This window comes from Triticum aestivum, chromosome 3A (genome assembly GCF_018294505.1).
Source record: "Triticum aestivum cultivar Chinese Spring chromosome 3A, IWGSC CS RefSeq v2.1, whole genome shotgun sequence".
Classification (NCBI taxonomy): domain Eukaryota; kingdom Viridiplantae; phylum Streptophyta; class Magnoliopsida; order Poales; family Poaceae; genus Triticum; species Triticum aestivum.
Window position 1 is genome coordinate 645,750,748 of NC_057800.1, and position 71,708 is coordinate 645,822,455.

General features: G+C 44.3%; 4 protein-coding genes and 1 non-coding gene across 5 annotated transcripts; 2 read left to right on the forward strand and 3 right to left on the reverse strand.

Annotated features, from left to right (window-relative positions):
- Nucleotides 1-24,654: 24,654 nt before the first annotated feature.
- On the reverse strand, nt 24,655-24,851 carry LOC123063944 (U2 spliceosomal RNA). The gene has a single exon (XR_006430638.1). It is a non-coding gene; the product is annotated as a U2 spliceosomal RNA (small nuclear RNA).
- Nucleotides 24,852-27,268: 2,417 nt separating this feature from the next.
- On the forward strand, nt 27,269-30,135 carry LOC123062869 (ribonuclease 2). Its single transcript, XM_044486551.1, has 9 exons — nt 27,269-27,575; nt 27,755-27,783; nt 27,887-27,960; nt 28,098-28,199; nt 28,352-28,355; nt 28,492-28,583; nt 28,825-28,986; nt 29,624-29,720; nt 29,817-30,135. The coding sequence occupies exons 1-9, from the start codon at nt 27,361-27,363 to the stop codon at nt 29,885-29,887; spliced, it is 846 nt and encodes a 281-aa protein (XP_044342486.1). The 5' UTR covers nt 27,269-27,360; the 3' UTR covers nt 29,888-30,135.
- Nucleotides 30,136-30,350: 215 nt separating this feature from the next.
- On the reverse strand, nt 30,351-34,170 carry LOC123062868 (uncharacterized). Its single transcript, XM_044486550.1, has 5 exons — nt 33,922-34,170; nt 33,231-33,602; nt 31,302-32,428; nt 31,010-31,195; nt 30,351-30,745 (listed from the first exon to the last, which is right to left on the reverse strand). The coding sequence occupies exons 2-4, from the start codon at nt 33,571-33,573 to the stop codon at nt 31,127-31,129; spliced, it is 1,539 nt and encodes a 512-aa protein (XP_044342485.1). The 5' UTR covers nt 33,574-33,602; nt 33,922-34,170; the 3' UTR covers nt 30,351-30,745; nt 31,010-31,126.
- Nucleotides 34,171-36,697: 2,527 nt separating this feature from the next.
- LOC123058902 (uncharacterized) lies at nt 36,698-38,155 on the reverse strand. Its single transcript, XM_044481573.1, has 2 exons — nt 37,850-38,155; nt 36,698-37,103 (listed from the first exon to the last, which is right to left on the reverse strand). The coding sequence occupies exons 1-2, from the start codon at nt 38,042-38,044 to the stop codon at nt 36,942-36,944; spliced, it is 357 nt and encodes a 118-aa protein (XP_044337508.1). The 5' UTR covers nt 38,045-38,155; the 3' UTR covers nt 36,698-36,941.
- A 775-nt stretch (nt 38,156-38,930) lies between these two features.
- LOC123057076 (uncharacterized) lies at nt 38,931-46,475 on the forward strand. The gene is made up of 13 exons (XM_044480232.1): nt 38,931-38,984; nt 41,625-42,830; nt 42,943-43,043; nt 43,126-43,240; nt 43,621-43,698; nt 44,055-44,147; nt 44,252-44,335; nt 44,443-44,538; nt 44,764-44,826; nt 44,915-44,945; nt 45,641-45,687; nt 45,891-45,949; nt 46,101-46,475. Exons 1-13 carry the CDS (start codon nt 38,931-38,933, stop codon nt 46,303-46,305), a joined length of 2,232 nt encoding a protein of 743 aa, XP_044336167.1. The 3' UTR covers nt 46,306-46,475.
- The last annotated feature ends 25,233 nt before the right edge of the window (nt 46,476-71,708 follow it).

A 71,708-nucleotide genomic window follows, 5' to 3' on the forward strand; every position in this document is an offset into this window, starting at 1 on the left:
AGGGGAGGGGCTTGCCCCCCAAGCCAAGGGGGGCGCCCCCTTTAGGGTCCCCCCCCAACCCTAGGCGCATGGGCCCTAGGGGGGATGGCGCCCATCCCACTTAGCGGCTGGTTCCCTTCCACATACAGTGCATAGGGCCCTCCGGGGCAGGTGGGCCCTCCCGATGGACCCCCGGAATCCCTTCGGTGGTCCCTGTACAATACCGATAAACCCCCGAAGACTTTCGGTGACCGTATGACGACTTCCCATATATAAATCTTCACCTCCGGACCATTCCGGAACTCCTCGTGACGTCCGGGATCTCATTCAGGACTCCGAACAACATTCGGTAACTGCATACTATTTCCCATAACAACTCTAGCGTCACCGAACCTTAAGTGTGTAGACCCTACGGGTTCGGGAATCATGCAGACATGACCGAGACATCTCTCTGGTCAATAACCAACAGCGGGATCTGGATACGCATATTGGCTCCCACATGTTCCATGATGATCTCATCGGATGAACCATGATGTCGGGGATTCAATCAATCCCGTACACAATTCCCTTTGTCTACCGGTATGATACTTGCCCGAGATTCGATCGTCGGTATCCTTACACCTTGTTCAACCTCGTTACCGGCAATTCTCTTTACTCGTTCCATAACACATCATCCCGTGATCAACTCCTTGGTCACATTGAGCTCATTATGATGATGTCTTACCGAGTGGGCCCAAAGATACCTCTCCGTCACACGGAGTGACAAATCCCCTCGATTCGTGCCAACTCAACAGACACTTTCGGAGATACCCGTATTGTGCCCTTATAGCCACCCAGTTACATTGTGACGTTTGGCACACCCAAAGCATTCCTACGGTATCCGGGAGTTGCACAATCTCATGGTCTAAGGAAATGATACTTGACATTAGAAAAGCTTTAGCAGACGAACTACACGATCTTGTGCTATGCTTAGTATTGGGTCTTGTCCATCACATCATTCTCCTAATGATGTGATCCCGTTATCAACGACATCCAATGTCCATGGTCAGGAAACCGTAACCATCAATTAATGTGACGCCCGGATAGTTACGCTACAGTAATCCTTCGCTAATGATGCCACGTCACCATTATTACTGTTGCTAATCTCTCGTTAATTCAAAAAACCGATTCAAATTCAAATTCAAAATCAAGTAAACAATAAAAGTTTTCAAATTTTAAAACTAAAATGTTCGGAGTGAACAAAATAATGCACTGGTAATTATTGTGGAGAAACCACAATTTTATAATATGTTTAAAGGCTCTAGAGTAATTAAAACAGCAGCTGTGACAATTAATTAAATGCCTTTTATAATTAATAATAATGCAAACTATTTTTATTAGGTGTCAAACTTTTTGGGGCAGTAGAATAAATTATAACATTAATTTAGGAGTTGTATTTATCTTTTATAAAACAGAAATTAAAAGAATAAAATAGAAAAGAAAATAGATAAAAAAAATAAATAAAACAAAACAGAAAAACTAAAACCTAAAACTATCAAAAAAATGGCAGAAGAGAAACCCCCACTCGATGGGCCAACCGGCCCAGCTGGCCACCAGGCCGGCCAGGCCGGCCCAGACCCAGGCCAATAACCCCTCCAGGGGGGGCACCGAAACCCTAACCCCCTCCCCACGTCGCCACTCCCCCCCTCCCGATCCGATCTGGATCGGGATCGATCCCGCGCTCCCGACGCCTCCCATCGCCACACCCACCGCGCCTCCATCCTCCTCCGCGATGCCACCTCGCCGGCCCATCACCTCCCGGCCTCCTCCTCCCTCTCTCGGTTGGATATGGACCGGGGCAAACCCCCCCGACCCCGTCGCCCGTCGCCGCGACGACCTCGCCGCCCCGCGCCCGGAGAACGCCGCCTCACCGGAGCCCCTCCCCCGCCGGCCTGCTTCCCCGCCGCACGTCGTCCCCGGCATCCACCCCGAGCCCCGCTGCCCTGACCCTACTTCCCCCCCCCGTGAGCTCCCCCTTCGCCCCCTCTCTCCCTAGGTCGCCACGGTCACCGCCCTCCCCGCCCGCGGTTGACGCGCTCCGGCGCCACCCGTTGCGCGCTCACCGCGCACCGCCCACCCACGCCGTCCGCTCCCCCTCGCACCGCGCATCCCCTGTCCTCCCGGCCCCTCTCGCTGGCCGCGGCTCGGTCGCACCGACCCTGCCGGCGACCACCCGCCCTGAGGCCGTCACCAGCCGCGGGCATGGCCTCGCCGTCCCTGCGGGCGAGCGCCCTCTCGGCCTCGGCTCCGCCCTGGCCCCGCCGTGCCGCTGCTCCGGCCACGGTCGCCGTGCGCCCGCGCCGCAGCCCTGGGGGCTTCGCCCTGCGCCCAAAACCGCCCGATCGGGCGCACCCGATCCGTTAGGCCCCTATGGGCCTATGACAAGTGGGGCCTCAAGCCCCCAAAACAAAAAAGGAGAAAAAATAAATAAATATTAATAATAATAAAAATATAATTAAATTAAATTAATTAATTAACTTAATTAATTATGTTTAATAAACCTAATTAAATAACTAACCTAACTAATCTGTTAATTAATCTAATTAACATGGTTAATTAGTTAACACACAATGATAGTGGGACCCACATGTCAGTTTGACTAGGTCAACTGACTAGTTGACTGCTGACATCACCCTGACATAATGCTGATGTCATAATTCCATTTTCGGGTTAAATTAAATAATTAATTAAATTCTAGAAAGTAATAAAATATTTAGAAAATCATATCTTTTAATCCGTAACTCGGATTAAAATATTTTCAACATGAAAGTTGCTCAGAACGATGAGACGAATCCGGATACGCAGTCCATTCGTCCGCCACACACCCCTAACCTATCGAACTCGCAACTTTCCCCCTCCGGCTCCTCTACCCGAAAACACGAAACACCGGGAATACTTTCCCGGATGTTTCCCCCCCCCTCTTCACCGGTATCACCTACTACCGCGTTAGGGCACACCGAACACCGCGTATTGCCTTGTTATATTTTGTGATGCTTTGTTTGCTCTGTATTCATTATTTCTTCCCCCTCTTCTCTCCGGTAGACTACGAGACCGACGCTGCTGCTGACCAGTTCGACTACGGAGTTGACGACCCCTCTCTCTTGCCAGAGCAACCAGGCAAGCCCCCCCCTTGATCACCAGATATCGCCTATTCTCCTCTATACTGCTTGCATTAGAGTAGTGTAGCATGTTACTGCTTTCCGTTAATCCTATTCTGATGCATAGCCTGTCATTGCTGCTACAGTCATTGATACCTTACCCGCAATCCTAAATGCTTAGTATAGGATGCTAGTGTTCCATCAGTGGCCCTACACTCTTGTCCGTCTGCCATGCTATACTACTGGGCTGTGATCACTTCGGGAGGTGATCACGGGCATATACTATATACTTTACACTGTTACATTACTTGTGATACTGTTCGGAGTTGGGGGCTGAAGGGGCAGGTGGCTCCATCCCGGTAGAGGTGGGCCTGGGTTCCCGACGGCCCCCGACTGTTACTTTGTGGCGGAGCGACAGGGCAGGTTGAGACCACCTAGGAGACAGGTGGGCCTGGCCTTGTTCGGCATTCGCGGATACTTAACACGCTTAATGAGATCTTGGTATTTGATCTGAGTCTGGCTACTGGCCTATACGCACTAACCATCTACGCGGGAGTAGTTATGGGTATCCCGGCGTCGTGGTATCAGCCGAAGCACTTCAGACGTCAGCGACGGAGCGGCGCGCGCCGGATTGGAACGTAAGCCTGCTCTTGTATTAAGGGGCTAGTTCTGCTTTCGGCCGCCCTACGCAACGTGCAGGTGTGCTATGGGCGATGGGCCCAGACCCCTGTGCGCTTAGGTTTAGACCGGCGTGCTGGCCTCTCTGTTTTGCCTAGGTGGGGCTGCAACGTGTTGATCTTCCGAGGTCGGGCATGACCAAGGAAAGTGTGTCCGGCCAAATGGGATCGAGCGTGTTGGGCTATGTGGTGCACCCCTGCAGGGAAGTTAATCTATTCGAATAGCCGTGATCTTCGGTAACAGGACGACTTGGAGTTGTACCTTGACCTTATGACAACTAGAACCGGATACTTAATAAAACACACCCTTCCAAGTTCCACAGACAACCCGGTGATCGCTTTTCCGCAGGGCGACGAGGAGAGGATCGCCGGGTAGGATTATGCTATGCGATGCGACTGGAGATGCGCTTGGAGATGCTACCTGGATATGCTACTTGGAGATGCTACTTGGAGGACTTCAATCTACTCTCTTCTACATGCTGCAAGACGGAGGCTGCCAGAAGCGTAGTCTTCGACAGGATTAGCTATCCCCCTCTTATTCTGGCATTTTGCAGTTCAGTCCACTGATATGGCCCTTTACACATATACCCATGCATATGTAGTGTAGCTCCTTGCTTGCGAGTACTTTGGATGAGTACTCACGGTTGCTTTCTCCCCCCTTTTTCCCCTTTCCTTTCTTCCTGGTTGTCGCAACCAGATGCTGGAGCCCTGGAGCCAGACGCCACCGTCGACGACGACTACTACACTGGAGGTGCCTACTACTACGTGCAGCCCGCTGACGACGACCAGGAGTAGTTAGGAGGATCCCAGGCAGGAGGCCTGCGCCTCTTTCGATCTGTATCCCAGTTTGTGCTAGCCTTCTTATGGCAAACTTGTTTAACTTATGTCTGTACTCAGATATTGTTGCTTCCGCTGACTCGTCTATGATCGAGCACTTGTATTCGAGCCCTCGCGGCCCCTGGCTTGTATTATGATGCTTGTATGACTTATTTATGTTTTAGAGTTGTGTTGTGATATCTTCCCGTGAGTCCCTGATCTTGATCGTACACATTTGCGTGCATGATTGGTGTACGATTGAATCGGGGGCGTCACAAGTTGGTATCAGAGCCGACTGCCTGTAGGAATCCCCCTTCCAACTCCTTGGCCGAAGTCGAGTCTAGACTTTACAAAACTTTTACTAACATGGCTGTGCGGCCCATGGGCCCACGTCGCCATTGGGTGGTATTAGGATCTTTTACTCCTCGACCTTTACTCTGGGATTCTGAACTCTCTTCTATTCGGGTTAAACGATTTTGCTAAAAACAAAACTAACTTTAGGTTCTCGCAAGTACTTTTTCCCGGAGAGCCCCTCACTTCAGATGATCGCCTGTTACATCAGAAGATTCCGAAGATACTCTTTGATGTTCTCTCGAGACTTTGTGCCCATCACTTTTGCTATTCCTGACCACCGATAAATCCGTATGGATAACTACTTACACTTGCCATTCATACGATCATCCCCCATTGATCTTGTTATTACAAGATACCCCGAAGTTTCTTTACTGTTCCGAAAATACTTTGTGCCTACTGCCTAGCAGTTCTTTGCCACATGAATACCCCTTCAAATAAATCCTCGCACTTGTCGAGTATCCGCTCATCCCCAGTTGTTCATGTGTTTCACAAAAGTCTTCAAAATACTATTCGATCTTCCGAAAATCCTCTGGAGCCTTTGGCTCTTGAAATTCTTGCTTGCTTGCATTATGGTTAAACCCATAAGTCTCGTAGTCTTATTGACATTCCTTGTCATTATCATTTTGAGTCTGTTGACTCAATATGTTTGCGAATACCCGCAAACATCATTGATCCTTATAAATTACCTTTCCGGCTGAGCTTCCATTCTTCTAACTGGAATTGGTTCTCGGCTAATCCAATTGTCGTTGATTGTACCCTAAGGCTATTCAACTTATCCATCCCTAATCAGAGCATTGCTTTTGATCCCTTGATTTGGAAACCATAATTCCTTTGCATTTGACAATTGAGTTAGTCAGTTGTTTCTATAATTTGATCTCCTTGCATTCTTCTTCCTCTAGTTGAGTACCGATACTCGTATCAGATCCTTTGTGGACCACCAAGTCCTTTGTTGGATTGTTATCCGACAGTGTCCTTCACATTTGATCACCTTGTGAGTTCTTCCCTTGATACATAATGCCTTTGTTAAGTTGTATCCTCTGCTTGGCCAACCATGCTCTACTTTCGGGCTTGTGTTATTTACTCTTGAAACTTGTGGTATATGTTTCTAAGAAGCCCCTATGGGTTGAACATATGCCTTCTCTAAACCGTGTGAACCCGAAAGTTTTCACGAGTCATACTCTTCTGGTGCTTCACCAGATAAAATTTCAACACTGCAACTTCATCGAACGTGAGAAGTGAATGAAAGGTTATGCATTGGAGAAGTGGGAGTCGACCTTGAACCTTGTGCTCATGCCCATGGACGCGATATATATCCTATCATGGAAGCTTCTTGTAACAATAACTATTTCCTTGATAACTAACCTATGGTATCTGTGAATTGATCCCTTGCAACCGTGGTTCCGACCATGATTGTTCTTCTTTGATTCCATTTCTCGGACAAGTTAAAACAATTGTCTTCTATGGATCAATACACCAGTCCAACCTTACTTTGATCTTGTGTCGGGTATTACCCCCCTGGTATCTCGAGATTATCATGGAACTGCATAACTTTTTATGAGTTCTTCATCAAGTGCTACCTTCCCACTGATTCCAATTTTTCGCGGGCTCTGTGTTACTGAACACTCAAAGACACCGATAACTGAACCGAGTCCGCTCTACGGTTCAACAACTCTTCAGTAAGCTTCTATAAGTATGAGTTTGTACCCGATCACGCCATTTCTAGCCTGTTTGGCTATATCATTGTCGTGACGATTCTAACGGTGCTACCTGGTCCTTATTCTAGGAGCACCAATTTTCGACGATGTACTAACCTTACGTCGATTTTTCCTCGTCATACCCTTTCACCTTAAACAACAAGCTTGAGTTCGAGTTTGTGTCGTAACTGTGGTTCCAATAACCTCTTGCTTCATCATTCCTTTGACTTGATGTCGTTGCTGATTGACTACATCTGCATGAAATCTCTCGACAATTGTGTCGTGTTCATCATCAACCTTATGAGCTCTTCCAGGAATTCAATTGAATTCATGATGGGTAATACCATCCTTGCCCCTCGATGATTCCTGTTCTCATCGACCACTTTATTGCCTTCCGTTCAACACAACTTGTTCGCGTTTTGTGTAAACCTTGAGATCACTGCTACCCAGCAGTTGATCTTCCTTACCTCGGAAGTATTACCATCACTTTTTGTCAAGAATGTGGTGAGAATTTCACCACCTCTTAATAATTCTTGATATCTTAATACTTCTTGCCATCTTTGTTCATTCCTTGGTCCCCGTATTGTTTTCAACCGGAATACCGACAATGGAGCTATGACGTGTGAATTCAAAACTTCTAGCAACCCTATTGCTTTGAAGTGAATGGGCGATAGTTCATTCTAAGTCCTTCGCTAATTGAATCACCATTCTAACATTGGTCGTGCAACCCAACCTGTACTTCGGGCGCACCCTTCAACCAATGTTTAATTGTGTATGTTCTCCTCGAGCATACTTCCTTATATCATTTGATCTGACAAATGTTATCTCCTTGTTCACTTAATGGTGGAAATCCATCTTTTGGGAATCTCGGTGAATTGCCGTTGAGTTCACCAGACACCTCCTTGTCCTCTCCTTGGTTTAATGGTGAACTATTGCTTCAGAAACCCGCTCCCATAGTTCATTTCCTGAGAAGCTTGCAATGCCATTTCAACAATTTGTGTTGCGCCTTTTCTTCTCGGACATCCTGAGTCTCAGGTATCCTGACACCAATCGGATCTGAATCTCGGTCAGATATGATGGTTGGGACAACTTTCCAAGAGTTATGACGTTGATCCTTTGATGACCCGGTAACATGATGTCATGCCTAGCACCCCCCCCCCCGGCTGGAGGACCTATCATTATAGATTCCTTTTCAGCAAGGTTATCCATTCATCCATGAGGAAATTGTAAGACTTATTCTACAAGTTATTCTTGATGGATCCTTCGTGTTTCCAAAGTCTGATCTTCACCTGAAGACCATGTCACTGCTATCTCGAAGCATGTCAATGGTACTCCGATTTTCAACAGGCACGTTTGAAGCACGATGCTATATTTTAATTATCAATTATCCTAACACCGTTGTATGAGTAATATCATGAGATTCCTCCCCCCTTACCTAAATGGTTTTCTACTTTATATCCTGTCATGGATATCTTGCTCTGCTTGTCCTTGGGAAGGATATACCCTCGAAATATGTGTTTAAACATATTTTCCTTTCCATTGTTCTGTTTAATCTGATGATCATATTTTCCTTCCATTGGTTTGTTTAAACCTTTTCTATGATCTATATGATATAAGCAGTAATAATCCACTGCTTGTGCAAACACCTCGATGTACAACTCTGTCAGTAAGACCTTGTTACTATTGTTGATGACATTCCGGTAACCACCGATGGACGGGAACCTTGCCTATTGGTCCGCCTCGTTTCAACGAGCAGGAAAATGGTTCTCTTCGTCCCTCGCCCTTGGTACCAACGTTGTTGCCGACATAGCTGACATGGTACTCCCTGACATGCCTTGCTATCATAACCGTGCAAGATGTCACCGCTCTTTTAACGCTTAACCCACATGGTGGGCCCATAACCCACAGTTCCACAGGATCAAAACCTGACTCTCCTGTACAGCCCTGTTACTAATGGTTATTTCCCACGCTTGGCTTCATATTTAATTCACGGGCCACCTTCCTAATGCTCTATTCTGGTATCAGACGCAATACTTACTCTCGTTGCTCTGAAACCCTTTCTCACTCCGTTTCAGACTTCGAGAAACTATCTATCTGCTTGAAACTTCTTATTGTACCTTCGAACTTTACTCTCGATGTGTTTTATTTTGTTCAACTCGAGAGGTACTCATATGCTCATTCATGGGTTAATCCCAGATTATTACCCTTATAGCATTCTGTCGTTGCTGATCTGCCTCGTTACCTATTCTTAAATACGATGAAGATCCCGAAGAAAGGATGCCGACTTCATCCTGATGACCTGAAGCAGAGGAATGAAGACATCAGTGTAATGGATTGATCTCTTCAAGAAGAGCAACCAAAGACGAGAAGATTCATTAGGATTTCGTAACCAGACCTTTCCCCCTAGTCCCCCTCTTAAATCGCGGGACGAGATTTCTTATAGTGGAGGAGAATTGTGACGCCCGGATAGTTACGCTACAGTAATCCTTCGCTAATGATGCCATGTCACCATTATTACTGTTGCTAATCTCTCGTTAATTCAAAAAACCGATTCAAATTCAAATTCAAAATCAAGTAAACAATAAAAGTTTTCAAATTTTAAAACTAAAATGTTCGGAGTGAACAAAATAATGCACAGGTAATTATTGTGGAGAAACCACAATTTTATAATATGTTTAAAGGCTCTAGAGTAATTAAAACAGCAGCAGTGACAATTAATTAAATGCCTTTTATAATTAATAATAATGCAAACTATTTTTATTAGGTGTCAAACTTTTTGGGGCAGTAGAATAACTTATAACATTAATTTAGGAGTTGTATTTATCTTTTATAAAACAGAAATTAAAAGAATAAAATAGAAAAGAAAATAGATAAAGAAAATAAATAAAACAAAACAGAAAAACTAAAACCTAAAACTATCAAAAAAAATGGCAGAAGAGAAACCCCCACTCGATGGGCCAACCGGCCCAGCTGGCCACCAGGCCGGCCAGGCCGGCCCAGACCCAGGCCAATAACCCCTCCAGGGGGGGCACCGAAACCCTAACCCCCTCCCCACGTCGCCACTCCCCCCTCCCGATCCGATCTGGATCGGGATCGATCCCGCGCTCCCGACGCCTCCCATCGCCACACCCACCGCGCCTCCATCCTCCTCCGCGACGCCACCTCGCCGGCCCATCACCTCCCGGCCTCCTCCTCCCTCTCTCGGTTGGATATGGACCGGGGCAAACCCCCCCGACCCCGTCGCCCGTCGCCGCGACGACCTCGCCGCCCCGCGCCCGGAGAACGCCGCCTCACCGGAGCCCCTCCCCCGCCGGCCTGCTTCCCCGCCGCACGTCGTCCCCGGCATCCACCCCGAGCCCCGCTGCCCTGACCCTACTTCCCCCCCCCGTGAGCTCCCCCTTCGCCCCCTCTCTCCCTAGGTCGCCACGGTCACCGCCCTCCCCGCCCGCGGTTGACGCGCTCCGGCGCCACCCGTTGCGCGCTCACCGCGCACCGCCCACCCACGCCGTCCGCTCCCCCTCGCACCGCGCATCCCCTGTCCTCCCGGCCCCTCTCGCTGGCCGCGGCTCGGTCGCACCGACCCTGCCGGCGACCACCCGCCCTGAGGCCGTCACCAGCCGCGGGCATGGCCTCGCCGTCCCTGCGGGCGAGCGCCCTCTCGGCCTCGGCTCCGCCCTGGCCCCGCCGTGCCGCTGCTCCGGCCACGGTCGCCGTGCGCCCGCGCCGCAGCCCTGGGGGCTTCGCCCTGCGCCCAAAACCGCCCGATCGGGCGCACCCGATCCGTTAGGCCCCTATGGGCCTATGACAAGTGGGGCCTCAAGCCCCCAAAACAAAAAAAGGAGAAAAAAAATAAATATTAATAATAATAAAAATATAATTAAATTAATTAATTAATTAATTAATTAACTTAATTAATTATGTTTAATAAACCTAATTAAATAACTAACCTAATTAATCTGTTAATTAATCTAATTAACATGGTTAATTAGTTAACACACAATGACAGTGGGACCCACATGTCAGTTTGACTAGGTCAACTGACTAGTTGACTGCTGACATCACCCTGACATAATGCTGATGTCATAATTCCATTTTCGGGTTAAATTTAATAATTAATTAAATTCTAGAAATTAATAAAATATTTAGAAAATCATATCTTTTAATCCGTAACTCGGATTAAAATATTTTCAACATGAAAGTTGCTCAGAACGACGAGACGAATCCGGATACGCAGTCCGTTCGTCCGCCACACACCCCTAACCTATCGAACTCGCAACTTTCCCCCTCCGGCTCCTTTGCCCGAAAACACGAAACACCGGGAATACTTTCCCGGATGTTTTCCCCCCCTTCACCGGTATCACCTACTACCGCGTTAGGGCACACCGAACACCGCGTATTGCCTTGTTATATTTTGTGATGCTTTGTTTGCTCTGTATTCATTATTTCTTCCCCCTCTTCTCTCCGGTAGACTACGAGACCGACGCTGCTGCTGACCAGTTCGACTACGGAGTTGACGACCCCTCTCTCTTGCCAGAGCAACCAGGCAAGCCCCCCCCCCTTGATCACCAGATATCGCCTATTCTCCTCTATACTGCTTGCATTAGAGTAGTGTAGCATGTTACTGCTTTCCGTTAATCCTATTCTGATGCATAGCCTGTCATTGCTGCTACAGTCATTGATACCTTACCCGCAATCCTAAATGCTTAGTATAGGATGCTAGTGTTCCATCAGTGGCCCTACACTCTTGTCCGTCTGCCATGCTATACTACTGGGCTGTGATCACTTCGGGAGGTGATCACGGGCATATACTATATACTTTACACTGTTACATTAACTGTGATACTGTTCGGAGTTGGGGGCTGAAGGGGCAGGTGGCTCCATCCCGGTAGAGGTGGGCCTGGGTTCCCGACGGCCCCCGACTGTTACTTTGTGGCGGAGCGACAGGGCAGGTTGAGACCACCTAGGAGACAGGTGGGCCGGGCCTTGTTCGGCATTCGCGGATACTTAACATGCTTAACGAGATCTTGGTATTTGATCTGAGTCTGGCTACTGGCCTATACGCACTAACCATCTACGCGGGAGTAGTTATGGGTATCCCGGCGTCGTGGTATCAGCCGAAGCACTTCAGACGTCAGCGACGGAGCGGCGCGCGCCGGATTGGAACGTAAGCCTGCTCTTGTATTAAGGGGGCTAGTTCTGCTTCCGGCCGCCCTCGCAACGTGCAGGTGTGCTATGGGCGATGGGCCCAGACCCCTGTGCGCTTAGGTTTAGACCGGCGTGCTGGCCTCTCTGTTTTGCCTAGGTGGGGCTGCGACGTGTTGATCTTCCGAGGCCGGGCATGACCCAGGAAAGTGTGTCCGGCCAAATGGGATCGAGCGTGTTGGGCTATGTGGTGCACCCCTGCAGGGAAGTTAATCTATTCGAATAGCCGTGATCTTCGGTAACAGGACGACTTGGAGTTGTACCTTGACCTTATGACAACTAGAACCGGATACTTAATAAAACACACCCTTCCAAGTTCCACAGACAACCCGGTGATCGCTTTTCCGCAGGGCGACGAGGAGAGGATCGCCGGGTAGGATTATGCTATGCGATGCGACTGGAGATGCGCTTGGAGATGCTACCTGGATATGCTACTTGGAGATGCTACTTGGAGGACTTCAATCTACTCTCTTCTACATGCTGCAAGACGGAGGCTGCCAGAAGCGTAGTCTTCGACAGGATTAGTTATCCCCCTCTTATTCTGGCATTCTGCAGTTCAGTCCACTGATATGGCCTCTTTACACATATACCCATGCATATGTAGTGTAGCTCCTTGCTTGCGAGTACTTTGGATGAGTACTCACGGTTGCTTTCTCCCCCCTTTTTCCCCTTTCCTTCCTTCCTGGTTGTCGCAACCAGATGCTGGAGCCCTGGAGCCAGACGCCACCGTCGACGACGACTACTACACTGGAGGTGCCTACTACTACGTGCAGCCCGTTGACGACGACCAAGAGTAGTTAGGAGGATCCCAGGCAGGAGGCATGCGCCTCTTTCGATTTGTATCCCGGTTTGTGCTAGCCATCTTATGGCAACTTGTTTAACTTATGTCTGTACTCAGATATTGTTGCTTCCGCTGACTCGTCTATGATCGAGCACTTGTATTCGAGCCCTCGAGGCCCCTGGCTTGTATTATGATGCTTGTATGACTTATTTATGTTTTAGAGTTGTGTTGTGATATCTTCCCGTGAGTCCCTGATCTTGATCGTACATATTTGCGTGCATGATTAGTGTACGATTGAATCGGGGGCGTCACAATTAATCAATGAGCTAGTCAACTAGAGGCTCACTAGGGACATGTTGTGGTCTATGTATTCACACATGTATTACGATTTCCGGATAACACAATTATAGCATGAACAATAGACAATTATCATGAACAAGAAAATATAATAATAACCATTTTATTATAGCCTCTAGGGCATATTACCAACAATTGCATTGATGGACGGTGATGCTGCAACCCTTGTTGTGAGGCCATCGAGTTGGTACTACCCCAGCATTGGCTGGTTGTGGGGTAGCTAGAGTTGTTGCAACCCATGTTGTTGCACCGCGACGGCGACTGGCGATGTTGCAATGGTGTTGCAAGCTTGTCGACGGTGCGGTGTTGCAAGCTCGTCGGAGGGGCACCGTGGCCATTGTTGTTGATAACATCGCGATGTTGTAACAATGGTGATGCGGCATCACGATCACTACAACATCGATGATGTTGCGAAATGATGAGCGCACTGTACGCAACATTGCAATGGCTTAGTGCCATGACGACACCACAACGTTAGCGATATGGCTACAGTGGTGGCAATGCTGCATCATGATGACTGCATTGTCGATGATTTTGCCGTCGATATGTAAAATCATCAACATTGGTGTAGTGTTGTGACAGTGACTGCAATGTCGTTTACGCTGCATAACAAAGAGCACAACACGAGCGATATAGTGATGGCGTTATGCATCAGACGGGCCAAGCGAGATGCATCAGAGGATCGCGATTGTGGCTGATTTCTAAGAGAAATCAATCGGCTGATGCGTAGTGTGGCCTGGGATTTTTCCGTCACTAAAAACATGTTACGAAAGATTATCTTAGTGTTTTCTAGCTAGATATCCAATGTGTGGGGACAAATTATGAAATAGAAAGACTTGCACTTCACAAATTTCTTGAAGCACATTTGGAGATATGAATAACCATAGGTTAATGTAGGTGATTCCCATAAGTACCATTTCGCGGGACTCACGCCTGTGCATGTGGGGCGCTGATGTTTCACTGAATTGCTCCCTTCTTTAGAGCATCTCCAATAGATGGTTTAAATTTTGACGATCCAAAACCGAAGATGTAAAATATGGACCACCAAACGGTGCATTTTGGAGCTCTAAAAAATGTTCAACTCCAACAAACAGTCCAAATCGGAGATATAAAAAAATAGCAACTCCAACAAATGGTCCAAAACGAAGATTAAAACGACCAACTACTACTTCATCTCAACATAGTTCAAACATGAAATTCAACATAGTTTCATACACTAATTCAACTACTACTTATTTGAACTACTAGATGAAACTACTCCTCGTCGTCCGACCTGCGGGACTGCTCCTAGAACTCGTCCTTGGTCGGGTCATCGCACTCCGCATACTCCTACTCGGAGTCACCCCAATCCTCATCCGACGACTCGATAGGGATCACAGTCGAGGGCCGGCCTCGTCCTCCTTCTTCACCCCTTCTTTTTTCGCCTCGATGTCATGCTTTCAGTAGTTCTCGAGCTCGGCCTGGACATACTGTGGACGCTCTCGTGAAAATCGAGCCATCACCGCCTCGTCAATCTCGCCCGGAGCGACGACAACCACCGGTCTCTTCTTCGTCGGCATCTCCTCCATCTCCATGCCCTGTGGCACGAGCCACTCTGCCACCGCCTGAGACTTGATCTCCGGGAAGTTTACCTCCGTCTTCGGCCGTCCGGCACACCACACTGCCACGTCGTAGGCACGCGCGACATCATCGGCGGTGGGATACGTGCCAAGCCACCAACCCCGCTTGGCGTCGGAGAACTCCACTCCAAACTTCTCGGAGGGCTTTGCCCTCATGCCGAAGAAACCGGACTTGCCCTTTAGCGTCTTCTTCGGCGCCATCAGGGGGCGGTGGCGGACGGACCGGAGGCGGAGGCGGCCGGAGAGGAGGCAGACAGAGCGGGGCCGGGCAGAGGCGGTCGGAGAGGAGGCGGACGGGGTGCGGAGGCGGCCGGAGAGGATGCAGACGGGGTCGGGGCGGGGCGGAGGCGGGCGGAGAGGAGGCGGAGGCGGACTCTAATGCACCGTGACCAATGTGCCATGTGTCTTCCAGTTATTCGCTGTTGTTGCCTTGTCATTGCTTGCGTGCCATGCATTGCATATCATGTCATCATGTGCATTGCATCATCATATTTTCAAACTTGCATCTGTTCCGGCCTCCCCGTTCCTTCTGTTGTCCGTTCTGAGTCCAGACACCCTTGCACGCGCCCGCGGCACGTCCGAAATATTATTTTATAAGTGGCCGCAAAATATTCTCGGATTGGGTTGAAAGTTGGCGTGTGGTCTTATTATAGTGTAGATAGACCACCTGTCAAGTTTCATCGCATTCGGAGTTTGTTTGATAGCCCAACCGTTAAACTATAGCGGCAGTATAGCCGGTCTAACATCGGACGTTTCCGGTCTCCGGATACGGTTGCCGGGTTGCATTACCCCTCTCTCTTCTCAGTCCACACACTTGACCTCGTTCACCTAACCCCTCTTTGCACAGTGCCCGCGGCCCTCCTCGCGCGCGCGTCCGAAGTTGTCCCGAACCCGACTCGGACTGTCACTACCATTGTGTCCGGATCATCCCCAAACGTCTACAAAACGTCTCTATTTCCTTATTAGGACTTCCTAACCTATATTTTCTCATCCGTCTGATTTAGATCGAAGGGCTTCCATTAGTCTGCTTATAGACCAACTCACTATATATAACCAGACCAAACCCTGTTTTCTAGGGATCCTCCCTGTCCAATCCCTGCCACCAGCATCTCCCACCTCGGGATCCATCTCCACCCAATCCCACCATCGCCTCCATTTCCGTGCCCGGCCTACCTCCTCTCCACCTGCTCGATCCAATCCATCAATCCTGCCGATTTTCCCCATCCAACCACCTACCTGAGCTCCTCCCGTTTGCTCTCACCTCCTGGCGTCGTCGCTGCCGATGCTCCCAGCCACCTAGACCGCGTCCCATCTTCCCCGCTGGCCAGGACCGGCCTCGACCCTCTCTCTCTCTCTCTTCGTTCTCCTCCTCCCGTCGTTCCTCTCTCTCAATCTGAAGCTCTCTTTTGAACAGGGGACGCCCGTCGCCTCCTCCAGCTCCGTCGGTCGTACCACCTCGCCGGAGAACGCCGCCACGCGTCTGGATCCACCTCGTCTCCTCATCCGACGCAACTCCTGCCTCCACTGCTTCTTCACCAGGCACCCGAGGCCTGCCTCTTCTCCCCTCGATCCCGAGTGGATCATGAAGCGTCTGAGGCCCTCATCGCCCGATGACCGGGGACGCTGCGTTGACCACCACCAAGAACAGTGCCTCGACGAGATCCTCGCCTCCTCGCGCGCCAAGTTCGTCGTTCCCTGCCTCGCCGTTGCCTCTGCTCGTCCAAGGGAGACGAACGCCAGCGCTGCTCGTGGTCGTGTTGACCGTGATTTTTGCCTGCGTGGGCTGCGCCCCTCCCTTCGTCAGATCCAGCCAGCAGCGCCCTGCGTGAGGCCCAGCGCACGAGCCGCTGCTCCACCGGCCAGGCCCAAGGCCCAGCGCGCCAGCCCCCCCCCCTTGTTCATCGTCAAACTGGGCCATGGCCCATGGTGAGCAGCGCCCAACCCCCTCTCCTGTGCGTGTTGGCCAGCCCGATTCAGCCCAGTGCATGTTTTTTCCCGTCTGGCGAATTTCTCTTTTATTCCAGAGACAGCAGTTTTACAAAAAAAACCTAGACAACATGCATATAATAACTCACAATTGGTGCCTCGGATTAAAATGAATTATATATGAAAAATGCTTAGATTTATGTGTAAGTTAATTATATCCAACTTTCAATCATGTTTAAAATATTTAAAATGATGTTTGATTAAATTTGCTCCTATGCCATGTTAAAATGCTTTAATTCATAACTAATTAACCGTAGCTCGGATTTAATTAATATTTATATGTAAATGGGGTAGAAAAATGCCTAGTTTAACATGGGGCACTTTTCTTGCATGTCTAACAACTATAAAACATGTTTTAGGGCAGAACAGTACCATAACCAAAATATGCACATGAGGATTTTCCGAACTTGTTGTTTGTTGTTCCGGTCTCATTTAAACTTGCCTAGATAGGTAGTTTTCACTTGCTCCACCCCTTGCCATGTTTAAGAACATTTAATTTTGTTGAGTACCTAACCAGGAGTAAACTAAATAATTGATGTGGTGTTCCGTCAATATGCAACTCGTTGCATATTGGGCTCCACTTAACTCGTAGTTTTGTTTGTGCACTTTGCCATGCCATGCATATTTAAACCGGACATGCATCATACTTCGTTGTGCATCATGCCATGTTTATGTGATGTTTGTTTACTATGTTGTTTGCTTCTTTCCGGTGTGCTTCTTCGGGTTGTTCCGTTAATTGTTGTGGTATTCGAGTTGCTTCAAGGTCAAATGTTGATTCCATACCTTGCCTAAGCGGTGTTCTCATATTTCTATGTGAATACTAATCCTTCTCGATCATCGAGTTTGTCATTTCAAGTTCTTGTCAACTGGTGTGCTTCTCTTCAAGTGGATCCGATCATTTCAACATCCGCAAGATCAACTCAAGCATTCTCAACGGTGTTCGTTTCATTCTCAACGGTGTTTTCCCACCCTACCACCCTTGTCTCTTCAAGGACTCAGATTTCTTTATCAAGTATCTATCTTATTGATGTGAGGTCTCTCCATTCTTTTCCGTCAATGTTCGTATCCGGTGTTTCTCAAGAAGATTCTAACGGAGCCTCAAGTTCATCATTCTTCATTCTTTTTCTTCTCCGGTAGATTCAATTCAAGCTTTTAGTGTTGATCATATCCTTTAACTCGTTTCAAATGTTTTCCATGCCGGTGCACCTTATTATCATTCCCCTCTCGCTATTCATTTGTTCCGGAGTGCTGAAGATATCTCATAAGATTCAAGTTTCCTTTCTCTATTCGATCAAGTTCTTTCAAGGTTGTTATCTCATTCAAGCTATTTTATTCAACCGGTGCAATCTCTCTTTTAAATCGTTCTACGGTGTTTCTTTTCAATGAGCCCTAACCCACAGGTCTTTTCCCAGGATCTTACCTGACTCTTCTAATTTTCCCGGAGCTTCTCAAATTCTTTTCCAAGTTTGACGTCAGATCGAATTATCATCAGTCAAATGCCTTTCTCCAAGATCTTTCAAATTCTTTTCATCGTTGGCTCAACCTCTTCGCGTGTGATTCTCCCAGAGTGGCTAAACAATTCTTCGTGGTGTTTCCCGTCGTAATTCTCAAATTTTGAAGACCGAAGAAGAGTTTTCCTCTAAAGCTTATCCGTTCTATCAAAGATTCGTGATTCTAGCTTGTTGCCATCCTCTCATAATTATTTTCGATTGTGAGATATTCTTTTCACCCATTCGGAGTAATTCAGAGTAGTTTCAGTTTGACACTCCGGAGCCCATCATCTCATAATTATTCATTCCCAGCTTTCAGTTATCGTTCTCCTAATCTTACCGGTGCATCGATCAAATATCCTCTAATCAGTTCTTGATCTCTTTGTTCTCATGTATCTATATTGCCTCAAGCTTCTTCGTTCATTTGCTAATTCTTCCCGGTGTTTCTTTATCTTTTCTTCATTCATTTTCAATTCTTACGGTGGTTCATTCTAGATCTCTCTTCCTTGGTTATCATATCAATTCATTCGTTCTTTCCAATCCTACCGGTGGTTCGCAGAAGACCTTCTCAAGTTTGCGCTATATCAATCTTACCCCTTTCTACGAGAATAAGTAGTATGCCAAATCCGTTGCTTGTCATCAATCTAAATTGGTGAAGGATAAGCATAATGTAATTCTTATTCTTGTTTCATCGAGTAAATTCAATTCCTGCTTTCCGGAGTGGTTCATCATATCACATTCTCGGTTTGAGATGCTTTATCTTTTCTTCCGGAGTCCCAAGTTTTTCACTTTATCTCATTGCAAAGTTCCATCCAATCATCGCAAGGTTTCACCTTGTGTTTTTAAATTCTTTTTCCTTTCGTCTTCATCATCCTTTTCCTACCGGAGTTCTTCATGGATGTTCTACATGATGGTTCATCAAGGACTTAATCCGTTCTCGAAATGTTCATCAAGATTCTTTTCAGAGGAGTTCAAGCATTCTTCATCTTGCAATTCAGAGTGCAATTCCTTCTACCTTATCTTTTGAGGTGGTGTTATGTCATTGTTGATAATTTACCTTCGTGTTTCATGTTTCACAGGTTTTCAAGAGTGACATATTTAAATCCATCATTTTCTCTTCATTCAAGTCATCTTTTAAACCCATCAATTTCTTCGAGCATGAGCTCTTCTCAATCCATCAATCTCTTCATTGGAGTTATCTTGGGTTATATTTCACCCAAAGCTTTCCCTAGGGATTGTTGCTAGTTATGGTGCGTATAAATGACCCAAGTTCTTCATTTATCCTCCCGGTGAAATAAGTTCCTCGTCTCCTTGTTCATATCAATCCAATCTTGTTTCGTTAATGGCAGAATTTCACCTCAAGAAGTTGAGATGTTCTCCATAAGGCCACGACAAGTTTATTCTTTTCGTTGTTGGTTTTCCAACAACTCCGTTCGACCCCTCTCCTAAGGATGCCTTTTCAAGCTCAATTGTTGTGGTAGAAGTGGCATTTTCTTCTCAATTCTTTTATTCCAATGATCTATCTTCTATTATTTTCTTCCGAAGGCATTGTGATGTTGCTGTGTTCGTCCCATCAACTCATTTTGCCAAGTTCATATTCTTTTCCTTGCTTATACCATCTAACCGGAATGTCATGCCCTCTTTTCAAGTTCTTCCCATTCTGTCAAGTTTTGGCTCCCTTCTCAACCAAAGTGCTGTCTGAAATTGTTCTTACCCTCTGTGCCATTCTTTCAATAATTCCGGAGGTAGTGTGTTGTTGAGTTCATCAAGAATCCTCTCATCTTGTCAAGTTCTTGTTAATTCCTTCCATTTTCAGTCAGAGTGTTGTCCAAATTATATCATTCTTAATCCTTCTCTATCTTGACTTAACCGGAGTGGTTTCAATATATATCTTGCCCTTCAACCTCAAGATTTTTCGCAATGTTCTTTTTCCCTCTTTTCTAACGGAGTGTTTTCGACTTTGTTCACCTTCGTTGTATTCTTTTCTCGAATTTGTTCAACCTCGCAAGGTTCTTTGGTTTCACTCGTTTGTTAAAGAAGCAACTTAGTTTTACCTCTTCTCTTTCTCTTCCGTTTTCCCTCCGGTGCCATTCTAGATCTCGGGACGAGATCCTCTCGTAGTGGTGGAGTGTTGTAACGCCCCGTGACCGATGTGCCAGGTGTCTTCCAGTTATTCGTTGTTGTTGCCTTGTCATTGCTTGCGTGTCATGCATTGCATATCATGTCATCATGTGCATTGCATCATCATATTTTCAAACTTGCATCTATTCCGGCCTCCCCGTTCCTTCCGTTGTCCGTTCTGAGTCCAGACACCCTTGCACGCGCCCACGACACGTCCGAAATATTATTTTATAAGTGGCAGAAAAATGTTCTCGGATTGGGTTGAAAGTTGGCATGTGGTCTTATTATAGTGTAGATAGACCGCCTGTCAAGTTTCATCGCATTCGGAGTTCGTTTGATAGCCCAACCGTTAAACTATAGCGGCAGTATAGCCGGTCTAACGTCGGACGTTTCCGGTCTCCGGATACGGTTGCCGGGTTGCATTCCCCCTCTCTCTTCTCAGTCCACACACTTGACCTTGTTCGCCTAACCCCTCTTTGCACAGTACCCGCGGCCCTCCTCGCGCGCGCGTCCGAAGTTGTCCCGAACCCGACTCGGACTGTCGCTACCGTTGTGTCCGGATCATCCCCAAATGTCTACAAAACGTCTCCATTTCCTTATTAGGACTTCCTAACCTGTATTTTCTCGGCCATCTGATTTAGATCGAAGGGCTTCCATTAGTCTGCTTATAGACCCACTCACTATATATAACCAGACCAAACCCTATTTTCTAGGGATCCTCCCTGTCCAATCCCCGCCGCCAGCATCTCCCACCTCGGGATCCTTCTCCATCCAATCCCACCACCGCCTCCATTTCCATGCCCGACCTACCTCCTCTCCACCTGCTCGATCCAATCCATCGATCCTGCCGATTTTCCCCATCCAACCACCTGCCCGAGCTCCTCCCGTTTGCTCTTACTTCCTGGCGTCGTCGCTGCCGATGCTCCCAGCCACCTAGACCGCGTCCCATCTTCCCCGTTGGCCAAGACCGGCCTCGACCCTCTCTCTCTCTCTCTCTCTCTCTTCATTCTGCTCCTCTCGTCATTCCTCTCTCTCAATTTGAAGCTCTCTTTTGAACAGGGGACGCTCGTCGCCTCCTCCAGCTCCGTCGGTCGCGCCACCCCGCTGGAGAACGCCGCCACGCGTCCGGATCCACCTCGTCTCCTCATCCGACGCGACTCCTGCCTCCACTGCTTCTTCACCAGGCGCCCGAGGCCTGCCTCTTCTTCCCTCGATCCCGAGTGGATCGTGAAGCGTCTGAGGCCCTCATCGCCTGACGACCGGTGCCGCTGCGTCGACCACCACCAAGAACAACGCCTCGACGAGATCCTCGCCTCCTCGCGCGCCAAGTTCGTCGTTCCCTGCCTCGCCGTTGCCTCTGCTCGTCCAAGGTAGACGAACGCCAGCACTGCTCGTGGTCGTGTTGACCGTGATTTCTGCCTGCATGGGCTGCGCCCTTCCCTTCGTCAGATCCAGCCAGCAGCGCCCTTGTTCACCATCAAACTGGGCCATGGCCCATGGTGAGCAGCGCCCAACCCCATCTCCTGTGCGTGTTGGGCCAGCCAGATTCAGCCCAGTGCATATTTTTTCCCGTCTGGTGAATTTCTCTTTTATTCCAGAGACAGCAGTTTTACAAAAAAAAACCTAGACAACATGCATATAATAACTCACAATTGGTGCCTCGGATTAAAATGAATTATATATGAAAAATGCTTAGATTTATGTGTAAGTTAATTATATCCAACTTTCAATCACGTTTAAAATATTTAAAATGATGTTTGATTAAATTTGCTCCTATGCCATGTTAAAATACTTTAATTCATAACTAATTAACCGTAGCTCGGATTTAATTAATCTTTATATGTAAATGGGGTATAAAAATGCCTAGTTTAACATGGGGCACTTTTCTTGCATGTCTAACAACTATAAAATATGTTTTAGGGCAGAACAGTACCATAACCAAAATATGCACATGAGGATTTTCCGGACTTGTTGTTTGTTGTTTCGACCTCATTTAAACTTGCCTAGATAGGTAGTTTTCACTTGCTCCACCCCTTGCCATGTTTAAGAACATTTAATTTTGTTGAGTACCTAACCAGGAGTAAACTAAATAATTGATGTGGTGTTCCGTCAATATGCAACTCGTTGCATATTGGGCTCCACTTAACTCGTAGTTTTGTTTGTGCACTTTGCCATGCCATGCATATTTAAACCGGACATGCATCATACTTGGTTGTGCATCATGCCATGTTTATGTGATGTTTGTTTACTATGTTGTTTGCTTCTTTCCGGTGTGCTTCTTCGGGTTGGTTCCATTAACTTCGCGTTTGTGAGGATTCATTGGAGGGTCTCAGGCAAGATGACCATACCCTCGAAATCACTTCTATCTTTGCTTGCTAGATGCTCGCTCTTTTGCTATGCCTATGCTGCGATACCTACCACTTGCTTATCATGCCTTCCATATTGTTAAGCCAAGCCTCTAACCCACCTTGTCCTAGCAAATCGTTGTTTGGCTATGTTACCGCTTTGCTCAGCCCCTCTTATAGCGTTGTTAGTTGCAGGTGAAAATTGGAGTTTGTTCCTTGTTGGAACATGGATATTTGTTGGGATATCACAATATCTCTCATTTATATTAATGCATCTATATACTTGGTAAAGGGTGGAAGGCTCGGTCTTATGCCTGGTGTTTTGTTCCATTCTTGCTGCCCTAGTTTTCGTCATATCGGTGTCATATTCCCGGATTTTGTGTTCCTTACACGGTTGGGTTATAATGGGAACCCCTTGACAGTTCGCCTTGAATAAAACTTCTCCAGCAATGCCCAACATTGGTTTTACCATTCGCCACCTAGCCTCTTTTTTCCTTGGATTCCGTGGACTCAAGGGTCATCTTTATTTAAAGCCCCCGTGGGCTAGTGCTTCTCTGAGTGTTGGTCCGACCGAGTAGACTGCGGGGCCACCTCGGGGCAACTTGAGGGTTAATTTTACTCGTAGGATGTCTCATCTGAGTGTGCCCTGAGAACGAGATATGTGCAGCTCCTATCGGGATTTGACGGCACATTCGGGCGGCGTTGCTGGACTTATTTTACCATTGTCGAGGATGTCTTGTAACCGGGATGCCGAGTCTGATCGGATTGTCTTGGGAGAAGGAATATCCTTCGTTGACCGTAAGAGCTTGTGATGGGCTAAGTTGGGACACCCCTGCAGGGATTTGAACTTTCGAAAGCCGTGCCCGTGGTTATGGGCAGATGAAAATTTGTTAATGTCTGGTTGTAGAAAACATGACACCTTAACTTATTTAAAATGCATCAACCACGTGTGTAACTGTGATGGTCTCTTCTCGGCGGAGTCCGGAAAATGAATACGGTGTTGGAGTTATGTTTGACTATGGTTGTTCTAGGATCACTTCTTGATCATAGTTTCTCGATCGTGCTTTGCCTTCTCTTCTCGCTCTCATTTGCGCATGTTAGCCACCATATATGCTAGTCGCTTGCTGCAGCTCCACCTCATACCTTTTACCTTACCCATGAGCTTAAATAGTCTTGATCGCGAGGGTGTGAGATTGTTGAGTCCCCGTGACTCACAGATACTTCTAAAATCAGTTTGCAGGTGTCGATGTTACCGAGAAGGTGGCGCAACCAAGCTCAAGGAGGAGCTCGATGAAGATCTTGTCCTTTGTGTTGTTTCGTTTAGTTGATCAGTAGTGGAGCCCAGTTGGGGTCGATCGGGGATCTGTGTAGTATTTTGGGTGGTTTTCTTTTATTTTGAGTTACATAGTCGGACCTTGTGTGTATCTGGATGATGTAATGTTTTATTCATGTAATTGTGTGAAGTGGCGATTGTAAGCCAACTATGTATCTCTTTTCCTTATGTATTACATGGGTTGTGTGAAGATTACCTCGCTTGCGACATTGCTTTCAATGCGGTTATGCCTCTAAGTCGTGCTTCGACATGTGGGAGATATAGCCGCATCGAGGGCATTACACGGACGGGGTGCGGAGGAGCATTACACTTGTGCTTATACCTTTTGTTTTGTCTACAGTACCCCGTTGGGCTGATCCACTGGGCTCACGCTTCGTTTGTGCTGCAGCGACTCACGGAATCTGTGCCTACCCAGAGATACAGGATGGGTGCGGCTACTTCTCCACGGCGCTCTATCTCTGCATCACGTACAGTGTCACGATAAATGACTCGCACGACATGAATAGATTTTTTGAATCCCTCAAAAAAGAAAGATAGATTTTTTGAACATCACTACACCAAGATAGATATCTGAATTTGCACGCAGAAAGTTCTGCCAAAAGCACAGGTAGGTGGTTGGGTCTCCCCGGAAGAAGAAATGGAACTCAGACGGACTGCTGGGGGCGTTGACCTTCGAGACATTGCCCTCTACACCCGATTGAATATTTCAAACATTTAACCATCATCTCACCCAATAAGAGGCTAAAAATTTAAATTGCTTTGGTTGGGGTGCGCCACACCTGGACAGTAGTGCAACGTCCAAGGAACACATGAGGGCCCCAGTGGCAAGCCACTATGGTGCACCCTCCCCCATAAAAAATAAATTTAATATCATTGTGAACACATGGTCCACATATCAGATATTAAACTGATAAGAACAGATACTACACTTGATCTTAGCCAAAAGGCCGAGAAAGGTATGAGTTGTAGCGGCTGCCCTGCCCCTCTATTTGTAGCCTCCTCGCCCTCCCGTGCCCTCCTCGCTGGGCGAGGTGGGACTAAACGAGTTGCTCCTCGCGCCTGCGGAGTGCGGACGGTGCATTGCCCCCGAGCCAACCGCTTTGCATGGGCCGCCTTTTGCTGAGGTCCAATGGGCCCGATGCCATATTAGCGTTACAACCTTTTTGTAACAGTAGATAGCCACGTACGGTTCTTCTAAAAAAAAAGTAGATAGCCACGTACGGTGTTTCACTCAAGAAAAAAAGGCACGTACGGTGTACATTTGTCTCGAAGAAAAACGTGCGGTGTAAACATGGTGAAAATGGCATCAAAGAATATCGGAGGGATCGGGCACAGCCGCTGCTCTCAATGTACTGTAGCAGACTAGTAGTGCGTTTCGCCCCCTGGGCGAGCTGGTTGTGATCAGAGACGAGCTCGCTTGCTTGTCTCTTTCGACGGTGTTTAATGATGGCAAAGGATATTCCGCAAATAATCCAGAGATTCGAGAGCATCAGACCGACGACATATGCCGGGGCAAAATAGTCGGCCAGCCTCGGGTCGGTTGCTGCATCCGGCAGGCTCTTTTTTTCTTGACCGGGCGGGGCTCGGCTCTTATCTTCTTTTTTCCTTTTTTGCTACTTGCAATTTCCACAGGGGCATGTGATGCGTGTGGTACTCTATCTCTGCGCCCCCCGCCCACAAGTTCCCGGTCTGGAAAATGTTTGCGACGAGAAAAAGAAGGGCCATATACCCCACATTTTACGTATTTGTATTTTCAGTAAATACACACCCGTTCCCGTACCCGTTCCCATGTGTCTCTCGCGAGGCCAAGGGAGGCTAGGGTTTTCTCGCCCCCCGTCGGCAGCGTTGCAAGTCTACCTCGTCACCTATGACCTTAAGCCATGAAAGCACGATGGATCTAGGTCTTTGCCGGTGGAAGGGCTTCTTCTTCTTCTTCTTCTTCTTCTTCTTCTTTAAGTGTTTTTATGTGAGTTTAGGGCTTGTGTTCTGTTTAGAAAGATTGTGGCTTCCTGAAGATTGAATAAAGTTCTCTCCACCTAGCCCTCGATCCGGCAGTGCGACTATCATCATCGGAGGGTGTGTGGAGGTGTGTTTCCGTCGGTTCCTATGTGATTCGGTCGGTGGTTGTTTTTGGCGAATCCGCTCGGATCTGATCTTCGTTTGTCTTTCTTCATGTGTCTTCAGTTTGGAGCTTCCGATCTACACTTGTTTTCATCAGTAGCGGTTGTTGTTCTGGTGCGTTAGTCCTATGAGACCTTAGTACAACGACTCTCCGACTGTCTCCTACAACAAGTTTTGTCCGGCTGCAGTGAGGAAAAGGTGATGACGGCGGCACGCCTTTGGCTCGCTTCAGTGTTTGTGATCATCGCCGGGTGTTCTACGAATCTGAATGTAATTATTATTATTATTGGTGTTCGTTGTATTACCATGATCTTTTTTAGGGTTGTACTGCCATGATTGATGATGCATAGATTGAAAGTTTTCTCGCAAATAAAGAGAAGGGCGTGAGGACTTTTTCTAGTGTTCGTTGTACTGTCAGTGAGGGCTTTTTATTAGGTGTTAACTCATACCAAATCGTCGCCCCCTCCCCTACCCACAATTTGACTAGCAGGTACCGCAACGCACCGCCTCGCCACCCAACCATCATTTTTAATCCCCCCTTCTTCTTCTTCGGCGCCCGTAGCCCACCACGCACACCGAACCACAAGTCTCGAGCTTTCTCCCGCAAGCGATGTCACGGGCAGCTGCGACGTTTCCGTCCTCACCGGTCAAGGACAGCGCAAACATCAATGTTGTCCTGGCTCCGTCTCGTAGCTTTGGTCCTCACTTTTTTCTTCAACAAAATCAACTTGCACCGACTCTGATTTTCAGGTGACTTCAGTTGTCAAACATGTTTTATTTATTTAGAAAGGGCCCAGCTTTTTACATGGAGTATCGCGTGGGAATCGATTTGAATAAACAGAATTACATGCATTTCACACGTTTCTCAAGCACATATCAAAATATACCCTTTTTCTGCATGGGCATTTCAAAATACATCCACAGACCGAGCCTATCAAATTCTAGCTTAGTTTTGCTTACTTCTCTGTCCTAGAATAAAAAATCTCAAGAGTTTTAGATTCAAAAGCTAAAACAGCTTGTTATAGATTTTTTTATGTCATGAGAATGAAATGGGAGTAGATGGTTGACGTTTGGATTTAAAACGGCAGAGCTACCGGTAGAGAACTGATTTTATTTTGAATCACGAAAGCAAAGCAGAAAATAGACGGAGAGGTACTCCTACCTGCTAGGACGGAGGGCCCCACTTGCCAGCGACACGAGGGATGCTAACAGCACCATTATTTAAAGCTGCCCGATTTGCGTATTGATGTCTCTGTATACTACACTCAATTCTGAAACTACGACCCACCCGGCAGCCAGAGGGAGGGAAGGAAAGGGGGAGAAGGAGACACCGCGGCGGGCGGAGGCAATGGCGACGGCGACGGCGACGGCGACGTGCCTGCTGGCGGTCTGGGCGCTGGTCGCCGCCGGCCTGTTCGGCACGGGCCTCGCCCGGGCGTCCGTGGCCCCGGCCGCGGTGGGGAAGGAGCAGCGCGAGTTCGACTACTTCGCGCTGGCGCTGCAGTGGCCAGGCACCATCTGCTCCTCCACCCGCCACTGCTGCGCCGTCAACGGCTGCTGCCGGTACGTGCTCCGGCCCCCTCTTCTCCTCTCTCCCCACCACCGCCTCATCCGCGCGCGCGGGGCTCTCGTTCGGGTCGGGTCGGGTGGGGTTTCTGGCGCTCCGGAGATTCGATTCGATTCACCATCCTGCCCTGCGCACATGTGCTCACGCCGTTTGTTCTCCGTGTTCCTCGTTGCAGGTCGGAGGCGCTCCACACCTTCACGATCCGTAAGTGCACGGCGAACATCATGCTTAATTTTGTGCTCTATATCGGTTTCTGGTCGATGTGAATTCCCTCACCGGCGTGCTTCATTTTCCGTTGTCGGAACAGACGGGCTGTGGCCGGACTACGATGACGGGACCTGGCCGTCGTGCTGCCGCCACACCAGCTTCGACATGGACAAGGTCCGCAGAGACCTCACTGTCACTGATACGTGGCCGCTCTGGCTTCATTAATCCTGCCCAAGTTCAATTCCATTCGTTTTGTGCTGACCTCGTTGATGCATGGTTCTGCCGTGTATTCTTCGTTGATTTTGGTCTAGTTAACGCCTCTGAAGCCCACTCTGGACAAATACTGGCCGTCCCTCTACTGTTCGACCTCTTCCACCTGCTTCAGTGGCAGGGGCCCCTTCTGGGCTCATGAGGTATTGTGTCAGAACTGACGGATTGAACTCTAAAATTACCCACCGATCGGAATTGTCACTAACCTTTGTGCTGTTTCCCCTTACCTGCTGTTTTGCATAATGACATTGGCATGTGCTGCTCGATCGGTCATTCGTGGATTACTATCGTTTAGTGGGGTAATTTTCTTCAATCCGCTTGACCTAATGAATTGGATTGTTGTCATAAAAGAGGGTTGCTAATTTAGTAATCCATGAGCGCAAACATTGTCTCATTTCCATTGCTAAGTCTCCATCATTTGTTTAATTTTCACAGAGAAGCATGGAACATGCTCGGCCCCTGTTGTTCATGAAGAATTACAGTACTTCACCACCGCCCTTGATCTCTACTACAAATATAACGTTACAGTAAGCATCTGGTCATTGACTCATTAGGTGTAGCGCATTATTGTCATTTCTTGCAGGAATTAGTGGTTTCTTTTGTTGGCTATAGCACCTGAACCGTTGTTATTCAAATTAGCTTTGTTTCCTGACGAAGAAAACAAACTTAAAACCACTCGAATTGTAGTGCGTATGAATTTGGCTCCTGCTAAATTGTTCATAGAAATTTGTCTCTTTTACATTGTTATAATTTGGATTGGGATTGCAGGAAATGCTGGCGACTGGAGATATCCTGGTCTCCAACGGTAAAGAATATGCACTGAGTGATGTCATTGATACCATCAAGCATGCTTTTGGGGGCTCACCGCAGATCATATGCAAGAAGGGCTCAGTTGAAGAACTAAGGTTATGCTTCACCAAGGATTTGAAGGTGAGTCATCTTTTGTCCTTGGACAGGTCTCCTCAGTTTTCATTTTTATTTGCATGAAGAGAACTTCACTGCTTAAGGAATAATGTTGCCACAACCGTTCTGAATGATGTCCAACACGCAGGCCGATAGGAATCCTCATTTTTTGACATGAAGTACTATTAATGTGGTACCGATTACCAACAGCAACACGTTCTTAATTCCCCCCCCCCCCCCCCCCCCACAGAACTGATAGTTGCAGTTACAATGTTACATTTGCTAAAATTTGAAGCATGTTACTTTCTGGAATACGATCAACTATCTCTCTAAATACTGATAACAAAATAGGTGAATCCGATTTTTATTTGAATGGAATGGCATAACTGTGTTTGGGAAATTTTGGTCTGGAGTCTGTACTGTCCAGCTTACTTTCATTCAATTTTTTTTCTTAGAACTCAAAGCTGCTTCCTCCTATTGTGTCATAAACAGGCGTTGGTTAGGTTCCACTGTCGGTTAATTTTCAATAACCTATTTGACTATGTCCCCAAAGTTGGAATACCTGCAAGTGTTTTGCATCAAAATGCAAATCTCTTCATAATTGGCACATTTTCCACTTCAGTCATTTTTTTTGTACAACAAACTCATCTTGATTTTATTCCAGCCTCGCGATTGCCTTACTACTTCGGCAATGTACAAGAACCTATCGAAGTCGAAGCATTGCCCTAAAAAAATCTCCCTGCCAACATATGATCCCATCGGTAAGTTTTAACCCCTTATACAGAAGCTTTTAAGTTTACTTATGTGTTGTTCAACCCCTGGTGCCCATGCTAATCTTGATCTCTGAACATCTGCAGTACTCACAAATTCGACACTGGAGATTGTCCCAGAAGCCAGCGACAACGGGTTGTACTTCTTTACATCCTAAGATACCGAGCATTGCTGGGCTATGAGGAAACAGATGCCTTCACGGTTCTGACTGCTTGCAAGACCGTAGCCACAGGTGCTGGGCACTGGAGATCCGGCTAAAACGGGTTTCTGGTTTGTCCATACTATTTGTAAAGGACAACATTCCACGTTTGAACAACATGGTTCGATTATGTTCTGATTTGTAAAACCGCTGGATATCAAACTCATGTTACTCATTGCATGTATGAATAATGGATGTTAAATGTACATATTAGTTCATTCTATTGCTGAAGGATGTGGCCTGTCTAAACGTTTCTAGTCATGAACGGTTCATGTCGCATGCAGTTTGTTCCATCCGCAGAGTTTAGACGTACTAGCAGTTGATTGATTGACACCGAGACATTCTTGAATGAAAAATTGAGTTCAGCTGCCAAATAGTGATGTCTCGTCATCGCATTCACTGCTATATATATGTTCCAATGTGAAGGAAAAAAATTTGGAGACTTTGCACCCAGGAACTGCAGCCAGTACAGAAACACAGATGCATATGTAGTACAAAATTCTTAGCTGGTGCTGGTGATGCGCATCTAGAATACGTTTAATCAGAAAAACCAAGAGCAGTTACAAACTGTGATGTATCACCGGGTCATACTTACGACTGCAGATTAGTTTGTACTACCCCGTGATCAACACTAAGATCTGTAATAATATCAAAAACGGCATTCAAACTTGTTTCAGGGCAATACTACAGCTATTTTCCATGTCCATGTAGCCGGAATTTCCATTGGCACCAACCTACTCGGATGAACCCCAGGAGACATTCTGGTCTAGGGTATCGTGCGAACTCATGCAGTTAACACATCCAAAATGCATGAATCTGCAAAAGAGAAAAAAGAAGTGACAAATGTGAGGGTAGCGTCATATGGAAGTAAAACAATGCTGGAACTACGTGCGATTTACGGAAGTTTACATAACGATAGATGGATATTATAAGATGAACACATGAAGTGTAATTTAAAACTTACAAAAGTCATCAAACTACAGGTTCTAAAGTTTACAGACTTTTGAACTTGGGCATTTTACAGAAGAAATGAATGTCATGGTACCCAACAAGTAGGACATAAAGGAAGCGATCACTTACCATCAGGATGCATGGTCTGAAGATTGCATATGCCATTTGGGAAAATGCATGTATAAACAGCTCCACTTCACCAGAGAAGCTAGTATGATTGCCACACATGTGCCACAAGGAGGAGGATCATCTAAAGCAAGCCCATTTCAGCCACACTCTAAGATAACAAGTAGAAAGGTGATCCGGTATGTCGGCCTGCATGAGTAAGATGACAGCCATGAGTACGAAATAAAAATTGATGAGTTCTCTGTTGAAGACATTGGTTGAAATAGTACAGAGGGAAGGCAAGAAGATAACATACAATGTCCCAAGGAGCAGAGAAGTCATCAGTTGACAGGTACCAGCTTCCACATTGTGATTCAATAGCCCTCTTCCCAGTGAAAGTTCTCAGTTCAAGCAGCTGATCAACATTATCCTCGTCGGAATCATATCTATGTCGTCTTCTCTTCTTATCTCTCTTTCTTTTTTTATGACTACTTCTAGTCAGATCCTTCTCATCAGTATCTGAAGTATGTGAAACTGAGTGCCCATCGTTCTGAACCAATGAATAATCATAAGCCTTGCGAAATTCTATGCTGTTACCAGTGAACAGAGATTCACAAGAAACAGCTGATTTGCATAATTTTGACAAACCACATAAAATTACCCAGGACTGGATGCCTATCCACTTGAGTGCGTCAGGAAACTTTGTACCCATGAAATCCTTTATGAGAGCAAAATGATTAGCATCAGTCAAGTCATTCATGGTCCTCACAAGCTCGTTCATCCTCCCTCGTTCTTCCTCGTGTTCTTCGTCATTCATGAGATGCCAAAGTTGTCTACCCTTGGCAATGACACAGTTCAATAGGATAAGTTCATCAAGAGATATCTGATCAATATGTGCCGACAAAAGAACCTCAAGCCAGCAGCATGGGAATGCTAACTTTGTGCACTGTGCATCCGGACTGATGAGCTTCCCTAATGTTTTTAAGAAACGAAGAAGCCTTTGTTCGTCTAGATGAATAAGAACATACTGAGACAGGGTGGAAAACTGCTCCTCCATCAGAAAATCTTCAACTACTTGCCACACATCTTTGAAATTCCCCTCATACATCAAATAGACAAATTGATCTACAAAATATTCTGTATCAATTTGCAGTATTTGACCATCTTTGACAGAATCAGCAAGCTCTTCTGAAGACCAGAAGTCTGGGACATATTCAAGGAAATTTTCCACTGTCTGGAGAACATCAAGATCACGAAAGTAGTGAGGCTTAGTAGCAACAACAGCAGGAGACTGACCATGCCTGCCTTTCCACTCAAGCTCCTCCCAGCAAACATCACGATTAACAAATGCAAACTGAGCAAGTGCCCGAGCACCCTTTTTGTGTGCTGACTCCCCAGTAGCAGCAAAGTGGCTAAACCATTGCAGTATCCGCTCAGGGTTTCCTGCAGGTCATAATATATAATGTAAGCAATGATAGATCACATGTAAGAAGTGGCATCAGAACTAAATTCTATTGTATTGCATGATGAAAGACAAAACAATATTGTACCTAAGCTCTAACGCCTAAACATGTTTTGCTTAATTTGATCAAGATTTTATTAAAGCCGTCCAGCATAAAAAGGTACTTACATAGATTTTGAGTAAAGGGTAGGCAGAACATAACATACTGTTTATGTTAGAAAATTACATTTCTACAAGAGCATATGTATATGTAGCAAGCAATTCCTGTTAATAACTCCAAGATGTTTCTTGATGAACCATAGAATACACCACATCCAGAAAAGTGATCACTACCCGAAGGCACGTAGAAACAGGAAGAGAGGCAGGTGTTACTGTAACAACGTAACGAAAACATAATTTCGTTTTTTCTGTTAGTTTATGGCAGTGCATTACTGTAATGCCATGATATGCTACTAATATGACATACACTCTAACTTGTTGAAGCAATGCCCACAAGCAAGGGGCATTAGTTACCATAACCATCAAGTACAGCACTAACCAAAAATTATTCAAGCAGATCTTACATTATGAATAAGCTTAAGCAGCTGAACAGATAGTTTGCTGAACCATAACGTGGACTGATGATATATCTTAACATAATATCTTTAAATATATTTAACTACAGAAAGTAAGTTCTGGAAACTAGATACATAAACTGGTGAATTGCAGCAAGCAAAAATAAAGTAGAACCTATGTGAGTAGAAGCAGATAATACAAAGAAAATCAAGTTCTTAGTGAACCTGCCTTCAAAAAATTTCTCCAGCATATGACACTTCTTCGCTAAAACGGAGCCAGCCTTCGCAGGCTTCTTGTCGAAAATCATCCGCAGCAGGCGTGCAGCGACATCCCGCCTCAAGTCCTTCATCTCCAGGAGATGGAGGAACAGGTCCCGCTGGTCACGCGGATCGAGCAGATGAATCGACGAGACGGTACTGCACAGCCACATCCGAGCCTCGTACCGGCCTCCGGACCTTACAACCGACTTGATCACCGACTCAGCCTTGTCCAGCAGAGACCTCCTCGCTCTCACAGCATCTGTATCGACACTGCCGTCGTCTGCCGGCACTTGCAGAAAGAGCTGAACCATTTTTTCCCCTGCTGAAGTTTTCTGGCAACCTGAAGTTCACGAGTAGACCGATGGTCAGCAACGGGCTTCAGTTCAGTTCAACCCCCAACATTATTAGGACAATATAAGCTCCGCCGACACCTTATGCTAGGCCCTACGGGGTCGAACCCAGATGGGCAAGGAGAGGAAATAGTGGGGCAACGGGTGTGTCCTGGTTTACCAGGGTGACACGCAGCAACCAAATCGGCAGCGAATAGATGGGGGGATAAAGCACAGCTGCGTCGAACCCTAGCCGCCACAACGGAGATCCTCAGAAACAATACGAGCTCATGGCTCCAAAATCCAGCCAGTGGAGCTAGGGTTCCTTACCTATGCCAACATGAGAGGGAATCAATTAGCGCCGCTCCGGTGCCTGTGCCGGTGCGGGTGCCGGCAGGGCATGCGCGCCGTGGCCCGTCGCCGTCGGCGCAGCAAATTGCGCGGGGGGGAAGAACAAATTGGATCGAACCAGGCAGCGGGGAGGGATACGAATCCGGGAGAGAGAGGGGGGGAGAAGAACACGCGAGACGACGACGCAGGGGCGGGGGCCAGGGATGTCAGGGCGGTCGGGGGTTGCTGTTCGTAATCATCATAACTTTTTTCCCGGAGAGAATTCCTTGTTTGGCTCTTTTAAAATAAGATTTATTTTTGACACTGCATCTACATTTCCTTCCCTGAATGGCATTTCCGTCAATTTCGTTACACTTTCGAACCAAGTTGCCCCTGACTGTTAACAACAACAAAAGAGAGGAGAGAGACCGACCGACCGACCGACCGAAAAGTTCTCTTCTCTCCTGTTTCATAGATCCGGCCGGCCGGCTAACTCATGTAGGCCCAAACCTCTTTTCTAACGAAACTGAAGTCATTCATAATGGATACCGCACGTAACTATCTAGCCTGAAATCCCGGGTTTGAATTCCAGCTCAACCCTTTTTTTCTCTCTCTTTTATCTTGATTTATTTAATTAGGCGATGGATAACAGATGGGCTGCATTGAGTGCAATTCGGCCCAGTAGCCAGCGTTGATCCTTTCATTTTTTTTGTTAGACTAGGAAACATGCTCGTGCGTTGCAACGGGAGTAAAAGCATAACACGCCATCCATCATGTGACACCAGAGACTCCGGGTCCAACAGCTTTATGCGTTGATGACAGGCGCTAGCTGGTCAAGCAAAGCGGGCTTCTGCCCAGCGGTGCCCATGAGAGTTTTGCGTCATTAAGGCTTTAATTGGTTGGCACGGCTACCAGTGTGGACATGTGGCTACACGATGAACCACATATATGTTGTAGATGGGCTCAACAGGATGACAACCCAATTCTCGCTTATCTCAACCCGCACGACCTCCTCTAGCACATGACTCGGTGAGGGCTACGAGGATGGGGATGCGGTAAAGGATGGCGACATGGCATTTGACGGCTGCTCTACCCCTTCCTGCCATCTATCTCTTTCACTCTCTCATCTTAGTTGCCCCCGTACATGTCATCCTCATTTTGCTCGTTGTTGTCGTCGAATCCGAGGCACAAAGTTGTAGTGAAGAGGTGGCTGGAGGCAGAGGAAGTGTGTGAGGCCGGCCTTGGTCTTAGGATTAGAGTTAAGGAGAGAGTCAGATGCATATATAAGATTAACTTAAGGTAATGAGGCATGTAATTAATGGACATTGTGTCATGTGAAGATGTATTGTACTAAGGGCAATCACATTTCATAAAAAACAACACAAATGGCACGCCGCTGCTTACCTTGCATTGCTTAGATAATGGGACATGTAATCAATGTACACTATGTTATATGAAGATGTATTGTACGAAGGGCAATCACACTTCATAAATAAAAAGTAATAAACAAATAGAGCGCCTTCGTTTATCTTGCAAACAGTCGTCGTCCGTCATGTCGTTGATGTGCCCTTGCAGCTATAAATAATTCACGCCGACTCAATGGTACAACTATACAGAGAGCCGCCGGAGCCGCCGAGAGAAAGAGAGAAGCCCAGAGGTGGTGCTAGCCTGGTTCACAAGTTTAGATCCTCACGATTGACACATGTTACGTGCAAAGCTAGCCCAAGAAAAGCCCACAAAAACTCTACGTGCGCGTACGCTCTACTCCTTTTTTTGGAAAAAAGATTGATTTCATAGCCAGCTGTGCACGTCTTGCCATATAGAAGTATAAATTGGACTTTTGTATTTTTTTAGTGTCTCTTAGGATTGGATCGGTTGCCCAATATGTCAAAATCAAACGTGTGGGCTGGATGGCCGGGCTTGCCCCTAACGACTTTACCTGGGCCAACATTGCTAGCAATTAGCAAAGGACAGCTTGACGAGATGCAGAGATCGTTGTTCTTTTCTTTTTAGGCAAAAAAAAGAGATTGATATTAGGGACGCTACCTTTTTTAGATAGGAGAGAAAATAGATCGCTAGGCCAGGAAGAGATCGATCGCTAGGATTCAAAAAAAATATTTTGATCGCTAGGTCTGATGTGATCAATTGAAAGAGATGGAACGGAAATCTTACCTTTTTGACAAGAAAAAATAAAAGAGATCTCAGCCATCAATCTTTATAGTTAAATAAAATCAACGGATATAAATGACATGACGTATGAAGAACTATGAAAGTTTCTGTCCTTTAATATTATGTATAGATTCAAATGCACCTACAAAATAGTTAATACCCCCCTCTCAATGAAAATACTTGATGAAGAAATGGATAAGAATGGATGTGTTTAGAACTAAAATACATATAGATACATTCATTTCTCCGACAAGTATTTCTGAATGAAGAGAGCATCTTCTAATCTATAATCCCATATTCATCATGCCATATTTGAAACTTACAAGAAAATAGCGAATCATGACCGTTCTGCCATTTTCAAAAAGGGGTGCCATGTTTGAAGTAGAGGACGTGAACCTATGTGGATCTTGAGCCATGTTTATCGGGCAAAGGATGTGTAATATTTTCTCTCCGTTACAATGCACGGACATACTCCCTCCGTTCCGAATTACTTGTCGCATGTATGGATGTATCTAGATGTATTTTAGTTCTAGATACATCCATTTTTGCAACGAGTAATTTGGAACGAAGGGAGTATTTGCTAGTGTATACACGTATATATAATATATGAAAATGCAAAGGCTACTATTTCACCACGTACAGGTCAAGACTAAGTTTTTTTTCGAACTTTTTTTTATATCTATTCCATCTAAAAACTTTCAATTGTTAAGGTAGTATAAAGAACATCAAAAGTAGTAGAAATCACATCTAGGTCCATAAACCAGCTAGCGACGATTACAAACACTGAAGCGAGTCAAAGACGCGTTGCCATCATCATCCTTTCCTCACCACAACCAAGTGATAGATCAGGACTAAGCTATATCCTCGAGATGATCATCGGATTCAAATGTGAGCCTGAGGATACTAATCGGCACAATCCAAATCACACACGTGGCAAGTATCCTCGCATAGAGTGGCCCATCCACCATGAAGAGCATAACCGTATATATGATTCCCACCGCGATCATGAAACACTGCAAAGAATAAATGTAAGTAGAAAATCATTACTACATCGGATCACACTTTCCCTTTCATCAGATTCAAGCGAAAAAAGTGATACTAGCAATTGTGTGTACAAAATGAGTGCGGCCTTTTGGTGCCCGGGCTCAGATGAATCCGGGCATAAACAATAAGGTCGCAAAAAATAAACAAGAAATTGAAAAAAAATCATTTTTTTGTGATGCAAGATGCTGAAATGTGTGATGTTCCTGCAAAATTTCATGAAGTATGAACATTCGAGGAGCTCGTGGCAAAAAAAAAAGATACGTGAGAAACATTTGAAAACAACACTGTTCATGCACGATTTTGTCTTTTTCCGTGTGCTCCTCGAATGTTCAAACTTCATAAATTTTTTACACGCACATGCGCATCTTGCTTGTCAAAAAATTACAATTTTTTTTATTGTTTTACTATTTTTAAGCACATTACTGTTTACCGGGCTCATCTGAGCCCAGGCACCGAACTGGATTATCGTACAAAATAGAATACTACGGAGCGCAAGTCAAGTAACTCATTATTATCTTTTGCACATAACAGGGACGTTCGTACACTTTTACAGAAGAGAAGAAACGCTGACAAGTTTATACACATTCCATTAACTTTCTTTGTAATGTCAAACATATAAATGTCTTTCTTACTACGAGTACTAAGTTGGAGAAATAAAGTTCATACTACCAGTACCAGTGTGGGTTCTAAAATTCGAGGGTGCATCTTATCTTACCCTCATCAACGGCTTGTGGCAGGGGGCAGGCTTAGACTGGGGACAGGGCTCGAGGAGCGGGACACCGATCGCCACCCAGGTTTCACCCTCCCGTCGCATCTGCAACGGCTCGGTGCGTGGGACACCGACCACCACCCTGGCTTCACGCGATCGTCGCATCTGCTGCCACGCAAGGTAGGTGGTGGCGGCGCTCATGGCTAATCTCCCGGCGCCGGCAGGTCTTGTTTGCTGGCGTACGTCGAGGTTTTTCTGGGATTAGCGTTTTCGAAAAGATCGATCGGGGTCAGAGAAGGCCAGTTAAAGCGTGATGAGTATATACTGAATACTGGTTAGTGGAGTATGAAGGAAAGGGTTATAATGGTTGAAGCGGTACGGAGTTGATCAGGTATCGGACACCAATCGTCCCGCATCCGAATCGACCCCCTGCACAATCTACGAAGGTTCCCTCTCCCGGTCTCCCCCTTGGTCTTTGTCTTGGCCCTCGTCCAGTGCATGATATTTGACGGGACAACGCTACACCTACGTAAATACTTTTACAGTTTTGCTAAAGCGCATCCAGATGTGCCATAAGTATTGCACATCTAAGTCCTATGTCATTAATCTTACGTCAAGATTCGTGTGGATATTTTTTTTTCTTTTTTCTTTTCTTCTTTGTGCTTGATTCACTCATTTAGATATGCAATAACTAGGGCATATCTAGGGCACTAGACATACTTTTACGTATCTTACGAAGAGGCTTAGACTGCGCTTGACATCGGGTATTCTAATACAAGGGTATTTCCATGCAAAAAAAATACAAGGGTATTTAATTTACAGCTGTAACTTATCGAGCTGCAAAGGATTTCCGGACGGAAATAAAACGGCCGACAGAGGTCTGTATTTTCTACAAGGGTATTTGAATGGAAAACGACAATCCAAACATGCCCTTAGATGAAAAACGTCCGATTGGAAAAGAAAAGGGAGGGGGGCCCATCCAGTGAAAATTAGGGGGGCTGATTTATTTGGGATGGAAGGTTTACGTAGCTATTCGTAAAGCAATACGTAGGTGTAGCATTACTGTATTTGACGTTAGAGTCTGTCCATGCAGCCTCCAAGCTGTGAGCTTCATCGTTCCAACCTGCTCGTCCACGCGCAGGTGCCTTTATTTGGCACATGCTAATTGATGTCATAATAACATTCTCCCTTAGTGACATAAAACGTCTTATATTTGTGTACAGAGGTAGTACCAAATGAACCTCGTAAAAAAGTTACCAAATGAAGAAAATGTCAATCGAAACCAAACCACCCATGTAGGGCTTTTTAGAAGAGAAAACGGCGCGTGGTATGAACATTGCCCACTTGTACCACGGTTCGTACCATACCCCACCGCCTTTCCCTTGTCGACTATTTCACTTTTGCTTGATCGGATCTCACGTATGAGAAACTGAGAGAGAGAGAGAGAGGGAGAGAGAGAGAGACTAGAACCACAAAATAGACGCATAAAACCTCACTTTCGAACGGGAACTGAAGGAGGAATCGGTAGTAGGGCACCGCCACTCCAACACCTCGATCAAGGAGACTACGACATCTACCATCGTCATCATCCACACCTCGATACGATTTCTTTATCCATCTCTTTGTAATACCAAACCCTAGTGTGGATTCATACGTGTGTTACATTAATCATTCATCCGTTATTGCCATGATCACCAGGATGAGGTTTATTGTCTCTGTGTCTGAGTAAACCCTCTAGTTCTCGATGATATGAAGGAATCCTAGTATGTGTATTACTGAATGCCAATAAGATGCATGATTCTCTTTATAAGTTTGTGCTAACTATTCTTCGTGATGTTGTGTGATGTCGACCTCGCAAATTTTGCCGTAATGAATGTAAAGGATGTTACCATCATTGGGGAGCTAGGAAGAGGGGGTACTGCGGTGACAAAAGTTATCTCCCTGCTTCGCAAACCTTTGGTAAAAGGCATAACCGAGACACCAAATTCTTTTGCCGCATCGACGGGAAGACCCTTAATCATCGTTGCCTTCACTCGACAGGGGAAGGGATGGTGCTGTCGTGCCTGATACAGAGTTGCGACAATATGCATATATCTTTATCTGGCTTCGCCCACACAATAAGCATATAAAAGTGGATAAGTTATCTGAACCCAAAACTGTGCTTTCGCACAAATAAGTAACAAAAATACTAGTTGTGAATCTGGACTCCTTGGGAACACCTTAGCGCTATTGAAGATTTCATCACTTCATTTACTCCCTCGTTCATTATTTGCTTACTTTAATTATTCTCAAAACACTCTTTCAATATTTTTACTTGCACATCACTTTTCTTTGGGCCAAAGATGACTTGCAGGCACTTTGGTAAACCTCTATAAGAGGCAAAAACCATTTCCTATGCTCTTTGTGAAATTGATACTTTTACTTAGAAAAGACTACAACTCAACCATATGCACTTGCGGGACATCAAGTTCTTTCTGGCGTTGATGTCGTGGAGTTAAGAGCCTTTGGTCTTTATTTTATGTTTTGGTTTATTTCGTGTACCAAGTTATTTACCAGGTTCTAATAACCATGGCCAAGCTTGAACATGTGTATCAACTCATCGCAATAAAGAACTTGGGACCACCCTTTAAAGAAATCATCACATCTTTAGGCCTGAGCCCCAATGATGAAACATAGGAAATTAATCCGAGTTTACTCAAACTGTTGCAGAGTAAGCATTTTACAGGTGACAACGCGGAGGATCCGTACCAACATGTGCAAATATTTGATGAGATTTGCAGGAAATTTAAATTACAATAGTGCAGAAATGCTTATTTGCGGGAAATTTTATCTATTTTCTTTGGTTGTTTTAGTAAGTATTGTATATGTTATATGCATGTGGCCTATGTTGTCGCTGCATTTATCATCTTTTTCCGGATCGCTCACTACGAGTTTCATAAGTTTAGGGAGGGGGGGGGGGGTCGTAACAGTTCAAGGACTACGGGGTGCAAGCCCATAGACCGTGGGGGTTATCAGCAACGTTGCATTGGCCGTTTAGAGCGTTTCCACCTCGACAAACACATCTGATGTGGTTGCGAGCGGACATGTTGTGATTGGTCCGTGAGCTTTTCATCACAGGCGTGCTAAGTTTGAGACCACACCGCAACCCTTTTGAAGTTTTAGCACCAAAGTGCAGCATGCGCTTCAAGTTTGTAACATGCGCGCAACCTCCATTCCAAAATATAAGACGTTTTGTTAGCTAAACTATACTACCAAAACATTTTATATTTTGAAATGGAGGTAGTATTTTTTTAGTGTTAGGCGATTTTGGGAGATAACGTGGAATTGTTCGGAATAGAATGACACCGAATTAGATGGGCTTCCGGCCCGAAAGCCCTATTCTACTCATGAGCTCAAATGACCTCAGGGTGAACAGTAAATTCGAAAAAAATAAAAAAATATTATAAAAGTTTGATTTTTTTTGTGTGGAAAACATTGACAAATTTTCTGGATGCTTGCAAAATTTCAATCATGTAAGAACATTTCTGCAAGCTGTGGCAAAAATAAGCGGTACATGTACTGTTCTCCATTTAGAAATCAACATTTTATCATTTTTGTGTAGCTTACATGGTTACTTATTTCATCACCAAACTTTATACAGTGTACTAAACATCCATATTTAAAAAAACAAAAAAAACATTTTTTTCAAAAACTTTTAAACGTGATTTTTGAACTATTTAAAATAAAGTGCTCCCATGCACCCGTGCTTCGAAAAAATCGCACTCGTACTTCACGAATTTAGCCACACCTACCGTCGAACGTCAGACCGGAACGGCGGAGCCACCCAACAACAGCGACCGCGGTGACCGGAAAACGACCGGAGCAACGAGGGAGCCGAGCGTATGTGGCACACGGCGCGCCGGGACGGGTCCACCTCCCAACCCCCGACGCCGGCGAGCCACACGCCCGCGCGCACGGTGCCCCAGCACCAATCCGCGCAATCCCGCGCGCACGATGCTGCAGATCACCGAATCCCGGCGTCGCACCGGCTCCACACACCCCGGATCGAGCGCCTCTTCCACACACGCGCGCGCCCAACCACCACCCCACTCGTGAACTGTGCCCGCCCCCGCCCCGCGCGCCATGGCCACACCCGTCTGATGCCACCACCCCTCCCGCCATGCTGCCCTTCTGCTCCTCCGCCGCGCCCACCCCATGCTCCCCGCTCTGCCCGGTGACCGCCGGCGCGCGGGCGCTGCGGAGGGTCGAGGCCGGCGCGCTCAGGCCCTTCGCCGCCGACCCGCTCGTCGCGCAGGCGGTGCCTGACCGCCCGCTCTTCTCCGACTCCGCCATCGTCTCCCCCTACGCCACCGCGCCGGACGACATCGTGCGGGGGTTCGCCTCCGCCGCCGAGCTGCCCGACCCCCTCTGGCGCGCTGGGGTTGACCCGCCGCTGATGCCCGTCGACCTGGCCGCGGACGCTGTGGTCGGCGCGGTCACCGACGATGCCGCGCAGCAGGCCCTGATGGACGCGGAGATGCCCACCACGTTCCCGGCCGACGCCACCGGCGTCGAGGAGTCCGTGGCCAGGTTCATCGACAAGCTCAGCAAGCAGATATTCCAGGCGGAGGACGCGCTCACCGAAGGCTACGACAAGCTCAGGCTGTCGGCGTACGACGCTCTCGGGGCCTACAGGAAGGCGATAAGGGGCGTCGCTGGTGGCATCACCTCCTCGGTGGCTGCCACCAAGAAGCAGGCCGCCGGTGGGGTCCCGGACGTTCCCGGTGCATTTGAAGATAAGGTGGCCGGAGCTGGCGCCGTGGCGGCTGATGTTCTTAGGAAGGCAATTGTTGTTGCAGAGGATTCACTGGGCAGTGCAACCACGTCCCTCGTATACTACTATGGCTCGGCCAAGTCGTCGTTGCCACCAAATGTCAAAGATTTGCTGAACTCATCCGAGGAGAAAGCTAGCATAGTATTGCGACCAATTGGAAGTGCCCTTCAACAGGTATATTTGTAGCAATAGTCTCCCTTTAAGACACTCCTAGCAGTAAATCTGTAAACTGTTGAGCCAATTGTTGATGAGGCCACTGAAAATATTCTGTAAATTGTTGATTCAGGTATACATTATCATCGAAGGCATCGGAAAGAATGTTGGTTTGAACCCAAGTGACCCAATTGTTCAATTAGCAGTTTTGCTTGGAGGTTCAACAACAATAGGGTAAAGGGAAATTTCATTTCTTTTGTACTGGTACATTTCCTGCATTTGGTTTTGTGAAGTCCTGAATTTTGTAACATTGTAGGATATCTTACTGGCTCTTCGCATATGGTGGTTATTCTGGAGACTTGTCACCTGAATCGACATTGGAGTTATTGAAAAGTGATGGCAAAGCCGTACTTGTTGATGTTCGGCCTGAGGCAAGAGATTGTAAATCTCATTAGCCTTTTCTTCCGTTCATGTCCTTTTTTCATCTAAGATATCTCTCGAATCTGGTTCATGATATTTCTGCAAATTGTCCAAATGTAAGATTAATTATGAATATTTTAGCAAATGGATGTGTCATTCCTTGATTGCTTCTTAGAAACACTTTACTATCAAGTTCTTCACTCATGTCCTACCTTTGTGAACATAAACATTTTTAGTGAAGCATCCATAGGTACTGGAGGTCTGCATGGCTTTGTTGTGTCCTTTGTGGAGCACATGTAACTGAACAATTAGATGTACCTTAACACAACTGTTTGATATATCAGTTATTTTTAACAACTATAGCAGCTTCTCATCAAATTATGTTCTGTAGGACTTGAGGGTGAAAGATGGAATTCCTGACCTACGCCGTGCAGCTAGATCTAAATATGCAAGTGTTGCTTCGCCTGAGGTATGTCTGGTGTGAACTGAAGATCTAGAGTGCTACTTGTTCCTCTCCTAATTCTAGAAGCTCTATTTTTGGTGAATTATATCTATTCAAGCACCCACTAATTTCTGGACAATTTCTCTAACTCCCCTGAATTCAGCTCCAAAATTTGTACGTCTATCCGTAAAGATTAAAGCTGTTTCATGTAACGAAAAGTCCTTTTTTGTCCTGATAGTATTAAGATTTGTGTTTGTTAATTTTTAAAGAATATGAAATTACTCTTATGATCTATTAGCCACTTTGTCTTAAGGTTTTTAAAATGGTGAAATTACAAAATATATTTCTTTATTGATAATTAATACATTTGTTTTGAAATTCAGATCAAAGGTCCAACAAAGAAGCTACTTAAAGGTGGAAATGAAGTTGATGATGCTTTGGTTGCAGTTGTAATCCGCAACCTGAAGTTGGTTAAGGTACTTACTCTGTTTGACTGAGGCTTGTATCTGATATTTATACTAATGTTTCTTCACAAGAAGTAATATAGTCTCTGTACTGTGTTTTTCACCTGCTTTTGTAGGGTGATTCAAAGGTCATCATTATGGATGCTAATGGAACCCGATCAAAGTCCATTGCTAGGCTACTGAAGAAGCTTGGTGTGCAGGCAAGTTTTGGATATATTTTTCTTGAGGACAAGTTTTGTATGCTTCTTTCTTCATAGTTCCCTGCATGCACTATTCTTCTGTCTAATATTGAATGTTTCGATGGCAGCAACCTTACCTGGTTAAAGGTGGTTTCCAATCTTGGGCAAAGAATCTTCGTGTGAAAGAACTGAAACCTGAGACTGCATTGACAGTAATAAATGAGGTAATAATTCACACCTGAGAATCATTTGTGCAATTTTCTTCACTTTTTGGCTATCATTTGAATGATTCTTGGGATCTTTTGTGACTGTAGTGGATTCATATTTCGTATATTATTGGTGCATGATATTTAATAAAAGGGTTTGGTGTTTGTCATCACTCTCACATTCCAGCCTTTTATCACTATCAAAGTGTCAAGCACTTGAATCATTGTTCTGAATGTGTGTAGGATGCCGAGGAAATCCTAGAAGGCATAAAGCCCACCCCTACACTTGTCTTTGGATCTCTTCTGGTACATACATGCCACTTCTTCTTTTATGGGTGTCTGCAGCAGCTGATGGCATGCTTCTTTCTTGCTAATTTTGATTTCTTTTGCACAGGGCCTCTCAGCAGTGACTTATGCTTTGCTAGGTAAGTAGAGTATGGAGATAGCATGTATGGTTTTTAAAATGGGTCCTCCTGACACCAAGGGGTATCAGATAGTCATGTGTTTTGCTACAAAGGGCAAGGGCTGTGACACTCGATTCAAAGGACAAATAGTTCATGTACAAAGTACGAGGGAATGGTCTTTAGGATATATACACATAAGAGGAAACTTTCTTTTGCATAGCAAAAATTGATGCAATTCGAGCCTTGGCGCAGTGGTAAAGCTGCTGCCTTGTGACCATGAGGTCACGGGTTCAAGTCCTGGAAACAGCCTCTTGCAGAAATGTAGGGAAAGGCTGCGTACAATAGACCCAAAGTGGTCGGACCCTTCCCCAGACCCTGCGCAAGCGGGAGCTACATGCACTGGGGCTGCCCCAAGTATGGCATTTTAGTAAAATTAAGAAGGTATTGCTTGGTGGAATGTTTGCAGTTAAACAGTTTTGAAAACCGCTTCTCCATTACCTGGTATATACTGTCCTTCTGTTAGGCATCGACCTAAACCACTTCCCATTGTTTGATTTATTTGCCATTTCACTTAAATGTGCATCATTGGCCTTTTTGGCCTAATGCCCACAGATATTTTTTATTGGGCTTCTAAATTTTAGTTAGGTGAAACCTGTAAACTGCAAGCACTTCAAACTACTTTCTGATGAATTGACTATGGATGAACCTGATTGTAGAATGGGAGACGACTTTGCAGTACATCGGTGTTCTTAGTCTTGGGTTGGTAAGTACTCTCCATTTTTAAATGTTTTGCACATAGCATATTCATTGTTCAGTATGTATGTGCATCATGATTGGATACAAGCAATGTAAGTTTGTGCAATTTTCTACTACCGTCAACTACAAAAAGTTAAAATATGTGGCCATTTGTCAAGTGTCAACGACAATGTTTATGCCCTGCCACCTGATATTTTTCTACTGTCATAGACAATCTACCTGCGGTTCTCTACGTACGAGGGTTCGGAGGATTTTCTGCAAGACCTAAAGTAAGTTCCCCTGGCTTGTGACATTTGTGTTCTGTGGTGCGCTTTCATTCCATCATTTTGTAGTTCAGGTGTTTTAAGCTTGCCACTGCTCAAACTTCGAGCACAAATTAGAACCATCACAAATTCTCCCCCTCTCCTTCTCTTTCCGCAGGCTGTTGCTGTCCCCACTAAGAGTGGGCGCGGAAGCGTTCTCGTGGGCAGCTAAGAAGCTAGAGCCGAACAAGATTGGCCTGGCGACGTCCCCCTCCACGACGGCGGTGCAGGACCGAGTTCTCAAAGCGGCAGCGAAGCACGAATCGAAGCCGTCTGATGCGGAGGAGTCCACCAAGACAGACAGTTTTGCCTCCGAAGCATGAGAAGCTCCCTGTGAGCGTGTGAACTGGATCCGTAGCCACTTCGCCGTCAGTCTGGTGAATTGATGTTTTTGATGTTAATAATGGTACCATGAGCCGCCGTGACGACGACCGGCATTGTAAATTTATAAGCAGCAGTTTATATTACACTTGTTAGCAGAAGTCTTCAGTCATTGGTCCAGTCTCATTGCCTCTCGCTAAAATAGAGAAATGCTAGCACAACTTCACTTGACGTTTTTGTACATGCCACACCATGCACAAAACACTCACATATTTGCATGCATAAAGGTTTCTCTGAGAGGTGGGGCAAGCAGATTCATTCTGCGGTTAAGAATGGCACTATGTGTGTCATACTTAATGGCCCGTATTTTGTCAGCTTCAAGTGGGGTGAGTCAGGGGACAACATTACCCCCTTTCCTTTCCAATATAGCTGCTGGTAGTCTGGCTAGGATGGTGAAGAGTGCTCAAGCCAATATCGGTCATGTTTCAGTATGCAGATGAGACAATCATGCTTGTTCAGGATGAGGTGAAGCGGGAGATTTTTTATTTTTTCGAAACGGAGGCATGACCTTTGCCTCATTCATTAATTAAGAGAGAAATAAAGTGTTCGGTTATAGAAAAGGACGACACATGTCCAAACAAAATACAAAAGGCCATTACTCTCCGGCATTATTTGTGTCAAATGTTTTGCACCTATGGTGGACCGAAGTCTTGCTTCCTTCTTGATGCCCTCAATTAGGATTTTCGGTGGTGCGGACTTGTAACGAGAGACCCTTGCATTTCTTTCATTCCAAATGGTCTAACTTATAAGCATGGCTATTGATGCCATGGCCCTTCTATTCGGAACATTGGCTTCGGACATGTTGATTCGACACTCTTTGGTTGAGTACTCCAAGTGCCAAGTGGTGGTGTCAAGGTTCACAAGTTGTAGTCATTACAAATCACCTCCAAGTTTATGCGTGGCCTTCTAGGCGATGAGGGCATCAGGAGTTTCACTGAGGCTGCTGTGTGGGCCTTTCTCTTGTGCCATGCTTTTTTGTAGGCGCTTTTTTTTTTCTGCTTTAGATTTTTGTTTTTTTGAGGATTCTTTTTCGGGTGAAGACTAACTTTCAAAAGAGCAATTCATTGTTAATACAATTATCCGAGCTTAGTTTTATTCTAATATGTTGAACTGTCAAATTGGTCATTGGCCTTTGAAGTACTTAAATATGTTCAACTGTCAAATTGGTCGTTGGCCTTTGAAGTACTTAAAACTTTTCTGTGTGTGACTACTCATGTTGTTGACTAGGCCAGTTTGGTGGAGAAGGTACATAAAAGGATGGAGTGCCTCTGTGTATTTTAGAGGTAGACTCGCCCTGGTAAATTCTTGCCTGGCTAGCTCTTGTCAATATCACGTGTCAATGTCAATGTATTCGTTACCTGTCATTGAGAAGTTTGACCAAGTCAGAATATCTTTCGTTCGTAACGTGGACAATAAAAAAAATCATATGATCGGATGGCGAACTTCTAATGGTGAATTATCTGTACAACCAAGAAGAAAGGAGGTTTGGGTGTCAAGAATCTCATGGGTTTGAATGTGAGCTTATTATGTAAGTGGTGTTGAAAATTAGAAGCAGAATAGAGGGTTTGGCAACAAATTCTCTCTCTGGGTTGTTTTAGACATGTTAGGCATAAAAGCACATAGTCCCCTATTTGGAGAAACTTGCTGCAAATGAGGGACATGTACCTTGCGGTGACAAAACCCTAGAAGTGCAATATTAATTATATCTAATATGTACTAAAAAGGAGGCAACTATTTTATCGAATGAAAGAGATAAACGGACAACTTTGTTTTGAGGAGGTCGTTGAATGAAGGTCTTCAGGTACCACGTATATAATTATAGAGCTTATCCTATATCTTCTATCTTCTATATCTAAATAGTTAGCCTCCACTAACTATTTCTCTCAACATGTAAGCATGCCACATCATCTCATATCATGCATGAGAAAAGGCCCACCTTCACTATCATATGTCTTCCAACATGCAAGCATGTCACTTCATCATTAAACATGCATGAAAAAAAGACTCATCCCAACATGCAAACATCCAAGAGAATTTTCATTCTACTATGCTATTTAGATTTAATAAAAAAATTACAATTATATAGTAATCAAACATAATAAATTATATGTATTTTCAGTTTTAGCTTTTTATATTATTACTTCAGTTATTCATTATTCATACAACGAATCACATTGAAATATGTTGCAAAATATTCTTGCAACAACGTGCGGGGTATCATCTAGTGTACCTAAATAGTCGATCCCCACTAACTTAATTATCTCAACATGCAATTATGCCAACTCATCATGCCACCATGCATGCATCACTAACGTTAATTTCGTAAACATGCTACTATGCATGCCACCATGTATGAAAAAGACTCACATTAACATGCACCGCGCATGCTACTCATATTCATTAAATGTTCTACAACTATATGATAATCAAATATAAGTATACAATATGTATTTTAGTTTCATTTTCCATTTTGCTAATTCGAATACTAAACTTTCATGCTGCCAAATCTCAAAAAATATCTGCATTCGATTAACGTAGCAACATGCGGGGTATCATCTCTATATTTATAGTTGTGCTTTATATTTTGAATATCATGTGCAAAAGTGATGCTACTAGTGTTATGAACCCCGATCTCCCCACATAAGAAACCACTTTAATATTACTTTCTATACACCTTTATTTTAAGCCATTAATTATTTGAAAAACATAACCATCTATGAGTAATGATACGTCTCCGTCGTATCTACTTTTCCAAACACTTTTGCCCTTATTTTGGACTCTAACTTGTATGATTTGAATGGAACTAACCCGGACTAACGCTGTTTTCAGCAGAATTGCCATGGTGTTGTTTTATGTGCAGAAAAAAATATTCTCGGAATAACCTGAAACTCCACGGAACATCTTAGAAAAAAAATCCTCGCCAAAGATGAAGACCAGGGGGCCCACACCCATCTCACGAGGGTGGGGGACGCCCCCCCTAGGGTGCGCCCCCTACCTCGTGGGCCCCCTGGATGCCCTCCGACGCCAGCTCCAACTCTATATATTTGCTTTCAGAGAGAAAAAACATAAGAGAGACGAAATCATCGCGTTTTACGATACGGAGCCGCCGCCAAGCCCTAAAACCTCCCGGGAGGGCTGATCTGGAGTCCGTTCGGGGCTCCGGAGAGGGGGATTCATTGCCGTCGTCATCATCAACCATCCTCCATCACCAATTTCATGATGCTCACCGCCGTGCGTGAGTAATTCCATCATAGGCTTGTTGGACGGTGATGGGTTGGATGAGATTTATCATGTAATCGAGTTAGTTTTGTTAGGGTTTGATCCCTAGTATCCATTATGTTCTGAGATTGATGTTGCTATGACTTTGCTATACTTAATGCTTGTCACTAAGTCTCGAGTGCCATGATTTCAGATCTGAACCTATTATGTTTTCATGAATATATGTGAGTTCTTGATCCTATCTTGCAAGTCTATAGTCACCTACTATGTGCTATGATCTGGCAACCCCGAAGTGACAATAATCGGGACCACTCCCGATGATGAGCATAGTTTGAGGAGTTCATGTATTCATTATGTGCTAATGCTTTGTTCCGATTCTCTATTAAAAGGAGGCCTTAATATCCCTTAGTTTCCAATAGGACCCCACTGCCACGGGAGGGTAGGACAAAAGATGGCATGCAAGTTCTTTTCCATAAGCACGTAGGACTATATACGGAATACATGCCTACATTACATTGATGAATTGGAGCTAGTTCTGTGTCACCCTATGTTATGACTGTTACATGACGAACCGCATCCGGCATAATTATCCATCACTGATCCGGTGCCTACGAGTTTTCCATATACTGGTTCTCGCTTATTTACTTTCCCGCTGCTACTGTTACAATCACTACAAAATACCAAAAACATTACTTCTATTGTCTTTACTTTTGTTGCCGCTACCACCACTATCATATTATTTTGCTACTAAACACTTTGCTGCAGATACTAAGTTTCCAGGTGTGGTTGAATTGACAACTCGGCTGCTAATACTTGAGAATATTCTTTGGCTCCCCTTGTGTCGAATCAATAAATTTGGGTTGAATACTCTACCCTCGAAAGCTGTTGCGAACCCCTATACTTGTGGGTTATCAAGACAAATTTCTGGCGCCGTTGCCGGGGAGCATAGCTCTATTCTTTGAGTCACTTGGGATTTATTCTGCTGGACACTATGAAGAACTTGAGAGATCCAAAAACCAAGACCTATCCCTCAACTACGAGGGGAGGTAAGTGATACGTCTCCAATGTATCTATAATTTTTGATTGCTCCATGCTATATTATCTACTGTTTTGGGCAATATTGGGCTTTATTTTCCACTTTTATATTATTTTTGGGACTAACCTATTAACCGGAGGCCCAACCCAGATTTGCTGTTTTATGCCTATTTCAGTGTTTCGAAGAAAAGGAATATCAAACGGAGTCGAAACAGAATGAAATCAACTGGAGAAGTTATTTTTGGAACGAAAGCCACCGGATAGACTTGGACTCCACGTCAGGAGATACGGGAGGTGCTCACGAGGGTGGGGGGCGCGCCCCCTGCCTCGTGGGGCCCCCGTGGCTCCTCCGACGTACTTCCTGCACCCATATATATCGTCGTACCCTAAAACTTCCAGAACACAATAGATCGGGAGTTCCGCCGCCAGAAGCCTCCATAGCCACCAAAAACCAATCTAGACCCGTTCCGACACCCTGCCGAAGGGGGCAATCCTTCTCCGGTGGCCATCTTCATCATCCCGGTGCTCTCCATGATGAGGAGGGAGCAGTTCTCCCTCGGGGCTGAGGGTATGTACCAGTAGCTATGTGTTTGATCTCTCTCTCTCTCTCGTGTTCTTGATTTGGCACGATCTTGATGTATTGCGAGCTTTGCTATTATAGTTGGATCTTATGTTTCTCCTCCCCCTCTTATCTCTTGTAATGAACCGAGTTTCCCCTTTGAAGTAATCTTATCGGATTGAGTCTTTAAAGATTTGAGAACACTTGATGTATGTCTTGTCGTGGATATCTGTGGTGACAATGGGATACCACGTGCCACTTGATGTATGTTTTCGTGACCAACTTACGGGTTCCGCCCATGAACCTATGCATAGGGGTTGGCACATGTTTTCATCGTGATTCTCCGGTAGAAACTTTGGGGCACTCTTTGAGGTCCTTTGTGTTGGTTGAATAGATGAATCTGAGATTGTGTGATGCATATCGTATAATCATACCCACGGATACTTGAGGTGACATTGGAGTATCTAGGTGACATTAGGGTTTTGGTTGATTTATATCTTAAGGTGTTATTCTAGTATGAACTCTAGGGCTGTTTGTGACACTTATAGGAATAGCCCAACGGGTTGATTGGAAAGAATAACTTTGAGGTGGTTTCGTACCCTACCATAATCTCTTCGTTCGTTCTCCGCTATTAGTGACTTTGGAGTGACTCTTTGTTGCATGTTGAGGGATAGATATGTGATCCAATTATGTTAGTATTGTTGAGGGAACTTACACTAGCGAAAGTATGAACCCTAGGCCTTGTTTCAACGCATTGCAATACCGTTTACGCTCACTTTTATCATTAGTTACCTTGCTGTTTTTATTATTTCAGATTACAAAAACTATTATCTACTATCCATATTGCACTTGTATCACCATCTCTTCGCCAAACTAGTGCACCTATACAATTTATCATTGTATTGGGTGTGTTGGGGACACAAGAGACTCTTTGTTATTTGGTTGCAGGGTTGCTTGAGAGAGACCATCTTCATCCTACGCCTCCTACGGATTGATAAACCTTAGGTCATCCACTTGAGGGAAATTTGCTACTGTCCTACAAACCTCTGCACTTGGAGGCCCAACAACGTCTACAAGAAGAAGGTTGTGTAGTAGACATCAAGCTCTTTTCTGGCGCCGTTGCCGGGGAGGTTAGCGCTTGAAGGTATATCTTTAGATCTTGCAATCGAGTCTTTTAGTTTCTTATTTTATCACTAGTTTAGTTTATAAAAGAAAACTACAAAAAAATGGAATTGAGTTTACCTCATACGCTTCATCTTTTTAATATCTTTCGTGAGTATGATGGAAAGGATAATTGTGCTCAAGTGCTAGAAGAAGAAATCTATAAAATGTTTGGCACTAAATATTTGAATGATGAGCATGATTGCAATGTTGTTAGTATGAATTCCTTGAATATCCATGATGCTAATGATATGCAAAGCCACAAGCTTGGGGAAGCTATGTTTGATGAAGATGATATTTTTTGTCCCCCAAGTTTTGATGAGCAAATTTATTATGATGAAAGCATGCCTTCTATCTATGATGATTATTGTGATGACACGTATGCTTTAAATAATAATGATAACCATGAAACTTGTCATCTTGATCTTAATTTTCAATCACATGATAGTTATTTTGTTGAGTTTGCTCCCACTATTATTCATGAGAGGAATTTTGCTTATGTGGAGAGTAGTAAATTTTCTATGCAAGTAGATCATGAAAAGAATTATTTAGGTGCTGGTTATATTATTGAATTCATTCATGATGCTACTGAAAATTATTATGAGGGAGGACTATATGCTTGTAGGAATTGCAATAATATCAAATTTCCTCTCTATGTGCTTAAAATCTTGAAGTTATGCTTGTTTTGCCTTCCTATGCTAGTTGATTATTGTTCCCATAAGTTGTTTGCTCACAAAATCCCTATGCATAGGAAGTGGGTTAGACTTAAATGTGCTAGTCATATTCTTCATGATGCTCTCTTTATGTTTCAGTTCTTATCTTTTATGTGGGCATCATTGAAATAATCATGCCTAGCTAGGGGCGTTAAACGATAGCGCTTATTGGGAGGCAACCCAATTTTATTTTTGTTCCTTGCTTTTTGTTCCTGTTTAGTAATAAATAACTCATCTAGCCTCTGTTTAGATGTGGTTTTATGTGTTTAATTAGTGTGTGTGCCAAGTAGAACCTTTGGGAAGACTTGGGAAAAGTCTTGTTGATCATGCTGTCAAAAACAGAAACTTTAGCGCTCACGAGGATTGCTGCCATTTTTATTTGGAGAGTGACATTTAGTTAATTATTTTTGCAGATGATTAATATATAAATTCCTCAGGTCCAGCAATTTATTTGAGAATTTTATGAGTTGCATAAGTATACGTTTGATCCAGATTACTACAGACTGTTCTGTTTTTGACAGATTCTGTTTTTCATGTGTTGTTTACTTATTTTGATGAATCTATGGCTAGTAAAAGAGTTTATATGTTGGGGAACGTAGCATAAATTCAAAATTTTCCTACGTGTCACCAAGATCTATCTATGGAGTCATCTAGCAACGAGGGAGGAGTGGATCTACATACCCTTGTAGATCGCATGCGGAAGCGTTCAAGAGAACGGGGTTGATGGAGTCGTACTCGTCGTGATCCAAATCACCGATGATCCTAGCGCCGAACGAACGGCACCTCCGCGTTCAACACACGTACGGAGCAGCGACGTCTCCTCCTTCTTGATCCAGGAAGGGGGGAGGAGAGGTTGATGGAGATCCAGCAGCATGACGGCGTGGTGGTGGAAGTAGCGGGATTCCAACAGGGCTTCGCCAAGCGCTGCGGGAGGAGGGAGATGTGTCATGGGAGGGAGTGGGAGGCGCCAGGGCTTAGGGTGGTGCTGCCCTCCCGTCCCCCCACTATATATAGGGCCAAGGGAGAGGGGGCGCAGCCTTGGCCCTTCCTCCAAGGAAGGGTGCGGCCAAGGGAGGAGTCCCTCCTCCCCAAGGCACCTCGGAGGTGCCTTCCCCCTTTAGGACTCTTCCTTTCCCTCTTATCTTGGCGCATGGGCCTCTTGGGGCTGGTGCCCTTGGCCCATATAGGCCAAGGCGCACCCCCTACAGCCCATGTGGCCCCCCGGGGCAGGTGGCCCCACCCGGTGGACCCCCGGGACCCTTCCGGTGGTCCCGGTACAATACTGGTGACCCCGAAACTTGTCCCGATGGCCGAAATAGCACTTCCTATATATAATTCTTTACCTCCGGACCATTCCGGAACTCCTCGTGGCATCCGGGATCTCATCCGGGACTCCGAACAACTTTCGGGTTACCGCATACTAATATCTCTATAACCCTAGCGTCACCGAACCTTAAGTGTGTAGACCCTACGGGTTCGGGAGACATGCAGACATGACCGAGATGACTCTCCGGTCAATAACCAACAGCGGGATATGGATACCCATGTTGTCTCCCACATGTTCCACGATGATCTCATCGGATGAACCACGATGTCAAGTACTTAATCAATCCCATATACAATTCCCTTTGTCTAGCGGTACGATACTTGCCCGAGATTCGATCGTCGGTATCCCGATACCTTGTTCAATCTCGTTACCGGCAAGTCTCTTTACTCGTTTCGTAACACATCATCCCATGATCAACTCCTTGATCACATTGTGCACATTATGATGATGTCCTACCGAGTGGGCCCAGAGATACCTCTCCGTTTACACGGAGTGACAAATCCCAGTCTCGATTCGTGCCAACCCAACAGACACTTTCAGAGATACCCGTAGTGTACCTTTATAGCCACCCAGTTACGTTGTGACGTTTGGCACACCCAAAGCACTCCTACGGTATCCGGGAGTTGCACAATCTCATGGTCTAAGGAAATGATACTTGACATTAGGAAAGCTTTAGCACACGAACTACATGATCTAGTGCTATGCTTAGGATTGGGTCTTGTCCATCACATCATTCTCCTAATGATGTGATCCCGTTATCAATGACATCCAATGTCCATGGTCAGGAAACCGTAACCATCTATTGATCAACGAGCTAGTCAACTAGAGGCTTACTAGGGACATGGTGTTGTCTATGTATCCACACATGTATCTGAGTTTCCTATCAATACAATTCTAGCATGGATAATAAATGATTATCATGAACAAGGAAATATAATAATAATCAATTTATTATTGCCTCTAGGGCATATTTCCAACAGTCTCCCACTTGCACTAGAGTCAATAATCTAGTTCACATCGATATGTGATTAACACTCAAGGTCACATCCCCATGTGACTAACACCCAAAGAGTTTACTAGAGTCAATAATCTAGTTCACATTTACCATGTGATTAACACTCGATGAGTTCTGGGTTTGATCATGTTATGCTTGTGAGAGATGTTATAGTCAACGGGTCTGAATCTTTCAGATCCATATGTACTTCGCAAATTTCTATGTCATCCTGTAGATGCAACTACTGCGCTACATTTGGAGCTATTCCAAATAACTGTTCTACTATACGAATCCAGTTTACTACTCAGAATAATCTGGATTAGTGTCAAAGTTTGCATCGGCATAACCCTTTACGACGAACTCTTTTACCACCTCCATAATCGAGAAAATACCTTAGTCCACTAGTTACTAAGGATAACTTTGACCGCTGTCCTGTGATCCATTCTTGGATCACTCTTGTACCCCTTGACTGACTCATGGCAAAGCACACTTCAGGTGCGGTACACAGCATATTGTAGAGCCTACGTCTAAAGCATAGGGGACGACCTTCGTCCTTTCTCTCTATTCTGCCGCGGTTAGGTTTCGAGTCTTACTCAATGTTCACACCTTATAACACAGCCAAGAACTCCTTCTTTGCCGATCCATTTTGAACTCCTTCAAAATCTTGTCACGGTATGTATTTGAAAGTACTATTAAGCGTTTTGATCTATCCTTATAGATCTTAATGCTCAATACTCAAGTAGCCTAATCCATGTTTTCCATTGAAAAACATTTTTCAAATAACTCTGCATGCTTTCCAGAAATTCTATATTATTTCCGATCAACAATATGTTAACAACATACACTCATCAGAAATTCTATAGTGCTCCCACTCACTTCTTTGGAAATACAAGTTTCTCATAAACTTTGTATACACCCAAAATCTTTGATCATCTCATCAAAGCATACATTCCAACTCCGAGATGCTCACTCCAGTCCTTAGAAGGATTGCTGGAGCTTTGCATACTTATTAGCATCTTTCAGGATTGACAAAACCTTCCGGTTGTATCACATACAACCTTTCCTCAAAAACGTCGAGGAAACAATGTTTTGACATCCTATCTGCAAGATTTCATAAATAATGCAGTAATCGCTAATATAATTCCAACAGACTCTTAGCATCGCTACGAGTGAGAAAGTCTCATCATAGTCAACTCCTTGAACTTGTCGGAAAACATCTTAATGACAAGTCGAGCTTTCTTAATGGTGATACTTACCATCATTGTCCGTCTTCCTTTTAAAATCCATATGTACCTAACAGCCTTACGACCATCAAGTAGTTCTCCCAAAGTCTACACTTTGTTTTCATATATGGATCCTCTTTCGGATTATATGGCCTCGAGCCATTTTGGAATCCAGGCCCACCATCGCTTCTCCATAGCTCGTAGGTTCATTGTTGTCTAGCAACATGACTTCCAAGACAGGATTACGTACCATTCTGAAGTAGTACGCACCCTTGTCATCCCACGAGGTTTGGTAGTGACTTGATCTGAAGTTTCATGATCACTATCATAAGCTTCCACTTCAATTGGTGTAGGTGCCACAGGAACAACTTCCTGTGCCCTGCCACACACTAGTTGAAGAGACGGTTCAATAACCTCATCAAGTCTCCACCATCCTCCCACTCAATTCTTTCGAGAGAAACTTTTTCTCGAGAAAGGACCCGATTCTAGAAACAATCCCTTATTGCTTTCGGATCTGAGACAGGAGGTATACCCAACTGTTTTTGGGTGTCCTATGAAGATGCATTTATCCACTTTGGGTTCGAGCTTATCAGCCTGAAACTTTTTCACATAAGCGTCGCAGCCCCAAACTTTTAAGAAATGACAGCTTAGGTTTCTCTAAACCATAGTTCATACGGTGTCATCTCATCGGAATTACGTGGTGCCCTATTTAAAGTGAATGTGGTTGTCTTTAATGCCTAACCGATAAACTATCGTGGTAATTCGATAAGAGACATCATGGTTTGCATCATATCCAATAGGGTGCAGTTATGATGTTCGGACACACCATCACACTATGGTGTTCCAGGCTGTATTAGTTGTGAAACAATTTCCACAATGTCTTAATTCTGTGCCAAACTCGTAATTCAGATATTCATCTCTATGATCATATCATAGATCTTTTATCCTCTTGTCACGACGATCTTTCAACTTCACCCTGAAATTACTTGATCCTTTCAATAATTCAGACTCGTGATTCATCAAGTAAATATACTCAACATCTACTCAAATCATTTGTGAAGTAAGAACATAACGATATCCACTACACGCCTCAGCACTCATTGGACTGCACACATCAAAATGTATTTCTTCCAACAAGTTGCTTTCTAGTTCCATTTACTGAAAACGAGGCTTTCAGTCATCTTGCCCATGTGGTATGATTTGCATGTCTCAAGTGATTCAAAATCAAGTGAGTCCAAACGGTCCATTTGCATGGAGTTTCTTCATGCATATACACCAATAGACATGGTTCGCATGTCTCAAACTTTTCAAAAATGAGTGAGTCCAAAGATCCATCAACATGGAGCTTCTTCATGCGTTTTATACCAATATGACTCAAGTGGCAGTGCCACAAGTAGGTGGTACTATCATTACTATCTTATATCTTTTGGCATGAGCATGTGTATCACTACGATCAAGATTCAATGAACCATTCATTTTAGGTGCAAGACCATTGAAGGTATTATTCAAATAAACAGAGTAACTGTTATTCTCCTTAAATGAATAACCGTATTGAGATAGACATAATCCAATCATGTCTATGCTCAACGCAAACACCAATCTCGATGGTAGAGGGAGCGTACGATATTTGATCAACCTTGGAAATACTTCCAACACATATCGTCATCTCACCTTTAGCTAGTCTCCGTTTATTCCGTCGCTTTTATTTCGAGTTACTAACACTTAGCAACCGAACCGGTATCTAATACCCTGGTGCTACTAGGAGTACTAGTAAAGTACACATCAACACAATGTATATCCAATATACTTCTATCGACCTTGCCAGCCTTCTCATCTACCAAGTATCTAGGGTAATTCTGCTCCAGTGGCTGTTCCCCTTATTACAGAAGCACTTAGTCTCGGGTTTGGGTTCAACCTTGGGTTTCTTCACTAGAGCAGCAGCTGAATTGTCGTTTCATGAAGTATCCCTCCTTGCCCTGGCCCTTCTTGAAACTAGTGGTTTCACTAACCATCAACAATTGATGCTCCTTCTTGATTTCTACTTTCGCGGTGTCAAACATCGCGAGTATTTCAAGGATCATCATATCTATCCCTGATATGTTATAGTTCATCACGAAGCTCAAGCAGCTTGGTGGTAATGACTTCGGAGAACCATCACTATTTCATCTGGAAGATCAACTCCCACTCGATTCAAGCGATTGTTGTACTCAGACAATCTGAGCACAAGTTCAACAATTGAGCTTTTCTCCCTTAGTTTGCAGGCTAAGAAAATCGTCGGAGGTCTTATACCTCTTGATGTGGGCACGAGCCTGAAATCCCAATTTCAGCCCTCGTAACATCTCATATGTTTCGCGACGTTTCAAAACGTCTTCGGTGCCTCAACTCTAAGCCATTTAACTGAACTATCACATAGTTATCAAAATGTGTATGTCAGATGTTCGCAACATCCATAGACAACGTTCGAGGTTTAGCACACTGAGCGGTGCATTAAGGACATAAACCTTCTATGAAGCAATGAGGACAAACCTCAGTTTACGGACCTAGTCCGCATAATTACTACTATCAACTTTCAACTAAATTTTCTCTATGAACATATCTAAACAGTAGAACTGAAGCGCGAGCTATGACATAATTTGCGAAGACCTTTTGACTATGTTCAGGATAATTAAGTTCATCTTATGAACTCCCACTCAGATAGACATCCCTCTAGTCATCTAAGTGATTACATGATCCGAGTCAACTAGGCCGTGTCCGATCATCACGTGAGACGGACTAGTCATCATTGGTGAACATCCTCATGTTGATCGTATCTACCATATGACTCATGCTCGACCTTTCGGTCTCTTGTGTTCCGAGGCCATGTCTGTACATGCTAGGCTCGTCAAGTCAACCTAAGTGTTTCGCGTGTGTAAATCTGTCTTACACCCGTTGTATGTGAACGTTAGAATCTATCACACCCGATCATCACGTGGTGCTTCGAAACAACAAACTGTCGCAACGGTGCACAGTTAGGGGGAACACTTTCTTGAAATTATTATGAGGGATCATCTTATTTACTACCGTCGTTCTTAAGCAAATAAGATGTGTAAACATGATAAACATCACATGCAATCAAATAGTGACATGATATGGCCATCATCACTTTGCTCCTCTTGATCTCCATCTTCGGGGCTCCATGATCATCATCGTCACCGGCATGACACCATGATCTCCATCATCATGATCTCCATCATCGTGTCTTCATGAAGTTGTCTCGCCAACTATTACTTCTACTACTATGGCTAACGGTTAGCAATAAAGTAAAGTAATTACATGACGTTTATGTTGACACGCAGGTCATAAATAAATTAAGACAACTCCTATGGCTCCTGCCGGTTGTCATATTCATCGACATGCAAGTCGTGATTCCTATTACAAGAACATGATCAATCTCATACATCACATATATCATTCATCACATCCTTTTGGCCATATCACATCACATAGCATACCCTGCAAAAACAAGTTAGACGTCCTCTAATTGTTGTTTGCATGTTTTACGTGGCTGCTATGGGTTTCTAGCAAGAACGTTTCTTACCTACGCAAAAACCACAACGTGATATGCCAATTGCTATTTACCCTTCATAAGGACCCTTTTCATCGAATCCGATCCGACTAAAGTGGGAGAGACAGACACCCGCTAGCCACCTTATGCAACTAGTGCATGTCAGTCGGTGGAACCAGTCTCACGTAAGAGTACGTGTAAGGTCGGTCCGGGCCGCTTCATCCCACAATGCCACCGAATCAAGATTGGAATAGTAACAGTAAGCATATTAAACAAAATCAACGCCCACAACTACTTTGTGTTCTACTCGTGCATAGAAACTACGCATAGACCTAGCTCATGATGCCACTGTTGGGGAACGTAGCATAAATTCAAAATTTTCCTACGTGTCACCAAGATCTATCTATGGAGTCATCTAGCAACGAGGGAGGAGTGGATCTACATACCCTTGTAGATCGCGCGCGGAAGCTTTCAAGAGAATGGGGTTGATGGAGTCGTACTCGTCGTGATCCAAATCACCGATGATCCTAGCGCCGAACGGACGGCACCTTCACGTTCAACACACGTACGGAGCAGCGACGTCTCCTCCTTCTTGATCCAGCAAGGGGGAAGGAGAGGTTGATGGAGATCCAGCAGCACGACGACGTGGTGGTGGAAGTAGCGGGATTCCAACAGGGCTTCGCCAAGCGTTGCGGGAGGAGGGAGATGTGTCATGGGAGGGAGAGGGAGGTGCCATGGCTTAGGGTGGTGCTGCCCTCCCTTCCCCCCACTATATATAGGGCCAAGGGAGAGGGGGGGGGGGCAGCCTTGGCCCTTCCTCCAAGGAAGGGTGCGGCCAAGGGAGGAGTCCCTCCTCCCCAAGGCACCTCGGAGGTGCCTTCCCCCTTTAGGACTCTTCCTTTCCCTCTTCTCTTGGCGCATGGGCCTCTTGGGGCTGGTGCCCTTGGCCCATATAGGCCAAGGCGCACCCCCTACAGCCCATGTGGCCCCCCGGGGCAGGTGGCCCCACCCGGTGGACCCCCGGGACCCTTCCGGTGGTCCCGGTACAATACCGGTGACCCCGAAACTTGTCCCGATGGCCGAAATAGCACTTCCTATATATAATTCTTTACCTCCGGACCATTCCGGAACTCCTCGTGACGTTCGGGATCTCATCCGGGACTCTGAACAACTTTCGGGTTACCGCATACTAATATCTCTATAACCCTAGCGTCACCGAACCTTAAGTGTGTAGACCCTACGAGTTCGGGAGACATGCAGACATGACCGAGATGACTCTCCGGTCAATAACCAACAGCGGGATCTGGATACCCATGTTGGCTCCCACATGTTCCACGATGATCTCATTGGATGAACCACGATGTCAAGGACTTAATCAATCCCGTATACAATTCCCTTTGTCTAGCGGTACGATACTTGCCCGAGATTCGATCGTCGGTATCCTGATACCTTGTTCAATCTCGTTACCGGCAAGTCTCTTTACTCGTTTCGTAACACATCATCCCATGATCAACTCCTTGATCACATTGTGCACATTATGATGATGTCCTACCGAGTGGGCCCAGAGATACCTCTCCGTTTACACGGAGTGACAAATCCCAGTCTCGATTCGTGCCAACCCAACAGACACTTTCGGAGATACCCGTAGTGTACCTTTACAGCCACCCAGTTACGTTGTGATGTTTGGCACACCCAAAGCACTCCTACGGTATCCGGGAGTTGCACAATCTCATGGTCTAAGGAAATGATACTTGACATTAGGAAAGCTTTAGCACACGAACTACATGATCTAGTGCTATGCTTAGGATTGGGTCTTGTCCATCACATCATTCTCCTAATGATGTGATCCCGTTATTAATGACATCCAATGTCCATGGTCAGGAAACCGTAGCCATCTATTGATCAACGAGCTAGTCAACTAGAGGCTTACTAGGGACATGGTGTTGTCTATGTATCCACACATGTATCTGAGTTTCCTATCAATACAATTCTAGCATGGATAATAAATGATTATCATGAACAAGGAAATATAATAATAATCAATTTATTATTGCCTCTAGGGCATATTTCCAACATTATAAACCATAGACAAGTTGGAATACAGTAGGTTTAACACCAATATAAATAAAGAATGAGTTCATTACAGTACCTTGAAGTGGTGATTTACTTTCTTATACTAACGGAGCTTACGAGTTTTCTGTTAAGTTTTGTGTTGTGAAGTTTTCAAGTTTTGGGTAAGGATTCGATGGACTATGGAATAAGGAGTGGCAAGAGCCTAAGCTTGGGGATGCCCCGGAAGGCATCCCCTCTTTCGTCTTCGTTCATCGGTAACTTTACTTGGAGCTATATTTTTATTCGCCACATGATATGTGTTTTGCTTGGAGCGTCAATTTATTTTGTTAGGATTTGCTTGCTGTTTATTTAGAACAATGTTTTGCATCTTTTATTTCAATAAAAGTGGCATTGACAGCCTTCACTATGCCTATGTTACAAGTATACATGTTGCTGTTTGAAAACAGAAACTCAGAAAGTTTACCGCTGTTGCAATAATTCCCTAGAAAAGTCAGAATGTGATAAAATGTTGAAACATTTTGCATATTAAGCTCTGATAAATTTACTACAGTGGGAATTTTCTTTAATAATTTTTGGAGCTAGGGAATTATGGATATTGCTGCATTCTTTACAGACTATCCTGTTTAGGCAGATTACTGTTATGTTTGCATTTTTTGCATATGTTTGCTTATTTAATGATTCTATTTGAGGATAGGACTATTAAATATGCAGAGGCATTTAGTATGCAATGTTGAATAATAATTTTAGTGATTTGGTACAGTAGAGTATGATAAGGTTTTGGCAATGGTTTATACTAACTTATCTCACAAGTCCTTGTTGAGTTTTGTGTGGATGAAGCTTTTGAGATTTAGGGAGACCTTGATATGAGAGGAATTAAGGAGACACAAAATCTCAAGCTTGGGGATGCCCAAGGCACCCCAAGATAATATTTCAAGAATTCTCAAGCATCTAAGCTTGGGGATGCCCCGGTTGGCATCCCACCTTTCTTCTTCAACAACTATCGGTTAGTATCGGTTGATCCTAAGTTTTTGCTTCTTCACATGATGTTTGCTATTCTTAGAATGTCATTTTTATTTTGCTTTGCTTGCTGTTTGAATAAAATACCAAGATCTGAAATTCTTAAATGTTAGAGAGTCTTCACATAGTTGCATAACTATTCAACTACTCATTGATCTTCACTTATATCTTTCGGAGTAGTTTGTCATTTGCTCTAGTACTTCACTTATATCTTTTAGAGCATGGTGGTAGTTTTATTTTGAAGAAATAGATGAACTCTCATGCTTCACTTAGATTATTTTGAGAGTCTTAAATAGCATGGTAATTTGCTTAAAATCCTAATATGCTAGGTATTCAAGAATAATAAAATTCTCTTATGAGTGTGTTGAATACTAAGAGAAGTTTGATACTTGATGATTGTTTTGAGATATGAGGATGGTAATATTAGAGTCATGCTAGTTGAGTAGTTGTGAATTTGAGAAATACTTGTGTTGAAGTTTGTGATTCCCGTAGCATGCACGTATGGTGAACCGTTATGTGATGAAGTCGGAGCATGATTTATTTATTGATTGCCTTCCTTATGAGTGGCGGTCGGGGACGAGCGATGGTCTTTTCCTACCAATCTATCCCCCTAGGAGCATGCGCGTAGTACTTTGTTTCGATAACTAATAGATTTTTGCAATAAGTATGTGAATTCTTTATGACTAATGTTGAGTCCATTGATTATACGCACTCTCACCCTTCCACCTTTGCTAGCCTCTCTAATACCGCGCAACTTTCACCGGTACCATAAACCCACCATATACCTTCCTTAAAACAGCCACCATACCTACCTATTATGGCATTTCCATAGCCATTCCGAGATATATTGCCATGCAACTTTCCACCGTTCCGTTTATTATGACATGCATCATCATTGTCATATTGCTTTGCATGATCATGTAGTTGACATAGTATTTGTGGCAAAGCCACCATTCATAATTCTTTCATACTTGTCACTCTTGATTCATTGCATATCCCCGTACACCGCCGGAGGCATCCATATAGAGTCATACTTTGTTCTAGTATCGAGTTGTAATCATTGAGTTGAAAATAAATAGAAGTGTGATGATCATTATTCAATAGAGCATTGTCCCCAAAAAAGAGAAAGGCCAAATAAAAAAAGGAAGGCCAAATAAAAAAAAGGCCAAATAAAAATAAGAAAATAAAATAAAAGGGACAATGCTACTATCCTTTTACCACACTTGTGCTTCAAAGTAGCACCATGATCTTCATGATAGAGAGTCTCCTATGTTGTCACTTTCATACACTAGTGGGAATCTTTCATTATAGAACTTGGCTTGTATATTTCAATGATGGGCTTCCTCAAAATGCCCTAGGTCTTCGTGAGCAAGCGAGTTGGATGCACACTCACTAGTTTCTTTTGTTGAGCTTTCATATACTTATAGCTCTAGTGCATCCGTTGCATGGCAATCCATACTTACTCACATTGATATCTATTGATGGGCATCTCCATAGCCCGTTGATACGCCTAGTTGATGTGAGACTATCTTCTCCCTTTTTGTCTTCTCCACAACCACCATTCTATTCCACCTATAGTGCTATATCCATGGCTCACGCTCATGTATTGCGTGAAGATTGAAAAAGTTTGAGAACATTAAAGTATGAAACAATTGCTTGACTTGTCATCGGGGTTGTGCATGATTTAAATATGTTGTGTGGTGAAGATGGAGCATAGCCAGACTATATGATTTTGTAGGGATAGCTTTCTTTGGCCATGTTATTTTGAGAAGACATAATTGCTTAGTTAGTATGCTTGAAGTATTATTGTTTTTATGTCAATATGAATTTTTGTCTTGAATCTTTTGGATCTGAATATTCATATCACAAGTAAGAAGAATTACATTGAAATTATGCCAACTAGCATTCCACATCAAAAATTATCTTTTTATCATTTACCTACTCGAGGACGAGCAGGAATTAAGCTTGGGGATGCTTGATATGTCTCCAACGTATCTATAATTTTTGATTGCTCCATGCTATATTATCTACTGTTTTGGACAATATTAGGCTTTATTTTCCACTTTTATATTATTTTTGGGACTAACCTATTAACCGGAGGCCCAGCCCAGATTTGCTGTTTTATGCCTATTTCAGTGTTTCGAAGAAAAGGAATATCAAACGGAGTCGAAACGGAATGAAATCAACTAGAGAAGTTATTTTTGGAACGAAAGCCACCGGATAGACTTGGACTCCACGTCAGGAGATATGGGAGGTGCTCACGAGGGTGGGGGGCACGCCCCCTGCCTCGTGGGGCCCCCGTGGCTCATCCCACGTACTTCCTGCACCCATATATATCGTCGTACCCTAAAACTTCCAGAACACAATAGATCAGGAGTTCCGCCGCCAGAAGCCTCCGTAGCCACCGAAAACCGATCTAGACCCGTTCTGGCACCCTGCCGGAGGGGGCAATCCTTCTCCGATGGCCATCTTCATCATCCCGGTGCTCTCCATGATGAGGAGGGAGTAGTTCTCCCTCGGGGCTGAGGGTATGTGCCAGTAGCTATGTGTTTGATCTCTCTCTCTCGTGTTCTTGATTTGGCACGATCTTGATGTATCGCGAGCTTTGCTATTATAGTTGGATCTTATGTTTCTCCTCCCCCTCTTCTCTCTTGTAATGAATCGAGTTTCCCCTTTGAAGTAATCTTATCGGATTGAGTCTTTAAAGATTTGAGAACACTTGATGTATGTCTTGCCGTGGATATCTGTGGTGACAATGGGATACCACGTGCCACTTGATGTATGTTTCGGTGACCAACTTGCGGGTTCCGACCATGAACCTATGCATAGGGGTTGGCACACGTTTTCATCGTGATTCTCCGGTAGAAACTTTGGGGCACTCTTTGAGGTCCTTTGTGTTGGTTGAATAGATGAATCTGAGATTGTGTGATGCATATTGTATAATCATACCCACGGATACTTGAGGTGACATTGGAGTATCTAGGTGACATTAGGGTTTTGGTTGATTTGTATCTTAAGGTGTTATTCTAGTATGAACTCTAGGGCTGTTTGTGACACTTATAGGAATAGCCCAACGGATTGATTGGAAAGAATAACTTTGAGGTGGTTTCATACCCTATCATAATCTCTTCGTTCGTTCTTCGCTATTAGTGACTTTGGAGTGACTCTTTGTTGCATGTTGAGGGATAGTTATGTGATCCAATTATGTTAGTATTGTTGAGGGAAGTTACACTAGTGAAAGTATGAACCCTAGGCCTTGTTTCAACGCATTGCAATACCGTTTACGCTCACTTTTATCATTAGTTACCTTGCTGTTTTTATTATTTCAGATTACAAAAACTATTATCTACTATCCATATTGCACTTGTATCACCATCTCTTCGCTAGACTAGTGCACCTATACAATTTACCATTGTATTGGGTGTGTTGGGGACACAAGAGACTCTTTGTTATTTGGTTGCAGGGTTGCTTGAGAGAGACCATTTTCATCCTACGCCTCCTACGGATTGATAAACCTTAGGTCATCCACTTGAGGGAAATTTGCTACTGTCCTACAAACCTCTGCACTTGGAGGCCCAACAATGTCTACAAGAAGAAGGTTGTGTAGTAGACATCAGTAAGAAACTGCCATCTAGCTCTACACTTGATTCACCTTCTGTTATGAGTAAGTTTGCGACACCTACACCCGCTTCTGCTATTCGTTCTGATATGTCGCACGTTATTGATGATACCACTTCTGCTATGCATGATACTTATGATGAAACTGCTTCTATCCCTGATACTACTGTGCCCCTTGGTGAATTTCTTGATGAACAAATTGCTAGGGCTAGAGAAAAAGAAACTATTGAATCTGAATATGATGATGATAGTGATGATGAAAATATGCATGTTATTCCTGAGGGTTATCTTTTTGATATGGAATCTTCTACCGCTATTTTAGCTTGCAAAGATAGATATGAGCTTAAGAGGTTATTAGTTAAATGGAACAAAGAATCACTTAGAGATAAAATGAAACCCGACCCTGCTTTTGCTACTTCACCTATCTGTGTTCCTGATAAGGATTATGAATTCTCTGTTGATCCTGATATAATTACTTTGGTGGAATCTGATCCGTTTTATGGCTATGAATCTGAAACTGTTGTGGCACATCTTACTAAGTTAAATGATATAGCTGCCCTGTTCACTAATGATGAGAGATTAACTGATTAACTGATGTGCTCAAATGATTAGGCCTATCTTTTTGCGTATGAGATTAACTGATGTGCTCAAAACAAATCCTTATGCTAAATATATGAAGGATATGATTACTAATAAAAGAAAGATACCGGAAGCTGGAATTTCCACCATGCTTGCTAATTATACTTTTAAGGGTGGAATACCAAAGAAACTTGGAGATCCCGAAGTACCTACTATACCTTGCTCCATTAAAATAAATTATATTAAAACTGCTTATGTGATCTTGGAGCCGGTGTTAGTGTTATGCCTCTCTCTTTATATCATAGACTTGACTTGAATAAGTTGACACCTACTGAAATATCTTTGCAAATGGCTGATAAATCAACTACTATACCTGTCGGTATTTGTGAGGATGTGCCTGTTGTGGTTGCAAACATTACTATTTTAACGGACTTTGTTATTCTTGATATTCCCGAGGATGATAGTATGTCTATTATTCTTGGAAGACCTTTTCTTAATACTGCAGGGGCTGTTATTGATTGCAACAAAGGCAATGTCACTTTTCATGTTAATGGTAATGAGCATACGGTACACTTTCCGAGGAAACAACCTCTATTGGAAAAATTCCATCGATTATATTTGGAGGTTTTGAATTTCCTCTTCCTACTATCAAAAATAAATATGATATACTTATTATAGGGGATGTGCATATCCCCGTTGAGGTAACTTAGTGTTCTTCCAAAATTTCTCCGGTTTCATGATTATCGGAATAAGTTTGTTAACAAGACTTGATCAACCTTGTTAGTGGATTCTTTTTGATGAGCATGAGATGGATGAAACTAGAAGCACAACCTTCTGTACCCCACTTTTACTTTCTGTTATTTATATTAAATAAAGTAAAAATAATATTTTTTTCTATCTGTTTCCTGACTTATCCGTGCAATATAAAAATATCCCGAAAATAAAAGTCCTGAGAATGACATGCCAATTTAATATGATTTTTTCGGGAATATTTGAGGATTTACTATGCAAAAATTACCGCGGGAGGAGCTGCCATCTGGCCAAGAGGGTGGTGGGCACGCCCCCTGCCTCGTGGGCCCACGGTGGCCCTCCTCGACTTATCCCAGCACCCATCTTCTACCTCTGTCTCACACAAACCCGAAAAACCAACTCAAGCACGAGTTCCAGCCACTTTTGCTGTGATTTTCGATCTCCTTGTTCAAAGCACCTCTCGCAAAACTGCTTGGGGAGATTGTTCCTTGGTTTGTGACTCCTCCATTGGTCCAATTAGTTTTTGTTCTAGTGCTTTATTCTTTGCAAATTTGTGCTGCATAGGTGACCATGTTCTTGAGCTTGCATGTCAAATTTATATGGTTCCAAGTAGTTCTAATGCTTGATATAGGCTCTAGGCACTTGTAGGAGTAGTTGCTATCAATATTATTGAAGTTGGTTCACTTTTGTTTGAAGTTACTAAATTTTTTAGATTATTTCAGAAAAATAATGAGGAGATTTTTGAGGGGCTCATCAAGCCAAAGCTCAAAGGAAAAGGCACCGAAGCCTAAGTATAATTTGCCGCACACCGCGGAGATTCGAGCGTGTGAATGGCATTCTGATGATTTATTGAGAGCAGCCGGTATCTATGAAGATTTTCATGAATTGGCTCACAATGCAGGCCTCACCGCTTTCCTCCACGACCAATCCGATCAGTATCTCTTACTCACAAATACTTTTGTGCAAAAACTTTCTTTTTCATTCTAGGAACTCACCACCTACGGTGGAGTTTCATTTATATGATGAGCATAAGGAGATGTCACTTTATGATTTCTGTCAGATTTGTTTAGTCCCTTTTGAGGGCAAGACAGAAGAACCATATCATGATGATGTGGTTGGGTTTATTGATACTATCACTGTAGGAGAAACTAGGAAGGTTTTTGATGCACGAGTCACTAGCATACATTTTCCTGTTTTACGTTACTTTGCATTATTTGCTAGTCATTGTTTAATTGGACGCGGAAACGGTGGAAACCTTAGTATCCCTGATATAATTATTCTACACCACGATTTATACAGTGATAACACTTTTAGTATGGGCGGTATTATTGCTAGATGGTTAAGTATGAACCGTATCAAAGGCCCCATCTTTGGAGGCATCTATGCTATATGCCTAGTTGTACATTTTAACATACCTATTAGGCATGCTGAGAAGGAAAAAAAGGTGTTACCCCGTGTTTATCTAGATCATAAAAGTATGGTGGCACATGATTTTATTGTTAAGAATAGGGCAGGAGAGCTGAAGTATCAATTGTTCTTTAACAAACATCATCCCGAGACTATTATCCTGCCTGCTCCTTCTTTGTTTGATTTGACTGTAGGCACGTACCTTGTTCCGTTGACGACTATTCACGCCTACCGGAACCCTGCACCAGCCGAGGAGCCAGAACCGGAACCACAATTTGATCCTTCACGACAGTCTAACTATCAGTGGGATCCGGAGATGATTGCCAGCCAGTGCCAATCGGAGCCTTCTCCTTCCTCATCACAGTACAACCCCAACAATTATTGTTATGGATATCCGCCAGGCCAGCCGTGGCCATATACCAACTTAGGCCAAAAGCCTAAGCTTGGGGGAGTATGTATTTCTCACCGACATTACATTTATGTTCACACACTCATTGCTAGATGTCGGTGCTCATATTTTTTCATTGTATCATCCATGCTAGTTTATTTTATTTTTCCTGCTTTCTTCTTGTGTGTTTGTTAAACCTTAAGAAAAACCAAACAAAATTAGTAGTAATTTATATTTCTGCTGTAGTAGTAATAATTAAAAAGAAAATCCAAAAATATTTCCCGTTCTTCTTTTGCTTGTTGGGAGCTTTCCCGTGTAAATAGTTTTATTTCTTTTCTTTTCTTTGGGGGACAGTAGGAGAAGACCATAATTAAATTGTTGAAGTGACTCTTATATGCATTATTGTTGATTTAACCCAGAGCCCATATTGCCTTGTCTTCTCCTGTTTATTGAATGCTCGCAGATTCCAGTTTAGTCCAATGCACATACACTCTTATTATTATTCACACCGTTCGGTCGTGCAAGTGAAAGGCAATTATGATGATATATGATGGACTGACTGAGATGAGAAAAGCTGGTATGAACTCGACCTCTTTTGTTTTTGTAAATACGATGAGTCCCTCGTTCTTGATTCAGCTTATTATGAATAAACATGTTTGCAATGACTATTAGAGATCATAGTCGCTTGTGCCATGCTTAATTAGCTATGAGTTATAATGATTTACCTTGTGTGCCAACATGTTATTGAGATGATTATGATGTGGTATGATGGGGTGGTATCCTCCTTTGAATGATTTAAGTGACTTGACTTGGCACATGTTTACGCATATAGTTGAAACAAAATCAACATAGCCTTCATGATATTTATGTTCATGGTGGATTATATCCTACTCATGCTTGCATCTAATGTTTATTAATTTTAATGCATGTACATGGTTATTGTCGCTCTCTAGTTGGTCGCTTCCCAGTCTTTTGCTAGCCTCCACCTGTACTAAGCGGGAATACTGCTTGTGCATCCAATCCCTTAAACCCCAAAGTTATTCCAGATGAGTCCACCATACCTTCCTATATGCGGTATCTACCTGCCGTTCCAAGTAAATTTGTATGTGCCAAACTCTAAACCTTCAAATAAGCATTCTGTTTTGTATGCTCGAATAGCTCATGTATCAACCAAGACTGTCCTTATTTTTCGTGTTAGGCGGGTTATTCTCAAGAGGAGTGGACTCCGCTCCTCACTCACGAGAAAATGGCTGGTCACCGGGATGCCCAGTCCCATGCTTTATGCAAACTAAATCAAAATTAATTGCAAACAAAACTCCCCCTGGGACCTGATGTATGCTGGAGGCACTCGTTGTTTCGAGCAAGCCATGGATTGATGCTTGGTGGTGGAGGGGGAGTATAAACTTTACCATTCTATTTGGGAACCACCTATAATGTGTTTAGCATGGAAGATATCACCATATCTTAGTTGTTACATTGACAATAAAAATATATCGCTCAAAATACAATTTATCTCTATTTCAAAACCGAGCTCTGGCACCTCTACAAATCCCTGCTTCCCTCTGCGAAGGGCCTATCCATTTATTTTTATGTTGAGTCATCACCCTCTTATTAAAAAGCACTAGCTGGAGAGCACAACCATCATTTGCATTCATCACTGTTAATTTATATTGGGTGTGAATATGATTGGATCTATTTTACCATGAATTACAATGTCTAGTCAGTCCTTGATCTTTAA

Excerpts from the sequence above, each read along its gene's own strand:
- LOC123062869 (XM_044486551.1), top strand. The coding sequence starts at position 27,361 with ATGGCGACGGCGACGGCGACGGCGACGTGCCTGCTGGCGGTCTGGGCG. Across the intron at positions 27,576-27,754 it reads GCCGTCAACGGCTGCTGCCG|GTCGGAGGCGCTCCACACCT; the intron begins GTACGTGCTCCG and ends TCCTCGTTGCAG. Across the intron at positions 29,721-29,816 it reads GCCAACATATGATCCCATCG|TACTCACAAATTCGACACTG; the intron begins GTAAGTTTTAAC and ends GAACATCTGCAG.
- LOC123062868 (XM_044486550.1), bottom strand. The coding sequence starts at position 33,573 with ATGGTTCAGCTCTTTCTGCAAGTGCCGGCAGACGACGGCAGTGTCGAT. Across the intron at positions 32,429-33,230 it reads GCTGGAGAAATTTTTTGAAG|GAAACCCTGAGCGGATACTG; the intron begins GCAGGTTCACTA and ends TATGACCTGCAG. Across the intron at positions 31,196-31,301 it reads TCTCTGCTCCTTGGGACATT|GCCGACATACCGGATCACCT; the intron begins GTATGTTATCTT and ends TTACTCATGCAG.
- LOC123058902 (XM_044481573.1), bottom strand. The coding sequence starts at position 38,044 with ATGAGCGCCGCCACCACCTACCTTGCGTGGCAGCAGATGCGACGATCG. Across the intron at positions 37,104-37,849 it reads GCCACAAGCCGTTGATGAGG|TGTTTCATGATCGCGGTGGG; the intron begins GTAAGATAAGAT and ends TATTCTTTGCAG.
- LOC123057076 (XM_044480232.1), top strand. The coding sequence starts at position 38,931 with ATGCAGCCTCCAAGCTGTGAGCTTCATCGTTCCAACCTGCTCGTCCAC. Across the intron at positions 44,148-44,251 it reads GCAACCTGAAGTTGGTTAAG|GGTGATTCAAAGGTCATCAT; the intron begins GTACTTACTCTG and ends CTGCTTTTGTAG. Across the intron at positions 44,827-44,914 it reads TTGTCTTTGGATCTCTTCTG|GGCCTCTCAGCAGTGACTTA; the intron begins GTACATACATGC and ends TCTTTTGCACAG.